The sequence below is a fragment of the Plectropomus leopardus genome, chromosome 11 (assembly GCF_026936395.1).
Source record: "Plectropomus leopardus strain MGB_pleo_1.0 chromosome 11, ASM2693639v1, whole genome shotgun sequence".
Lineage (NCBI taxonomy): Eukaryota > Metazoa > Chordata > Actinopteri > Perciformes > Serranidae > Plectropomus > Plectropomus leopardus.
The window spans coordinates 11224221-11285168 of NC_142186.1; the positions used below are offsets into that span (position 1 = coordinate 11224221).

The 60948-nt window shown below is 39.3% G+C and overlaps 1 protein-coding gene across 4 annotated transcripts; it reads right to left on the reverse strand.

Annotated features, from left to right (window-relative positions):
• Nucleotides 1–13292: 13292 nt before the first annotated feature.
• On the reverse strand, nucleotides 13293–60119 carry trak1a (trafficking protein, kinesin binding 1a). Of its 4 annotated transcripts, none has more exons than XM_042489926.2 (16): nucleotides 59913–60119; nucleotides 48086–48280; nucleotides 31668–31744; nucleotides 30132–30248; nucleotides 29897–29997; nucleotides 29422–29530; nucleotides 28963–29041; nucleotides 28713–28843; nucleotides 27051–27125; nucleotides 26341–26478; nucleotides 26159–26235; nucleotides 25795–26034; nucleotides 25083–25411; nucleotides 22214–22696; nucleotides 19986–20088; nucleotides 13293–17063 (listed from the first exon to the last, which is right to left on the reverse strand). In XM_042489926.2, the coding sequence occupies exons 3-16, from the start codon at nucleotides 31716–31718 to the stop codon at nucleotides 16019–16021; spliced, it is 3078 nt and encodes a 1025-aa protein (XP_042345860.2). In that variant the 5' UTR covers nucleotides 31719–31744; nucleotides 48086–48280; nucleotides 59913–60119; the 3' UTR covers nucleotides 13293–16018. The 4 variants fall into 4 exon arrangements, with proteins under 4 accessions (XP_042345860.2, XP_042345858.2, XP_042345859.2 ...); XM_042489924.2 differs by lacking the exon at nucleotides 59913–60119 and adding an exon at nucleotides 52461–52681; XM_042489925.2 differs by lacking the exons at nucleotides 48086–48280; nucleotides 59913–60119 and adding an exon at nucleotides 43780–44605.
• Nucleotides 60120–60948: the final 829 nt, after the last annotated feature.

The window sequence follows — 60948 nt, forward strand, 5'->3', positions numbered from 1 at the left end:
AGACTGCTAAATATAACCTTGCACTGGAAATGTCATCACTGTCACATTCCAAAATAAATAAATAAATTTAAAAAACTCACCACAGCTTCAAATATCACCTGGTTACATGCTGGTCGACCAGAGTCAATTTTGGGATTTAAAACCAACCTGCAATGGTGCTACATATATCATCACATTTATCATCAATTACCTTATCTGTGATGTGTACTGTTTAATAATACGTGGAATGCAAAACTGAGAAATACTAATTATGCATCATCCATTACCTTTTACCTTCACATTATGTATTTGTGGTAACCATCTTTCGAGCTAGAAATGACTCAAACCTTGCTAGAACAGTCCCATAGGGCCTGTCTTTATTTTTGAAAAAAACAAAACAGGCCAAATAATACCAAAAACAGAAAAAAATTACTGTTCCAGAATATAAACCTCTCAATTTTCGGAAAACACACTTCAATATAAAAGCTCTGTACTTCAAAATAAAGTGTGTTTTCACAAACTTGACATAGGTCACCTGTGTTCCATTCAGATTAGACCCATGACCCACTGTTGGACTGCGACCCACTTGTTGGGAACCACTGTTCTAACAGACAACAGTCATTGCTAGCAGGGGTTGGCTTTAATATATATTCGCTATGCTTTTCCAATAAACCTGGATTTAATGAAACACAATGACAGCAGCGAGAAAGATCTACCAAGCAGGATTTCATATTGGGAAGTATGGATGAGATAGAGAACCTTAATTAAAATGGCTGCCAAATTTACAGAACATTTGTAAACATAAATGTTCTGCGTTTGTTTATTTGTTGTTGTTTATCACTTGCAAAAGTCTAAAGTTCCACAACTTATAATGCATGGTGATGTCACCTGGCTTTTAACCGAGTGTGAAAATCTCGATCATAGGACATTTAAGTTCTGCCAACGACGAAGACAAACGATTTCTCCTAACGACTTTGACTGCGAGGCGCTGCTCACCAATTCACGGGCCAGTTTTTCACAGGTAAGTCTGTGATGCACTCTTTTTAATAATATATAGTGCTAAGATATCTTTCTTGGTGGGAACTTAAATTGCTGATTAATTGTTAAATTAACACTTTTTGTATAGCACACTTCTCACAAAGCCACTCAAATGTTCTGTTGTTAATGAAAGTGGATTTTTCAGTAACATTTTATGAGAGGTTAAGAAATGTTGTTTGTACATGACCCAGATCAGCTTTTTAATTAAACAAACATTGAGAGTGTAATTCAGTAATTCATTTCCTTGTTGGACTTCATGTCATTGTTAAAACGCGCTGTACTCATTTGAGGCTGTAGTGGTCGAAAAGTTGGGTAACAAAAGGGGTGTATGTCCAGTTCAGCTTTAAGTGTGTTCAGATAAGTAGGTGGAGCCAATTAGTGGACATCCAACTAAATAAGTACTTACAAATTCATATAGTTAATCAGCTAGCCTACCATCGTTTTTTATCACTGTGCTGTAAGTACAATGTGAGGGTTTGTCATGATGACAATTCTTATCGTCTTTTTTATTGAGGCACTGTTGACCATTCTGTCAGGTACCGACGAATGAATGATAATGACTGACAACACGGAACTGTGGATTTAACATGGTATGTTATTTTTTCAGCTTTTCAGATAAAATGGACAGAGGAGTCAGCCCACACATCGAGGGTGAGGGAAGTAAGAACTTAACTCTTCATTTCACACATTTATGATGTATAATCTGACAGGTTGTCGAAGCACAAGAAATGTCTTTGCAAAAGCTATTTAAGGAAAATACAGAGTTTTTGTTGATTTTTAATAATGACTGCTCACCAAATTAGGGTGAGCATTAGCGATATTACCCATTGCGATATTACCATGAAAGTCTAATACCGTTGCAACCCTACACCAAATTGAGTCTTGTTGGAGATGCAGCAGATGGATGATATTGTGTAGGGCTATGAAAAGCATTTGCACACTCAAACTAAGCAACATTGCACATGTGGATGATTGTCCTATCATGTAAGACTTGGAGAAGTAATGCTTACATAATTGCCTTCATTATCTTGTCGTACCAGCATTTCAGTCAGACCCTGATGTGATGGAAACAAGATGACCCACTGGATGCCAGAATGGTCGCCTTGCTGCAGTTCATCTGTATGAACACCCTGATGGATGCAGCCATTGCTCTTTTGAGGCATGCCATTCAACATCAGGAGGCCAGGGATGATGAGGGGCACATGGCTGAATAGGAAGACAACGTTGCCGTTGACGATGGTAATTGTGACAACGGTAATGATGTTCACCTTGCTGACGCCCCTGTCCCCGAGCCTGAGGTGGAGGTAGAAGTCGCCCAACCTGTGGTGTCGGAGGATCCCCTGCCTGGAGGACCAAGGAGGAGAGCAAGAGAGGAGGAGGAGGAGGTAATTCATGACAGGAGTATGCGGTTCAGATGCTTCCCTTGACAGCCCCTGTGATAATGAGGAAAATGTCTTGTCTCATGCTGTCCTAATCAGCCATACGGACAGCAACAAGGAGGAGGACCCACTGTCCGAGCCCTCCTCTGACCCAGCCCTGTGACTTAGGAGCTCGTCTGATGTCATTACCATCAGTGACACAGACAGCAACGTCGAGTATGTGGCCCTACCACCAGTGCCCTCCTCCGGCCCAGCACCAAGACTCAGGCGCGTGTCTGACGTCATTGTCATCAGTGACACAGACAGCGACGTCCACAAGGTAGCTGGCCGAGCTTCAGTGCCCCCCTCCTCCATGGAGACGTCCACAGAGGAGGAGGATGAAGTTGGGAGGAACAAACGCTAAAAGTTTGCTGACATTTTTACAGTCTAACAGTGATTGTTCGACTGTAAAGAGCACATCTTCATAGAGACCTCATTTATGTAAAATTGTGTCTTCAATTTTCCAAAAATAATAATAAAATGGGTGATCCCTTATTCCGATGATTGTCATATTACTCTTTTTAAAGTCTTATACGTAGCTGTGAAAACTGTACTTTTTTCTAGAGATATACTTTGTTTACATTTGACAAAGAAAAAAAAACACCTCGCTTAAATTTAACAGCTTCAATAATGCTTATTATTGTTAATTTAAAGCCTTAAATAATTTGCTTCCCTAATTTGTACTGATGAAGTACTGATAGGCAAAGTTAAACAAATCAAAAGGGGACAGTACTCACTGAAAAAATGCACATCTAGGCAAAGTGTTTTGAGATCAAATTTTGAATTGTCTTGGAGCGTCAATCTGAGAATGTGTTAGTTTCATGTGTTTGGTGCAAAAACATGCAGATTTTCCAAGCTCAGAATAATGTAGTGAGTTTAGTAGTGTCCTGAGGTCCAGTTAGCATAGATGTTACACAGGGTGGTGAAAGTCCAATAAGGGATTTATAGATGAAGCGAAGTTTATCATGTCTTTGTGCCAGAGAGGACCAACCAACTGTGTTATACTGAATGCAGTCGTGAGTGTCACAGCAGGGTTCCCACAGAGCCCCAGAAAGTCTTCAAAGGCAGTGAATTTATTAATCTAAAAATAAGTCCTTCATCAGTGTTAAGCTGTCTGAAATCAGTCTTTCGTAAGTCTTAAAAATACTAAGACATTCAAAGTCGGAGATAATACATCTTTTTTTCTGAAGCTACATTGTAAAATTTCAAAATAATGGGTAACATTTATTTGTTTTTCATGACTTACCAAATGTTTGTTGGATTGATGTAGCCCCACCGACACTCAGATTTTGTGAGGAGTGGACCCACTATCTGCCAGCTAGTTGTCACTGTACCCAGGATGACAGGGGGAAGAGCAGTTTTAGTGAAAATTGCCTATTTAACCAAGATTTCGCAGCATGGCTGAAACCAGTTCATTGTTTCAAGGTAAAATTGTCCATAACCCTAAGTAATTGATGTTGGTTTGTGGGTTTTTCCTTCAATTTTGGTTATGTAAAATTGTATTAGAGGAGAAGAGCTGCATCACAGGATTTTAATGTGTTTTACCTAGGTGTTATTTTGGTATTTAGTTTTCATTTAAATTAGTTTTTTTTTTCACCTCAGCTGTCAGAAAGTGTCAACAGGAAAACAAAATGGTTTAACCCAGAGGAAGCTGATGGCACCTGATGTCAGCCAATATTTTTTTTCCCTCGGCAGACTGAGAGAAATGCAATTCTACTTCATTTGACTTGATTCAATTTGCTGTCTAACAATATTTCCATTCGATTATTAGAATTTGCCAAAGTTAAAAATGTCACAATGAAACTGTAATGAGTGGAGCAGCCTCACACTTTCAGAGGCCGCAGCAGTTGAAGACAGTAACTCTCATTTTGTGTCCCTCAGGACCCGCTGCTGCTAATCACATGAAGGATGTTGCTGCTGAAACAAACAAATTGATGATAGTTATCTTGTGCTCATATTGTCTCAAACAATCACAATTACAGCGATTACAAGGGTGCTCTCTGAAGATGCTATTTGGGGTAATGGCTTCTGTTTTGCCTCTCACAGTAACGCGGTGATACTTATTGTCATATTGAAGACAAGATTGTCCTTTTAAAACATGTGTAAACTGGTGGACTCAAGGTGTCTTACTTAAATATTACACTTGATAAGTTTAGGAAATGAGTAAGAACTCCCAGTCATGACATGCAATGCCCGGAGAGAAAAATATGCAGGATATTAGTGTGACTTCTTGCAGACCTGGTGACCTAATACACAGTAATCACTTCACAGTGTTGCAGTAATCAAACTGAAAACAGACGATTTGAAAAGCTAAATCAGATTAAAGGGGCGTTCCAAGTGACGCTGCACAGAAATGCCAAAGAGGTGCTGACCTTGTTCTAAAAAATGAATATAAGGAGATGAGAATTCCCCCAAATACATCTGAACGGGCAGAAGCTTACAGCAGCTCAAGCACATATACAGTGGTTAAGTAGTTACTTTTAGTTAAGGATACCCCCTCTAATGACTTAATACAGCTCTGTAATATTGTAGGTCAAATTATATAAACACTAAATGCTGAAAATGCAATTGTTGCAATGTTGTTATATGCATGAAAGTGATACTATTTAAGAGGAAGAAAATCATTTTTCATATTGCAAATCATGTTTCTTATTACAAATGAAAAATTAAAGTTATAAACAGTAAACAGACCTGGCGGTGGCTTATGTTAGCTGGTGTTAACTAGGAGTTGACTGATACTGATTATTAGTAGTTAATGAGACCGATGACTGATACTTGCAACCAATATGCACTTGCAATAAAAATTTTAAAAAAGAAATTAAAAAATCTGTCAATATGTAGAATTTAGAATATAACAGATGCCGACACAAAATTTGGTTTAAATGCCTTTAGCAATTTTTTAACTCAAAACTGAAACCTTCAAAATTATAAACAGCATACACAGCAACTTATTTTATTATAAAGTCAAGTGAAATTTACAAAAAAAAAAATGAACAAATTAAAAATATCTCCTTTAGGTTTTACAAAATGAAAGTTCCTCCCTTGTCAACACTTGTCACTTAATTTTATTGGCAATCATCAAAATAAGATGCCGCCGTAGATAATCAGCAAAGTGCCAAATGCTGATAATCTGTCAATCCCTAGTGTTAACAATGCATTTTGTTGTGTTGCTAATGTTAATGAGTCATTTCGATGTTTGACTCCTACGTAATTTTTGTTACTGTTGCACTGTTTTAGCATTCAGCAGCATCCTGCGTTTGTCATATATGGCCACAGATTATATGATGATATTCCAATCAGAGAAATCTTTTACATTGCTGTTTGACATGTTAATGTCTCCCTTCCATGTGGTTTCATGATTTAAAAATATAAAGGCAATCTTTATTTCTGTTACCTTCATAATTATAGGTAACTGAAGTAAAGATGCCTGGCGGCAGCAACCTTGAAGTTTCTTTTTAGGCAGGAAAGTGATGAAACAGCTGGAGACACACTCTGCTGATGACTTGACAATTGCCTGGAGGGCCCTCATTTTTCAAACAGGTTGTGGGCAATTTTAAGTCGAAAGAGATTGCTATAAATGTGCATTCTACTGTGGATTTGTGTGTAGACCAATACTGTAGCTCAGCACTGTGCATGTAAGAGCTTTCTGAACACTTGGTAAACGTAAGAAAGTACTGATAACAACTGCATGCATCTTTAGGGTTGCAACATATTTATCTTTACAGATAGTGTGTGTGTGTGTGTGTGTGTGTGTGTGTGTGTGTGCGCGTGTGTGTGTGTGCGTGTGTGTGTGTGTTTGTGTGTGTATGTGCTCTGGTGTTCAGTTGTTTCTCACTCTGAATTGTTGTTTGGCAGCTACAGTAAGTGAATGGATGATTCATTGTCTGCTCTGTGTTAATGATGCTTCATGCTGTTGTAACTAAATTAAATAATTGGTATTTCACTGCAGGATATTGATAATAAATGGCTGCCAAAGGGGAAATCAACTACACATAAAAATGCGACTTCTTCGAGCAGGAAGAGTTCTGCTGCAAACCTACAGAATGAGACGCATAAAAGATTGATGTCCACACTATGCCAGTATAAATATGAATGAGACCGAGGCTCTGACTGAGGTCAATTAACATGAGATCTCATTACTATTACATCTGGATACACATGGTGAAAGTAAGTGGTTGGCGTTTGCTAAAAGAAGCATCATTGACCCAGTAATCCGGCATAGTAAAAGTTTGGAAAAAGTGAATGCATGCTAACTTTTGAAACTTACTTCAAGTGAAGGATTTTTGTGTCACATTACTCGAGTGAATACAGTAGGTAAAGTGTTTCTTGGAGTATTTTGCAACTTGCATGTATTTACCCTTCGCAACCGTGCTAACTTTCATGCTAGTTAACTAACAGGGTAATGCATTTATATGCTAACTCGTTTCGTAGCAAAGTGGTACGAAGCTGGAATCGAGTGATGTGATAAACGATAAACACGGAGGCTCCGGGCTCTGAACCAGCGTGAGCCTCGATGGCAAGACTCTATCATTTTTCATACTGTCATAGCGCCGCGTTACCACTTCACTCTTCCTGTTGTTTACTCCTTACAATAAAAGACCAACTGAAACCGCTCAAGAGCATTTTGCTTAAAAGCAACTCGACAAAATAGCTTACATGTGTCACAAATATATATTTTCAGAATTTACCATGTAGTCTAATGGCTTTTCTCACTAATCTCTGAGCCCACTTCTTGTTGTCTGGTCTGTCTCTGTACAGTGCTGACATCGAGTCATCGAGCTCCAGGTGCCTGGAGACGTTATTGTTGTTGTCCGTCCTCCGTTTCTCACTCTTCAACATCGGGAAAACATCAGTACATTTCAAGGCTGATAGACTGTCTCTATGCAGGGTCACATACATTTCTTTTGAAAAATTTCAAGACACAAATAGTGCGAGTTTTACGTCTTTGTGTTAAAAACATATAAAAATCCTAAACTGTCTTTTTTTTTCTCCCACAAAACTTTATGTGGCAAATTCCCTGACTATCACTGACTTTTTGAAATCTGCCTTGACATCACAGAGCCAGATGCTGTATGTAGTGAGTCAGACTGAAAGAAGCCAAAGTCACTGGTAAACATTTAGTCAGGCTGTGCAGAGATCACCGTGTGTCTGTGTTTAGTAGCAGGAAGGAGAAAACTGCTTTATGGCATAATACCGAGCATTTAGTTGATGAGCTACATACCAGAGAATGTATTTGTGTGCCATCTTCAAAACTGTGAATTGTGTAATTGAATTTTACTGACATAAACCAACTCTAGAAACTCTGACAAAAGACAAACATAAAAACTGAACAGTCAAAATTTGTGACCAAGATTAAAAAAAAAAAAAAAACCTTAAACACTTAAATGAAGTCAGTAGTTCAAAGCTAGAAAACAGAATAAAAAAAGTTCAATTAAACCTAAATATGTAAGAACACATAGTAACTTGTTGAACCATAAATTAACATATGTTTTCCTAGATAGTTAAACAAACATCATTTGATCATATTTTACTACATGCATAAGCACCTAGTGACAAAGTGACAACTATGGTGTTAAGTAACATTTTCTGTGTTTATTTTACGCAGTCATTCAGTTATTCATACTGTGTTGTATGAATAAACAATGCACTGAAACATTAGTGTCACTCAAAGACACGCTGTGTATCTCACAGATTTATTACTTCCGGTTGTCCAGAGAACATATGTTTCACATGTTTACACATTGGACTAGAAAACCTCTAATGGCTGCACTTTAAACCCTTTGGGCAGTCTGACTGTGTGTGTGGTTGTCTGTACGTGTGGTGTGTGTATGTGTGTGTGAGTGTGTGTGCGTGTGTGTGCGTGGGTCTGAAAGGAGAACGAGAGAATGGCCGAGGGAATCGATGAAGTCAATCTCCAAACGCAGAACTGACTTCACAGCTCTGAACCGTCGTCAGAGGACTGACATCAGTCGCAAGACAAAAAACAAAAACAGTTTGTAATGAATTCTCTATAAATGTGTGATCCAGGCACATCGAAAGTTTGCTCATCGACTGCAGAGGCTGTGAGTTCGAGAATAAGATGAACTTAGTGCACACAGTATCCTCACAGCTTTATTAACACGTCACACTGTACGAGAACAGAATAAAGCAGCAGCCATATGAACTTGTGTCTTGGGTGATTTGAGCACAACTAGAGAGCGCTAAATACAAGTGTGCAAACCAAGATGCACTCTGATGCATGGCGTGACAGGCGTGACATTCACGACTACACTGTTATATTCGTTTCTACTGTGGCATATAACATGAAGTCGTCAGCGCTTTATACAATAACAAAGGCCATCTGATCCTCTGCTCGGAGGGTAAGGAGCTCCCAATTTTGATTGTTTTCCCAATTAACCGACATTTACTGCCGCTGTTCATCATCTGAGTTGACCTCTGAATGCTGTTAGCTGCTTTTTAAATCATATGTTGTGAAAACTTCACCCATTCTGCCTCCTGTCGAGTTTATGCGGACACCTTTTTAGCGCTGTTGCTACCTTCCATGGGAGCGAGACGACTCTGTCTCCGCATTCTGCGTTCGTACGTTATATACAAAACAGCAAGGCGGCATAACAGCGTGATACAGGCTGTGTAAAAGCAGCTAGAGATGTCTGGAACAATTTTCTCCTGATTTGTGTTTCTGAAAAACAGTATTTTAGTGTCAGAATGTTAAGAAGATTTGTGGCTTGTGAGAAATGGGTCCCGTGTTTGCAGAAATGACAATGGGACAAAAGAATTTGTGAGAATCATTGTTCATGTTAACTTCCTCTCTCTCTCGCTTTCTTTTTTGTAATTATTGTAATTTGGCTGTTATTAATGACATATATTACATATATTGCACATCTATCCATCCTGGAAGAGGGATCCCTCCTCTGCCGCTCTTCCTTGAGGTTTCTTCCATTTTTTTTTTCCATAGTTACAGGGTTTTTTGGGGTTTTCCTTAGGCGATGTGAGGGTCTAAGGACAGAGGGATGACATATGCTATAAAGCCCTTTGAGGCAAACTGTGTTTTGTGCTAATGGGCTTCATAAATAAAATTGGAAATTGAGTTGACGTGAATTCTATTGGATTGAATAAAAGCAGGACCTACACAGTCCTATAAAGGTGCGTTGCAGTGGCGAACTCCACATGACCCACATGAAGCTAAATGACCAGTGTCGTTCTCATAGAAATAACAAGTAAGCGTTTCACCCTTTAACTCAACAATTTGACATAAAAAACAGATAGGCATGGCCAAACAGAGCCGTGTGTGGATACCAAACACTGGGAGTATGTGTGTTTCTTTTGGTTACCGTGTGAAGGATGTCACTGAAGGACGGTGGCTCTGCAGCTCATTATTTGTCACCTCTCGAGGATGTGATCACACATCCTGTCACTGAAGTGGGCCTTCTTTCTGAGCTGCTGTTAATTACTCCGTGCCTAAGAGTCTCTCGAGTAATCTCGGCTCTGAAGCGTTCACAGCGGCTGAAGCAGAAGAGCCCAGTGGAGATCCAGGCTTACTTTGATTCATAGAAACTGTCTGTTTGCTTCTCACGGACGTTTCCTGAGGTAGTTTTAGGGTAGTTCATGGACAACATGATCGTTAAGGTTCACAGTTCTTGAAGGGGACAATCAGCCTCGTTTTTCTGTTAATCTTTGACAATTTGCAGTAACTAGGCGGGTTTAACCCTCAAATTGCGCAAATAGAAATTGCGAGTATAAAATGTGCCTAATGGAAACACATACATTTCGAAAAAACATCCATTTATCTCAAAAAAGTTTTTACCCTTGCATGAGGTTGTATGTTATTGCATTGCAGATTTCTTTAAAAGTTGAGCCGATCATCTGGAAGTTTTGAAACCACAATTCCTCTGTGAAATTGTGGACTATCACCTCCCAGAAATCCCTCATACGTGGCTGCTCCCTCGTATACTGGGCCTGCCTTTCCATTATCGCATTAACACGCCTACGTCGCCTTCCTTTGGAAATAATGACAGCTAGTGCAGTGGCTGCAATAGAAATAAACCTGCTAATGTTTTGAACATCCATCGCCACACTTCTTGTAATGTTATCACCACACATAACATCACTCAGTCATCTTGCAATTATGTTTTATCATCACTTCGATAATGTTGCTTAAGTTTTGCACAAATCTTTAATGGAAACCCGCCTACTGTGATCTGAAGACTGCATGAAACGAGCGCAGCTTTAATCTTAAAGTCTGCTGCGTTCTTGTTTCTCCATCTGATCACCTTCCTCCACAGATGCCAAAATATAACAAGCCGCCCAAATATTAATCTGTGCAGACAAACTACTTTACTAGACAAGCTGACCATTACATGCCAGGGTAAACAAGTTTCCTCTCGTCCATCATCTCATTCTTCCTGCTCGTCTTTACTTCTCTGGCCTGACTGACTCAACTCTGCAGAATGTTTTCATTTCCCCTGTGGGACCACACACACCTGCTAGTCCTCCTCTAAGCATCAAAAACCATTTCATAACCATCTAGTGCTGCCTGTATCCATCTGTCTCCTCGCTTCGTTTTCATCTCATTTTAGATAGAGTGGTCGTTTCCCCTCTTTGATCCCTCACTGTCTCTCTGCTTTTACAACTTCTGGTTTGGTAATCAGTTAATTAAGAAAGACAACACAGTTTTTTGATACATGATTAAAATGTAGAGTCAGTTTTTCTGTCTCCATCCGGTTTGCTGAAACAACTAATTAGAGGCATGTTTCCAATATCTGCCTGCAAAAATAAAATAAAAATAAAATGAATTTGTATCATTATTAGAAGTTAACTGAAGAGAAAGAGAGTGGTGGTGCTGTCTGCCTGACTGTCTTTGCTGAGACACTGTAGGAGAGACAGGTTGGAGACGAAGTCTGAGAGAAAGATCTGCTGAGCTTCGTTCTGAGGCCAGGGGGAGCACATATGGGTTTGCTAAACCAACATTGGGTGAATTTCCTAATCTTTCAGTGCTGGTTTGCTTTCTTCTCCAGGCTTAGATAGAGTTGGCCACAGTTGTGTTTACACCAGCTGTCAGTCCTGTCCTATAAGACACACTGCCACCCTGTGGAATAAGGCTGTAACTGCAACGGCACTGCAAAGCGAATGCACTGAAGTCTTCTGTGATAATCACAGAAACAACATCAGTATATGGTATTGTGTTTCAGAATTGGGGCATTTCACCGTATAGGTGAGGGCATTCATATTTGAGATTGACACTGAAAGGGCTCCTTGGTGTGATGCACATTTATTTTAATGTTACTAGTTTTGCCACCTGAGACCAGGCCACTAACTCCACTGACCCACGTAGGCTGTTGTGATGGATTCTGTTGTAAATGTTGGTCCTCAACCCAACTTTAAACACACACAGGAATGATATACCACCTTGTTCTTAAGGCTCAAATTACCAGCCGTATGTATTGCTATACACGTTTTTATCAGCTGTCCATTATTGTTAAAGGGACAGTTCACCACAAAATCAAAAATACATATTTTCCTCTTACCTGTAGTGCTATTTATCAATCTAGATTATTTTGCTGTTAGTTGAGATATCGGCTGCAGAGATTATTTTGGAGATAAACTGTCCCTTTAATGTGATTATAGGATATTGGTGTTATTTGCTGATGAGTCTCCAAAGCTTTGAGCGTCACTGTCTGTGCCATGAAAGTGCAGCAGTGTAGCACTGAGCTTGTTCACGCATTGATAGATGTTCCTGTTTATAGTATTTGTCCTCAAAGAGACGAGGTATGGGAGGAAAATGAGTGTTGGGGGTGTTGGTTTTGGCTTTGAGGAGGAGCTGTTTGCTTTCGTGCACTGCATACTTGAGCGCCGGCTTTAATAAGGAGCCAGAGCTGCGAATGCAGAAGAAGAGTGGTGAGGGAAAACTGGTGAGGTTGAACATGCGAGAGGCCTGGACTGTCCACAGAGATGTGGTGCAGACACGGGGAGCTGTGGTAGTCCAGTTACTAATTCAGCATTATTTATCAACATGTAATGGGATTGTATTGTGAGTTTGTCATATTTTTGCATGTATCATAAAACGGTCCTTATTAAACTGATGCTGATTTCCACCATATTATTCAGTCATATATTATAAGATATTAGACATATTGGTGCATTATGGCCCATCAGGATTGATCATTTGTTCTCAGGCCTCTACAGCAAATGATATGTGATTATGAACCAGCAGTATAAAATAAGCAAAACTTTCACATGCTGTCAAAATTGGGTTGCAGTAAACTAGCCCGCATCTATCCTGGCATCAATTCAAACTGTGATAAATATCATCTGGGCATGTTTTGGACATGTCCCGCCCTGTCTTCATTTTGGAAATCTGTTTTTTTCAACTCTCTTTCATCCATTATATCTGCCAACATTCACCCCTCACCCTTAGTTGGCCTTTTTGGTGTTTTACCCATTGACCTTTCTTTGCCATCCTATTTTGTTGAACTTGTAGCATCCCATTTTTCTTTTCCCTTTGTTTTTGTTGCTGATTTATTTTTCTCTTGTCTTTGTATATCAAGACACCTTCTCTTAGTTCTCTTAGTTAATTGTACATATTCATACGAAGGTTTTTGTATTGTATGTATGCTTCTTGTGTCGAAAACTTCCTAAATAAATCATACATAAAAAAAAATTGGGTTGCAGTCAGTAAATCACGTCATTATTCTACGCTAAATGAGGAAAATGAGCCAGTCTTTTTTTTCTTTTTCTTTTATTGACGGTACGGTCTGTTCTGTAGAATAGAACACTTCAGTCCCTGAACAGAAAAGTTTCTTTCCCTCTTAAGTGAAAATAAACAACTCAATTCCCTGTATTTTTGTTCTACTGTTACAGTTTATCTTTAAAAAAAAAAAAAGAAAAAGTTAACATGACTATATGTGTTGCATACATTTACAATGTAATAATACTTCCCAACACAAACTGAAGATAAATCAACATACTGTACAAATATATGGCCCTACAGCAGGATTACTTTTTGTAATAACTTACATTCAGATGATTCAGTGGACACACAGAAAAGCAAGCACACACGCAAACACACACCAGCTCCATGTCGCTTGGTATCATTCTCAAATACTGTAAATTGTTAACTTTTTTTGTTTTTGTTGTGTTGTTGTGGCGTAATGGGCAGCATCGACGCACTATAAGCTTGTAGACAGCTTACTGTACCCATTGTTTGAATGGAAATGTTTCCATGAAGCTGTTTCAAAAGCCCCGGAGAAATGTTTTTTAAAATGAACAATCCAATGAAAAATGATTCAAAATGCTGTTAGAATATAAAAACAATCTGCAAAAGTCCTTCACTTACACATGTACAATGGACATTCAGTTCTATGCGTGCTTCTAATAATCCAAGTATTTAATAAATATATTTAATGATTATTAATCTCTCACTTGATAACAATAACCCCTTAATCATTAAGGATTTCAACAGATCACTGCCAGCGTCAGAGCCAGCCATTCTGTCCATTTATTCACTTTCAGACAGTCAGTGGCCCAGTCCAAGTGCCCAACTTCAAATGCTGATCATTACCTAAATGATCAGCGTGACGGGGCCAGAGATCTATCTTAACGTGGCCAGTAGAGTGTTTGTGTGAGGGTCATATCTCTAACATGGGCTGATAAATCTAAGTGTTTCTCTCTTTTTTAAATATAGCTTAGTATGATTTATGGAACAACTGTCTGGGCCTTTACAAGGATGGACACTTGAACTGGGTCAGTAACCCCAAAATTCCCTTCAGCAACAAACTGTAATAAAGCTCAGTCTCTTGCTCTTTAAAACCAACATTTGGATATTTCAAGTCACTCCATTTACAGTTACATTCAGAAACATATACATTTTATAATGCTTAATATTGCTGTTTTTTTCACCCACACGCTTGTTTGATTTGAACAAATAAATTATATTTTTTTATTCATGTGACAGGCAATATGGGAAAAAAAGTGAGCCTGACAAACAGAGTTTTGTGTTTTCTGCCAGTGTGCCTCTTGTTGTCTGGAGTCACAGTGTTTGAACAGGTGTCTGTTACAGCTGGACCTGCTCTGTTTTACCGTGTATGTGCTACATGTCCGTTCTGTGGATTATAAACCAACAGGATGCTTCACCCAAACTCATTAGGAGACAAAAACAAAGAGACACAAATGTGTGGGGACCCTTAGCAGGTTCAGATGCAAATACATTAATCTTTTACTCACTCTGCTGCATTAAAATGACTATCACATTAATCCAAACAAATGCAAACCCAACGAGATACAGTTTGTCAGCTGTTTTTAGGCACATAAGAACAGTAAGTCACAGCGAGATCACACATTAAAGTCCCAATCTGGATTAATTTTTAAAATAAGGATTATAGAAAATAATCTCTAGTGCCACTGTATGTGACAATATAACCTCCATTTAACTCCAGTGCAATAAAATATGGCCGGAATATAAAATGACAATGTTTTGCACTTTGAATGAAACAAGGCAGCAAAATTAACCATATTTGAATATGTTGCCACACTTAAATAAAAATACAGTACAGTTGAAAAAAAAAAAATCTAATATAATCCTATCCCTGAATAAAGGCTCTGGTAATAGGCTGACCCCATCCAGGACTAGCAGACAGCTTTATCATGGCGTTTTCTTGTCTTAATGGGAGAGAGACTTTTTGTTCACTTCATGGTTGGCTTTAACATGAGCTGGTTTGTTATTACCATAGACTGAACGCTGGGATGACATGAACCAGTCACACCAGTGCACAATGACAACGTTTTTACAAATATCAGGTATTTCATTTAAAAGCCAAAGACTACAGATGTGTGTCGTTTTTGACGGTCGATCGTACTTTGTGGAGATTTTTGTGTTGCAGTAACACACGGGAAACCTGTTCAAGTAGCGACATTAAGGCTACAGTTGATCCATGACACAGCATTATCTGGAAGTGCAGCAACATCTGTTGAGTGAATGCATAACTGTGTAGTCCTGGAACAGACAGCCCCTCATTCCTGCACACAAACCCATTCTGAATAAATAAATTCTGTAATCTGAATAAAAAAAACAATGTTATATTCAGGCCAGTGCATTACAATTAATGTGTTGCCTTTTTTTTTTTTTTCCAAAAGTGCACTCATTCAGACTAAAAAGTGGTAGTGGAAAAGCTCTGCAGTACATCCACCAGATTGGGCCTTTAATATTGTACTATATATGACACAGTATATTGCATAAACAATATACAGTTACCATGGACACAGAGGAAGGCAACATACTCCATCATTAGTCTGGTCTGACAGTATATGAGTATAACACAGTGTAACAGTGTCAGCCACTACTGGTTCATTTACCACCATTTCATTAACTGGTGACTGTTTAACCAGTTAGAGTCTGGACTGGTTAGAAGAGATGACTTATTTGAGCTTGTACTGTTCATCAGTGTGGCTGTTTGGTCTGGGGACACTCTACAGTCGTGTAGGATATTTGGTTTTGTAAATAAATGTGTATGTGTGCACGTTTAACATCGTATGGTACTGTGAAAGGTTAGTGTTTTGGAATATGAGCTACTACACTGACTATCCTCCCATTATGTCCCGGTTTCATCGTCACTGTGTTGCTCGCTGCTTGTGGAGTGCCACAGTCTGAAGTTCGGCCTGGTGTGTGTCTGTTTCACTGTCTGTGGTGCTGCTGTGTCCAGTTCATGTAGTGTCTGTGGTATGTGTGCGGCCTTTGTGTGATTTGTTTGCATTTTGTCCATTTCCTGTTGTGGGGTTTGCATCGTATGTGGTATGACCATCTCTGCGTTAGGGGGTCCTCCCGGGTCTTTCATAGCCATACTGGCCCCTACCATAGCGGGATAGCTCCGATTCCTCCTCAGCCCTGCATTCAAACCTGGAAGCCCCCCGCCCAGTGCACTGTTCCCCAGTCCGGTAGAGCCAAAGGAGGCTAATAGAGAACCCCCAGATGAAGCAGGACCGGCATGAGGGGAGAGGGTGCGGAAACGTTTCAGTTTGTCCACAAGTCGCAGGTTTAGCTTCTCTGTATGGCTGTCATCATCCAGTCGTCCCTCTCGTTCCCTCTCCGCCTCCCCCAGAATCTCCCTCAGAATGGTACGAGCTGGCTTAGAGGCGAGGAAGGTGTCATAAAATGGCGGGTCTTCAGCGGAAGGGCTGAACTGAAAGACTGGGCGGTTGGTGGTGGAAGAGGCAGATTTGGATCGAGGGGAGTTGGGCGGAGTGGAGGGCTGGAGGAGGAGGGTGTCCGGGCGTTTTGCCAGTTTTCTTTTTTCAGTCTCCCCTAGTGCGTTGGTGCTCCTCTGCGCTTGCGCTTCTCCCACGGGTGTTGAAGCTCTGCTCGCATCCAACCCTCGGTCCCAGCTGCGGGGGTCGTACACCGAGGCAGAAATCCCATGCTCCAGCAGGAGGCGCACCAGGCCTAAAGAGGTGCTGGTGGTCTTGGTGGAGTCCCGAAGGTTGGTGGAGGACTCTGCTAGTGAGAGGGAGAGAGAGAGGCGGCGTGGGGTGCAGCAGGGGGTGTAAGAAGGTGTCTGTGGGGCAGAGAAGGGTATGGGAGACGAGGCGGGGGTAGGGGTGCCGATGCAAGCACTGCTCTGACAGGAGGCCATAGCCGAGCTGCAGATGGAGGAGTGTGTTAAGACGAAGGGAGGAGAAAAGAGAGGAGGAACAGGGAGCAGTGGGTGAGCATGGAGAGGAACAGAATGGGGAGTTGGAAAGAAATTAGTGGACATTAGTTATCCAGTCTGTACACTTTGCTTTTAGTGACAATTAGGACTCATTAGAAATTCTGTGTACAAGACCTAAAACAAAAGCATGCAGGAAGTCAACCTTTGTCTTTCTGGGGCAACTGAGACGTGTAGACCAGTTTAAGTCTGCATAAAATCATTACAATTCACAGACAGTCCCATCGTCAGTGACAAATAACATATTTGAAATGACAACCAGGATCATCACCACTTACATACATTAGACTATTTACCACACAGTAAGTCCAATAAAGAAACTAAACACAAAAATCCACTTCATCCAGAAAAAGGAGCTGACTCCTGTGGTCACAAGACCTTTTTCTAGTCCTTGGGTCATGTGGGCAAAGCTGTCATATATAAGGAGGATATCATTATCCCTCTCTTGATTCGGAGCAAAACTTTGGCATCAGATAAAAAAAAAAACGTTTGGATTTGGTATTCAGACTGTCTGCTGTTAGCGGTTAGTAAAGGGTTACTTTGGTGCTTTTCAGTCTGGATCTTACTCCCATGAATCACTGTGACATAAAAACATGGGAATAACAATTTTTGAAATGGGTCCAGTATTGAGTGAGACAACTGCAGCCACAAAACAAGCTGTAATGTAACCACTCCGGGCATATGAGCTTCGTAAATGTATGTTAGCTAAAAGTCTCAGATTATTATTTTATGTGTCTGACATCGTATGGAAAGGATCCATACAGATTTCGACATATTTGTTAATAAGTAAGACCATCTAAAAAAAAAAAAAAATCAGAAACAGCCCTGGAATTGTCTGCACCTAACTCAAAAGACTCCATTAAAAAAAACTGTAATTTTAGGGTGTATAAAGCCAGCATATTTTCACATCTAACTGGGTGAATTAAGGGTATGTTTAAACCAAAACAGAGTTGGTAATTGTTGGAACATTGAAAATACATTTTTTAATATTGTTTTGTTACTGTCAATTTTCAATCAAGTATGTTTTACTATGAGAAAATGATTTCTATGATTGGCTTCAGTGAAGATGATTTCTGGGGATTTTTCTGGATGAACAAAAAGTATCTCACTTTGTAGCAAAAAGGTTGACCTGTAGGTTCCTCTCCATAGGTTGTCAGATTCTAAGGAAATAATCTCCTGTCAGCGGCAAAAACAAGCACTCTTAGTGGACGTAAATTGACGGTGCAAACATGCCCTGAATGGTTCCTTTGCAGCTGCAGCACCATTTGCTTAACAGTGGAACAATTACAAAAACTGTTGTTTCCACGTTTTACTTTGACACAAAAACAGGGGAAAACAACGTCCAGGTAGCAAAATACCAAAGCAGAGGTCTCAAAGTGTTGAATGGCTTGTTGTAGACGCTAACATATGATTTCAGAGACTGGCTTTGAATTCAGACAGGGGGTTACAATCAAAACTATTTGTTATGAGCTGCCCAATGGAGCAGATCAAAGTCAAGTGTGGACACCACAGCCGGTTCCTTTTAATGAATGATAATGTTTGATTTATGAATTGTAGAAAGTGGACCTTTGATTAGATCAGATTCGATTATTCCCATCATATACTTTTCTCAAATTCTGAAAAATGTTAGATTTGATCAGTGATTGGAGTCATGAATTGAAATCAGAAGCTGGATTGTTAGTAACATGTTGACAGGGAACATTAGAGGCAAACTACATGTAGGCCCACAATGCTTTGACTATGTGTAGCGTTAGGGCAAAATGCTGATGTTATTCTGTTTACACACACCCACAGTGTTTAGGGATGCACTCCCATGCATTGCCTCACCCATGTGCACCCAGTGGGTGCACTCAATGGGTCTGCTCTACTCCGGCCATGACAACCATATGATACAACTCCACTTCATCTTCCTCATCACATGACCTGCCAAGGCCAATCAGACAGCAGGGACAGAGAGAATGAAGTCAGCCAGGTGCTGTGGCATTAACCCTTTGAAACCTGGATCGACAGAAGTTTTCTTATGTCGTGTTCAGATGCCTTTTAAGCATTTAAACCTTTTAAACCCCGAGCTAATCGCTTTGAGTTCTTTCAAAAACAGGGAACAAAGGCAATGAGCAACTTGGCAAGAAATGTCTCGCAAACTGCAAGAAATTAATAAAAGAAAAATGACTTGATAAAGAAGACAGAAAGAAAGAAAGAAAAGTAAACTATGAAAAGGAAAAAGAGAAAGATAACTACATATATTTATTTTTACAGTTATATTACATAATTTTTTAAAATATATTATTTTAGCGCTTATTTTCCATTTTTATTTTGTAACTTTTCTTTAATGCATTTTTTGAGTTGGGTATTTTTGTAACTTTTTTTGCTGATTTTGGGGTGGGATTTGGTTTGAATTTCTTCTTCTTCTTACGGTTTTGAAAGAAATAAGGCCAATGTGCTCAGGCTTTAAAGGGTTAAAGTAGCTCTGCCTCAATATCTATTGGAGGGGAACAAGAGGCAAATTTCATCCTTGGCTGAGAAGCAGCTATTTGATTTCCAGTGTACATTTAAGATAATGTTCGAGTCATGACCTGGTAACACTATCGGACATTAACTGTTACTACAGTAGGTCGTCTTTAATTTCCTACAGTGTTTACAGTAGAATTAGCAGCAGCTTGCTCTCTCCTTAATGTGCCAGTTAGTAAAACTTAGAAGTAGAAATTGAATTCAGTGACAAAAAATGACTGTCTGCCATCGTGTGTTCATAATGGTACACTACACTCAGTTCAAAACAGACTAAACATAGCAGATATTTTCAAACTGAATACAGTGTGACTGCACTTATAAGCAGTCGGGAATTTAATTTGCTCACCTTGAGGATACAGAGGTCAGCTGATCAGAAGGGTGGAGAATCCTGCAGGTGGTGAAGGTGTATGTAGAGCTGGTATGGGACATACACTTCCCCGGGAAATTAACTGAAGGAGAGGAGAATAAAACAGGAGAGAGGCATTAGTCCTGAGACAAACGGCACCAAGCAACACTGTAAACAAAAAAAAAAATGCTCGACACAAAGTGGAGGAAGGTAGACCATGATTATAGAATGAGCCCCAAGCAAAAGCACCCACACACATTAGCTTCCATAATTTCAAAGACATTGAGGTGATGAGGTGACGCGCACTGTGGACACCCAACGTTAGGCAAGTTTGCCAACAGCTTTTTGTTATATGTATATATATATATATATATATATATATATATATATGACTGCTGTAATCATTTGTCCTGCTCACACTGGCGATCACAAGCACACCACTGAAGATTTCTAGTAATATAAACTTTAGAATGTTTTTTTTTTTTTTTTAACAAAACAAGGAAATCACTCACATTAAAAGCACACGAGCAAGAGATCTTATAATGGCATGTTTGAACAGGAGGAATGATTAGAGAAAGCAAAAGTGTATATATGGACATCTGACTAAAAAAAAAATAAGCTTTTAGTTAACTAAACATGTAGCCTTATTGTTTGTTTTAAATTTTATATGACAGTGACTTTTTTTTATTTTTATTTTTTTATCCTTAGTCATGCTAAAGTCTTGCTCATTGTTTAGAATGTAGCCAAAAAACAGGTTCATGTATGTAATCAACTATTCACTGGAGGAGAAAGCGAGCTGTTATACACACTGTATGGGCTATTACACCCACATGCATCTGACATGATGTCTTATATAATGTGTATTGTCCTGACTGAATAGACTGGATGATGATTCATGTGCAGGAAAATACTGAAAAAATGCAGATGCACGAACCTCAAAAGCCCACCACAGTGAGATAGAACAGCAAAGCTGGGAAATGACGGAAATGAAGGGTAGTGCTTTTTTTGACAGACACATTTAACTATTGGCTTTTTTTTTTTTTTTTTTTTTTACTAAATATTGAAGAAAAGATGAGGAGCAATAAACAACCCATTTCGGGGCTGACTGTTGTACTGTATGTACAGGTAGAATGCAGCTAAATATGAAGCGTTCTGAAAAGAATATGTGCTCTGGTCATAAAATCAGGATTAAATTGTTTTTTTTTGTCTGTTTTTTATACATTTTTTATGGAATATGGTCACAGATTTTATTGATGACATTTGCAGTGAAAAATTTATTTCAAATTTGCCTCAAAGTAGATATCCTTTTGTAAGTATTTTCATGTGTTTCATGTGTTCATGTATTTTTTTAATTTGTGGTTTTGGATTTCAGGATTTTCAAGTTTAACTTTACGCTGCGGGTCTTATTTTGTCTTAACCAAACATCTTGGTAACATGGCTTCTTAATTGTTTCATCTTGGGATTTTTTTTAATATATTCAGTCTGTAAATAAATCATATAGTTCCATTTGAGTATAAAGGTGACCATATAGCAGAGCTACAAGTCAGCTCCTGCGTAACCCAGCCTGGATGTCATGTGTTCATGTGACTTAGACAGCTGCACTAATAACACCTGATATACCCGTATGTGCCTACATACTGGACTCAAGCCATGTTATTTCTGCATGCATGGTAGTGCATGTGCTCCGGTATTGACCGCTAAAAGGAAGTTTATCAAATACTATCAGTGCCAAAATATTTTCGTAATTACATTTCTATGAATTACACCAAAACATGAGAAAGTTTCGTTTGGTGCTGCAGCTCACCGCTGAGGGACTCTGAGATTGTAAGAGTAATTAAAGACACCCTAAAGTCAAAGCCCTGTTGAAGAGGATATGATGGTGTGACTGTTTGAAATAAAGCGAAATGTGGCCATGAAAAAAGGAGTGAGCTGAGAAGGAAGACTTGAAAGATGTAAACTGAAGTAGATTAATGAACAAAAACATGTACTTGATGGGGTTCGATGGCTGCACACACAGGACTGCCGGTGGGATGGGTGGGTGTGCAGGTGTGACATCAGGTGCAGGTGTGTGCGTCACATTGGGGTTGTGAGATGTCCATTAAATACCTTCCCCAGTAACCTCACCCTCCCACCCTTCCTCTTCACCCCCCTCCCCTTTACTCCCCATGCTCCAGGGTTACAAGGGTGGGTGGATGCAGTGCAGTGGGCTCAGCTGAGCGCTCCCTCACCAGGCATACGGTCCACTGTGGCGGCCTGTAAGGCCTGGAGCTCCTTGAGGTCCACGTGTCCATTCATCATCTCAGAAGAAGTGGGGAGAGGAGAAGAAGAAGGGGACGAGCCGGAGAAAGAAAGGGGCATGCTTCCGACATGTCCATCTTTTCCATGAATGGCTTCTCTAGCCCTGCACATGTCTCCTTGCAATGTTTCCGATTGGCTATTGTCATCCGTGTCTCCATTTTTGTTGCAGCAGATGGAGGGAGAAGAGGTAGAGTGAGGCACATCCAAGGGAGCAGAGCTCTCTCCTGGCATGCCGGTGAATGAGTCGCATGAAACTTCGTCCTCCTCTGGTTGGTCCAGGTGCCAGCCGTCTTCCTGTTCCTGCTCGTGTGCTAAAGTGCGGAAGCCCTTCGTCACCACACCGGGCCGATGATCCAGCAGAGCGCCCATGTGAGGTTGAGCCAACTGCTGCCATGCGTGGAGAGTAGCAGAGCCTGGAAGAAAAGTAAAAAAAAAAAAAAAAACTCCTTGGTGATAATCAGGGAAGCTGTTCAGAACCTGCTTCAAACGTGTAACCAAAAGATGTTTTTAATGTTTGACACTAGTCCCTCCACCAATTACAATTATTACTGTAGATCACATTAACACCACAGGATGATGTCCAACGGCTGTAAGCTTTACATTTTATTATAGAATCATACGCTGTCTGTCCAGAGTGTACCTTGCCTCTCACCCAATAGCTGAAATAGGCTCCAGCCCCCCTGCAACCCTGAACCCGGATAAGCAGTTATGTAAAATAAATGAAGCTTGTATCCAGCACTATACTGTATGTAGACAAACTGACATTCTATCTGTTCAGTAAATGTCACTTCTATGTTTAAATGTGTAAAAATAGATCAACTCCAGCTGTTTACTGGCAGACATCAGACTGTATATAAACACATACACAGGCGAGCAGACATCAGTGACACACACAGACACACACCCATGCACACACACACCAGAGGGAACAAAGTCATGCATATAAACAGTCACACAATCCATGTCACACATGCATGTATGTACCCATGCATGTGTGACATGGATTGTTACAGTGTTTCTTCATGTAGTCCACACAGACTGTCACACATATTGCAGTGACAGTGAATGCCACAGTAGGTGATGTCTGTGTATTTGTCTTTATATTTATCAAGCGTCCTGCAGCTGGTAAAAATTTCAAGTCCAATGAATGGTTGTTTTCTCTAATGACACAGGTCCTTTAAAAGATGTCAATACACACACTAATAAGATCAATACAGAAGAATGAAGGAAAAGGGAAAGTGAGGAAATTAGTAAAATTTTATTTAAGGAATTATCAACAAAGAAAACAGACAGGTTGAACAGAAAAAGAAGTAAAGTGTAAAGACAAGACAAAACTATAATGAAAAAGAAAAAGGCAAAGAAAAGGGGTGTGAGAGGGATGGACGTACAAATACATATAATTTATATATTTTATAAAACATCTCTACATTAAAGGCTCACAGTAATAATACTGTTTAAAAAACAACTAATGGTAGTTAATTTCTGGACTGTTGCTCTTTAGGTGGTACATCAGCCAGAATTATTTTGTATGAGAAATAAAAACTAAAATCTGAGGAAAATTCTAGATAATTTTTCAAATTTCAACCAACCATCATTAGACTTGGAATTTAAAACTACCACCTGTTTTGTCTTTCACTCCTGCCATGCACCAAGTTGCGTAACTGGCTTTGAACAGTAGGTGGTGCCACAAAACAGTAAATACCTCTGTAACAGCATTTTTTTTCTCAACTTTTGTCCAACATAATTTTTAAAGACTTGAAAGCTTTAAAGACAACATATCGCACATATACAATTTTTAAAAAATGTATCCTCAGGTTTAATGCTGCCGTTGCTTTTTTGGCCAAAACACCAATGTTAGAATAGGGGGAGAAAAAAAAAATATTATAGCTGCTGTCAGTTACTATGTATTGTATCTTTAATGACATTATTGTGTAGATAAATATCTGTCTGCAAGTATTTCAACAATAAAGCTCTAAACTCAACAACCAAGTACAGTACAGAAATAAATACTCAGCATAATAAAACTCCTCTATTAAAAAACAAGGCATAAAAAACTTTTTGTGTTGCTGTACCATTTAAACTTCCAAATACTGACAGAAAACAGTGTAAAGTGCTCACCTTTTGGGGTGTGTTTCGGATAAATGTAACACTGCAATGCTCTCATATAAAATGTGCTGACGCGTTGCATTTCTATATATCCCTTTATGGTATGGTATACATTGTCATACCATTTCAATTTTTAATATTGTAAGAAAAACAAACTGCTTTGACAAAAATAGACAGCACAATTCTAAATAGAATATTATGCAGTGTTAATGGCTTTCTTGACAAGCGGTGTGCTTCACACCAGCAGCTGGCAGCAGGCCTTGTTCTATATTTCAAACCAGCAGCGTGGCTGTGTGTGTCTGAAGTAAAATGAGTGCTGGAGATTTAAACTGCCTTCCTGTTGCTCCACCACCTCCAGCAGGCCTGTGACTAAAGCCAGCGGAGCTCTGAGGTGAGGCTGCGAGCTCGGCAGCTTGCTCAGCTCCGACAAACTGAAGCTCCTCTGCAGGATCTTAGGATCCTGTGAGGCACTCACAAAGATTTTGGACTGATTGCGGTGATGAAAAATCAGATATTGATTCTGCTGCTGGGTCTGTGATTGGGTCTGACTCGTATGAGTGTCAATTTGGGGAGTTTGTAGGAATCTACTATTTAAATTCTGATAATATTCATTTTCATTGTGCACAGGATTCTGGTTTGGACTCTTTTTGTCATTGTGTGGAGGATTAGAGGACTTGTGAGAGGAATAATCACCTTCTAGCGGCTTTACAATTTGTAGCTTCTCCGGCAGGTAGGACCTCGCTGTGAATGAGTACCCCGACCAGACGCTTCCTAAGGAGGGATGAGAGCACAGCGACAACAGGCTCTCTGTCGGTGTCCCTGGGCCTCCGCTACTCCCCTCACCTCCCTTTTCTTCTGCTTTGGCCAGGTAAGCCAGCTTCCTCTCCCTCTCATCTTCAAAGAAGCGTTTTTCTGAGAGGTAGTTGTCACGGCGGAGGGACAAACGTCGCAGGGCCGCCTCCAGGTCCCTGCTGCCTGGGGTCCCTGGAGTTCCAGGGGGACGCTTGTTAGAGTCCTCTGACCTGGGGATGGGGAAATAGTTGACATTTGGGTTTAAGCAAAGATTATGAGCAGGTTGGCTCTCTCTCTGTACTGTTATTTTGTAAAGCTCAGTTAGTTCCTGTTGTGATAGTTAATAAAAAGGCAGGACCTAATGACTGAAAACTTACGTTGAACTAAAACCATTGAAACACTAAGGTTACTGATGAACCCAGAAAAAAATTTCATGCACACACACACACACACACACACACACACACAAACACAAATACAAATACAAAAAAACAAACTAAGCTAACTACATAATGTTACTGAATGTTTCCATGTTATTCACAAAAAAAAAAAAAAAAAGAACTGACCGGCATTATCAAAATCTAAAACGTGCTGCAGAGTCCATCTGTCTTACCCATCATCCGGACCCTCCAGGATACTGCTCGTCCTGTTGTCTAGGATGATCCCACTTCCTGTGTCGCTTCCATATATGGAGTTGGAGCGTGGCGTGCCCACCCTGCTGGAGAGCCCTGAGGTGAGGCATGATGTCTGGTTGGAGCCTGGGATGTTGAGGGGGGAGGGGGCCAGCGATGAACGCTGCTGACGCATCAAGTTCAGGTTTTTCACCGTCTGGAACACTCGCTTCGGGTGCAGTCTGGAGAAATACGATCACATATGTACTGAATTGTAAGGTTCTTTTTCCCATTTCACTCTGACGGTAACGACCCTTTTGTCTATGTTTTTGTTTTAGGTTGAGCCTGGTTCTTAACTGGACATACCTCTGCTCCTCTACATCTGGATCATCCATCTGAAGTTCCTTTCTCATGGTGCCCTCGATTTCTGCTGCCAGAGAGTCCTGGAGAAGAATGCATGGGGCAAAAAAAGGTAAAATGACTTTGTATCAACTAAAACCACAGAGATGCAGCAACAGTGACAAACATGTTGGTAAATATGAGCTCACCATTGGGAACAGACCCAGAGAATGGAAACGCCTTGGTGTGCTGAGTGGTAGAGTTTTATTTCTCAGGTTCTTCAGCTCCTCCTGAGCCTCATGAAGCATCTCCATGCACTCTGCATACTTGTCTTGTAGCTCTCGCAGCTGGTGGTAGGGAAAAGAAAGATTGAAAGAGATGAGAAGAAATTTAGGTAAATGTTCTGCAAAATGTTCATTTTGGGGGTTTTTGTGCTACATGTGAGCATATAGAGTGCTATTTTTATTGGGTATTTCATTAAAAGCACTTTGTAATATAGTTTTTATACTTGGTGTGAAGGGTATTTTTGGCCAAAAATAACAAATTAGTTGATTTTTGTTATGTGGGGTTCTCAGGTAGGCTTTAACTTTGGGAACATCTAATTAGGCACTGGTCGTGATTCAAATGTGGGATGTCTGGTATTGAACCATTATTAATGTTTATCCATAACTATGTATATGTAACTAACGATCCAAATCCAGACGTTTTCAGGTTGAAGAAATGAATTGGAACTGACATTCAGGTGATAAAAATGATGTCTTGCTAACGTTTCAGTTTACACATTGGACCAGGCAACAGTGCTGCAAATTTTACATCAATAACATAATATCACAAGAATCACATTTACTGCTATAATAGTACCAAGATGATCGGGTTATATCGATAGTGTGGGTAGTCAGCGTGTTGTGGATTGTCTTACTTCAGCAGTGAGTTGTCTCTGGGCATCTTTGGCTGCACCTAAGTGCTGAGTCAGCTCCTCGTTCTCCACGGCATACTACAAACACCCCAGATGAAATAGGATATAAAAACACAGAATCCAATGTATCAAGGCTCATTGCACACAGGCATTAAAGGGGAACAAAGGCAATTTAAAAAAAAGAAACAAAAACCTATTATTCTAGAGGCTATATAAACATGATGGAAAAAATAATGCAACCTCATCTGTGTGCATATTGTGCGGGCACACTGACAAACCACCAGGTGGCAGCGTCATCACAGTAAAGTCACTGCCTGCCTGGCTGTATGAATGGAGTATAGAATTTGTAATATAAATAACCATGTTGTCACTTTAATGGTAACACTTTTAAGACAGGGAAACTGCGTCAGACCTTTCGGACTTTCTTTGTCTTCCAGTAGATAACCTTAGCGTTTATTCGGGCCGTGACTGGATTTCAGCACACGTTGTGATGATCATACTGCTCATAAGTTGTTAGGTAGTTACACAGTAGGGGTGGGGACAAATTGATACAGCAATGTATTGCAATGTGTTGTGTGGCAATATTGTATCAATTTTTTAAAATTATAGTATTCATATAGCAAATACATATTAAACTTTTGCTAGCCCACTAGAATTATAAGAAATAATTCCTTTAAAAGTAATATTATGTTAGATATACAGTAGCTAATCCCATAAATACATTACTATGGGTTGACAGATTATTGGCCTGACTGATTATTGGGGCCAATATCTGGCATTTTGCCAATTATCTGTATCAGTGTTTCATTTTAATGATCACTGATAAAATTTATCTATTAAAAGGTGCAAAGAAAGTGTCAGCATGGGAAGAACTTTTATTTTGTAAAATCTCAGGGAGCTACTTTTATCTGTTCATTTTTATTTTAATTTTTACTTAACTATATACAAAAACGTTGCTGGGAACTTTCTGTATATGATGTTGAAAGTTTTAATTAAACATTTGCTAAAGGCATTTAAACAAAGACTTGTGTTGGAGTTTGTTGTATTACAAATTCTAAATATTGACAGAAAGATTTTCATTTTCATTGTTAATGCATATTGGTTCCAAATATCAGTTATTGGTCTCTTTATCTACTAAAAATTGGTATCGGTATCAGCCCTGAAAAAACAATATCGGTCGACCCATAAACAGTACTAGACTTCTAATGACCAAGTAGTACTGGTGTGCTGTTCCTGACTTTGGAAACTACAATCTAGTCGCTCCGTTCCAGAGAGCAGCACTTGCTTAAACTGTAACTACTTGAAGATGAAAGAAGTCAGAAAGGTGTGTCACAGTTTCCTTGTCTTATAAGTGTTTATAGTTAACATTAAATAAATCCAGAAAATGACAGCATGTTTTTTACATCACAAGTGCTGAAATTCTACACTCCATTCATATCGCCATAGGCAGAGGGTTACAGTTTACTGTGATGACGCTGTTAGCTGGTAGTTTCCAGGCGCACCTATCATGTCATACAGCCAGTATAATATGATTAATATGATTTTTTTAAGTGGCTGTTTTTCTCCTCTAGTAAAATAAACTTAATTATCCATGAACCATATTCTTAAAATACTAACGTCTGCTGTCTAACATTATCAGTGTAAGAGATTGTCGGGGGTTTATACCATCTTGGCCTTCTTCTGGAGGTCTACTATCTGGGAGAGGAGGTGTGTGATCTCCTCCTGCTGTCTGGAGGCGTCTTCAGTCTTCCTGGCCAGCTCCTCAGCCAGAGAGGAAATCTGCACATTGGCATCACCTGGCAACATCATCAGGGGCTCATTTAGAATAAGAATCTGCCACAAAAAATGCCTCTGTGTGCCTCACTGCACTTAGAGATATATGATATAATGTGACTCCAGACAATCTAATACTCACGTAGTTCTTTGACACAGTCATTGACAAGTTGCAGCTCTTTCTCCTCGTACGAAATGGTTTCCGTCTCCAAATGACTAGCCTGAAAAATCCCAAAAAAAGTCATCACTAATGAGTATAAAAAACACACTGTAGACATCATTAATCATCCCAATAAATCACTTCTCATTAAAGCTATGTAGAAGGTCACACTTAGACCACAGTGCTGCCAACAGACTAAATCAAACAAATTAAATTTTGATCATTATTCATGTCTTGAATATTGACATATGATACTTGGGGTTTTATTAATTTTTGAAAACGATTTTTACATGCACTTGTGCTTTGATAAGTAATGCATGCAATAATGTAGATTTATTTAAAAAGCAAAGCAGAAAACGTATGATGAAACGTATCAATCAGTTATTAAAAAAAAACTGTGTGCATTTGCAGAAGCTTATATGTAAGTGTGTGTTTGTGTACCTCAGATCGCAATGATTTGTTTTCTTCCTCCAGATCTTTGAGTTTCTTCTGCAAGGAGTCAAGGGGGAAACTAATTGGAGTTGACACACTGGTTTCACTGGGACGCACACTGTAAACACACACGAGAGAGAAACATGTGAATATGCATGTCAATCAATCATCCATTACTCTGCCATAAAACAGCGTGAAATCCCATTATATTTAGTAGTGGTAACAGCCCCTGTCTCATTTTACACATTATCTTTTTACATTAACAAACAATCTGCAGAGATTCATTAGAGAGGAAATACAATTTTTTTTTTTTTTTGCTGTCTCAAATAACTGATACATGCTCTCATGCCTCAGTTAATGACAGCATGCGTTTGCTTGCATTCAACTTGAATTACATTACATAACTGCACTGCATACTCTTTTAGCAAGAAGAATGAGAGGGTAATGAAAGGTGAGGAGAGCAGGTGAATGAAAGGAGACTTACGGTGTGGAGGTGGTGGACTCCCCCTCACTCTCCTCGGCAGCGCTGGTATAGAACTGTAACAGCTCATCTTTCATGGACAAGTCGTGCCGCAGCTGAGACACCTATGTGTGGAAATTGAAGGATAGATGAGGATAGGACAGGAAAGGATTGTACGTAAAACATAGAGATTCTACAAGCACAGGAGTCACATTTGATCATTAACACATACAGAAGCACACACACGCTTGCTCTGTACCTCCTCTCGGATGTGCTCCACTTGCTCCTCTAGCACTTCATTCCTCTCACTGAGGGCTTTGTTTTTCTTCAGCAGTGACTGTCCGATGCGAGCTGCTAACTCCAAGTCACGCTCTTTCTGCACAGAGATAAAGTTTTTTGTGTAGTGTTTGAACAGTTAATAGTTAAAAACATTACAGACAGGGCGCCTGGTGGCTCAGTGGATAGAGCGGGCGCCCCATGTATAGAGGCTGCGTCCTCGTTGCAGCGGCTGCAGGTTCGATTCCAGCCCCGGCCCTTTGCTGCATCTCACCCCCCCTCTCTCTTTTGCTGTTCTATCAATTAAAGGCAAAAACGCCCAAAAATATCTTAAACCACCTCTCCCCCCAAAAAACAACAACATTACAAACAATAAAGTAATAATTTGACATTCTGGTAAAATAGATGTGATTAGTTCTTCCCATGAGTTAGATGACAAGACTGATACCACTCTTACCTTTGGAGCCAGGCTAGCTGTTCCCCTCATTTTTCCAGTCTGTATGCTAAGCTAACAGGCTGCTAGATCCTGGTTCATATTTAACAGACAGATTTGAGAGCGGTATTGATCTTTTCATATAATTCTACAAGAGAGTGAATAACAAAGTTCCCCAAATGTCAAACTATTCATTTGAAAGGACAGCAGTGTAAATTTGCATGCAGCTTAAGCAAGTTTAACACCAGGGTTGAGTCAAGTATCACAACAAGAAGAAATGAAGAAATAAACAACAGCTGGTGACAGAAACACAATCCAATGTTCGCACATAATTCAACAAGGACCATAACGGATATTTAACTTACAGTATTACCTCAACCTCTAATTGCCCACAACGGCACAGATCTAATGTAAGTGTAAACCCACTGGAGCAGCAGAACACTCTCACCACCCAACACTGAACTATGATTAATTAAAAGCTTATTATTAAAAGTGTACAAAAGACCGGCAGGCAGGCACTCCTGTTTTTCAGCATGTCTGGGTGCATCAGTAACAATAAAACTAAATAATAAAATTAAAGTGTTATTTGCTACTGAGCAACACAAACGTCTGCCCTAACTTAAATCAGGAGGTTCAGCTTAGTGTTACAAAACTCTGAATATTAATGCATTATCAAGGTAACTTAAGAACAATGATCTCTCATCTCTCAAAGTTTTCCAGTCTGTTGATGCTTTGGTGTCGTTGAATACCATCTTTAGTCAATAGTTGGATGTCTGGCTGGCTGTCGAATTTCATGGTTCATTTAACAATGACACCTTTCTTTTCTCCGCATTTTTTATTCATGCATTAAAAGCTGACTGAGCTCCTCACCAGCAGCTGATGTGGATCACTTAAATTTGAATATCAGCTGCCAGCAGCTACTTTTATGATGTGGTTTCATCAAACCTCCGCTGCCAAGAGCCTCATGAAGCAAACTGTTTAGACTCTCAAAACCACATAATAACATTTAACCAAAGTACTCCTCAGTCTGCATATACTTTGTGTTTTTTCAGCTGAACGAACTGATCTCACATGACATGATCTTACCTCTTCCAGCAGTCGAGTGACAGCATCAATGTCACTGTAGGTCTTCGTCATCTGTCCCACTCTGTCAGCACACAGCACTGCACAGACACATGTAGAAAAAAAAGGTCTCAATCCAAAATTCCTAAAAGAAAATTACTGTACAGCAGATGCACTCACTGATAAATCAGAATAGTAAACCATGCATTGAATTTCTGACCATTTAACATTTATCCCAAATACGATGGCTGCATCACAGTTCTTCTGTACATTATGATTGAACATTTGACTTTCTGCACTCCAAAATTTGGTGAGTTTAGCTGACTGAGAATGAGCTCACAATATACTTTTGAATAAATTGTGCACAATTTGCAATGTTTATGGGTGACAGAATTCAGGAAAGTCAGCTCAGTTGTAGTATTGGCATGATACCTAGAAAAATATCAATATTAAATACCATTTTCAAGACCACAAGGAAAATTGACATTGAGGCCATAACATTGGAAATCTTTATTAAAAGGCATAAATAACAAGACAAAGAAAACTTTATAAAAACAGCAGTATGACTGTGGTAACTATTTAGAGTAAGAGCTCGTAACAGTGTATAAATAGTGTGTAAAATCAGTATTGAAACCGTTTCAAATATTCAGTATTGATATGTATCCATATATTGTTATTTTGAGCAAATTGTACTAGGTTGTAAAAGGCATAAATAATAGGTTAAAATCTACTTTCTATCCACATCAATAGTGCATTTACCAACACAGTAGCATATAATATAGGATACACAATAACTGATGTTTAGCTCTTTGAATATTAACCTGCCTAAAAAACAGATGTCAGGTATTACCACCTAAAATGTATGCAGCCTAAAACAGCAACCCTACAATGAAATCTATCTTTATTTAGGTCAAGGTGTTTCCAATATTTACTCTTCCCTCATTGATATAAAATGGGAGGAACCCATCAGTTTTAGTCAACTAAGGTTATTAATTCCAGATAACCTAACTCAAGATTATATAATATTCTTAGTGTTTCTAAAAAGCTGCTACGTGTCGGATTTAATACAGAGATAGATAATAGATAATAAACAGGGCAGCATATTTCTAAGAAACACACACCCACATACAACACTCATATGCACCTCACAGCCCACTATTTATCAACTTTCTTAAATAGTGATTCAGAAAAGATAAGTTAATGAGTGCAGAGATATGAGGAGCCACATCCCAGCGCTGCTATTTCAGCTATGAGCACATGTTCATTATCAACTCCTTCCTTTCTCATACAGAGCTATCACTTTAAATGCATTCATTTCAGACTGGAAATTACAAAAGGGTGTCTTGACAGAATACATAATAATAATGAGCATTCTGACACAAACAATCAAAACTATTTTCTCTTTGAGAGTGACTGGTGTTATTGCTTCATTAGAAAATGTTGCTCAATTTGTTTGAGTTGTTTTAAGGTAACATTCCTACATAAATGTGGATAAAATGACTGGGTGCGGATACATCAGAGTATGAGGATGTTTATTTTTGTCTGGTCTTGTTAGTCACTTTTAACACTGTCAGTTGGAGCGAGGAGGTGTGTGATGCCACACTGTCTGGAGGTGTAATGTCCAACATGGCCTGATGTGTCATACAAGAGCATGAGGCACAGTGAGATGATATCATGCATACTATTACAACAAAGAGCCATTATATTAGTTTCCACAGAAATAATATTTAACTCTAGTTTAGAAAGAAAAATGTCACATCAGACTCAAACACAATGGAGCTGACTCACAGGCTTCCCAGAATGCAAAACAGAGCTGGCCAATGCAAACAACATATTTTCATATCCTCATACCTCACAGAGAGTGCACTGTACCGCTGTTGGACACAAGGCCTCAGTTGGATAAGCTTTAGTTAAAGATGTTTCCCATCATCATCATCACCATCATCATCATCATCATCCATTATTGAATAAGTTGCTCTTTTCCACCCAAACAGTGTTGAATCAGCATGCATGACACCGCAGAGTCACTGAGGCATTTTGTTTGATTTAATAAGGCTCACCTCAACTTGTAATTTAATTCAACAGTTTCCCCCCATAAACCCATCATACGTCAGTCAACTCAGGACTGTAAATATTTATGAGGTGAAAGAGAGAACTAGAAGAGTCCACAACAAATCATCTGCATCCATGCTAGCAGGTGTGTGAGGCTGTAATTAGGCACAGCAGGACGTCTGAGCTAAATGCTAACATCAGCATGCTAATATACTGCTTTTTAATAGGATGTTTACGATGCTCACCATCTTGGTTAAACATGTTAGCATGCTGTCATTTGCTAAAGAGCACTAACACTCCTTAGTTTTGCAGGTGTTTGCTCATGATACAGGCACACAGTAAAGACACGCAGACATGACCATCTATAGGAGAAAAAAACATCCACACACATAACTTTGTCTCCTGAGTGAGCTGTTAAGGCACATAGTGTTACCGAGGGAACAAATCGGCGTGGTGACGACAAGGAAAATGCATACATTATGTGTATGTGTGCACACGCACACACACACACACACACACACACACACACACACACACACCAAAAATATGCATCACTTGTGTCAGTTTGCAATCTGACCTCTAATGAGATTGTACGCTTGATAGCACAGGGTGCAGCCTATTTACCTGTCACACTGTATATTTGTGTGTGTGTGTGTGTGTGTGTGTGTGTGTGTGTGTGTGGTTTCTTTCTATGGAACCTTGCTGATTTATTTCCATGGTAACACTCCACCCAAGTTGGATCGATAAGCGTACAACTGAAAACAACTGATGGAAGCTTATATGCCATTGAGGACCTTGATAGGTGATAGGACATGCTGTGTAAAGAAAGAATGCAGGCAGAAGGAACCAGGTTGAGTAGGAACGAAAAAATGATTTTTGCTAACTGCTCCTGATCACTTGGACCAAAGAAATAAAATGATTAGGATAACCTGCTCTTTCAGGTAAATACAACATTCTCTTACTGATTCATCTTAGTACTCCACTTTGGTCGTAAATGGGTGGTGAAAGAAAAGGTGAAGACGGGTTAGAGAAGGCAGACCTGTAACCTGGATCACATAAAAGGAAGTGTAACGTAATATTGGAATGTGATCTGGATGTTTTCTTGGTGTTTCATAAGGTGAGCAGGTAACTTAAGACTGATGCACTCACTAGCTCTCTCCTTCCTTTCTTATCTTGTACCAGGAGGATGATGAATGAGAGAAGTCAAATGTTTGGTCTTATTACACTACATGGACTCTGCCTTAACAGATAAGTTTGATGACTCCGAGTTGAAATGTAATTAAAGCTTAATAGGACTTAAAAGGACGTATTAGCAGACTCCTGGTTTTCTGTCTGTCTGCAGGGGGGCTGAAGGAGCCAGACGTCTGGAGTTCTGGCTCCGTCAGGCCTCCTGTTGCTAGTGAGCAACAGACAACGCACAGGTTCAAGGACAACAAACACCAGGACAACGGCTAAAAAGGAGCTCTTGTTATTCTAATCAACATCCTAAACACAACCTAGAAGTGTCAAATGTAATATAATCTAAGTAATTATCACTACACACTATTTCCTTATTGGAGCCAGGTTTATATTCAGCTTAACTGCCACTATAAAAACATGTTTATGCCACAGTGACCTCTGTGTCTCAAGCAATGATTTAAATACTTCACACAAATACAAGTCACCAATTATGTTTTATCTCTACTATTCATGCACTTTTTGTGATAAAATCTCACTTAAGCAGTTTACTTTCAGTTTTTTAAATCACGAAAGTTTTCCATTGAGCTTTCATGATATTGTAGCTTTAGTTTATGTACACATCTCTCAAAATACGTGTCCCCCTGTGTCACCACCAGCCCCTGTCTGTCTCTCAGCTGTTTTCTAACCATTGCTGTGAAAAATTCAGGATGGCTACAAAACACTGAAACTAATCCCAAATTGATTAAACACAAGCTAAAAACCTTAACATTACGTAAGAATCTTTGTGCTTTTGTAAATGAAAAAATATTAAATGTAGCATGCTAGCACTTGGCAGTGAAGTGACAGCTGGAATAAAGAACCAAACCCATATTTGAACATGTCAAATCAGCAGGCAGGTGGATGTGCATGCTGCACTGAGACCAGATACAACAACAACCTGAGGGACTGAAGCACAGACTCACACACCATGTAAAGCATTACACAAGTGTCCTATAATCCCCTTCACAATCCATATAAATCATATCAAATTAACTAGGAGTGAAAAATCTCACTACAAAGGTCACAATCCATATAACGTCATAACAAATGAACTTGAAGTGAAAAATCACACTGCAAAGGTCAGATATACTGAGCAAGATAGCACACGGACTCTACAAGAACAACTCCACAACAGAGAGGATGTCCTCGATTACAAAGACATCTACCTTCACACAGAACCTGTTGCTCTTCATCCAACTCTTCTCCCTCCTCCTGCTCTGAGCTTCCACGACTAGGAAGACAGACATACTCCTCTTCCTCCTCCTCCTCCTCTTCTTCTTCCTCCTGCTCTGTGCTTTCATGACTGGGTAGACAAAAATATTGCTCGTCCTCCGGCTGGTCAGAGTACTCCAGCTCGTCCTCAGTGCCAGCAGCTGCGAGCAGCGCCATCCTCCACTCTGGCACTAAGGCTATCTGCTAAAGCACAAAGCTTGCAGGTGCAACACCATGGCTCCTACCTGTGCTGTGTGCATTTGTGGGTGTGAGTGTGTGTGTTTTAATCTATGAATCAATAGCTAATCTGTGTGTGCCTAGTTGTGAAAGCAGACATGTAACAAAGTCCCAAAGAGGACAGTGGGTGTGTATGCAGTGTGTTTCGTTAAAAACGCCATTGTAAATGACTAGCAAAGTCTGTCTGCGTTTATCTGTCAAGTGCCAGCTAATGTCTGCTGAGTGAGTTTCTAAAAGTGTGTGTGTCATTTGTCCCCTGAGGTAGCTCTGCCACAACCAGATAACCTGACTCCTCCCTGTCTCCTCTGTGACTGGTAAGTGAACGGCCTACTCCACTTTACCACAGACGGGGGGAGTAGACACAGACATACAGGACACTATCCCTTAGATTTTTAAAGTCATAGAGTAGGTTAAAATACATCTTAACACAACAGATGAGAGCATTTAAAATAATTTGTATTATTTATATTTATCCCTGTAATCCTCAACCGGGCAACCAATTTCAATCTTTTCCACTTGAATAGTTGAAATGGTTCACGCCCGCATCAACAGGAGCGAATCAGAGCTGAGAGAGCCACCTGTTTCTCAGGTAGACTGCCTTGTACAACCGCACTGCCCCCCTCCCTCCAGTGACAGTGACTTGGTACAGTCCTGGCTCAGCCTCTATGGTGACAATAGGGCAAAGTAAACAATAACAGACCTGCACCTGTTTCAGGGCGTGCCAGTCAGTGAAACCTTTATAAGTGAATGATTTTATGCAAATTTAATCTGCGACCATGGGACAGCAAGTTGAATTTAGAGCGAAAGGGGGGCAAACGATCAAATGAATGACAAGCAAGTTTTAGTATGCACGATACTGCAAAGTCATGATAACGGAGAAACATCTTGACAATGAACTGTTAAAGCTTTTTCCCTCCCCCCCAAATTACTCTCAACAAGAATATGATGTGAATCAGAAGAGAAACAATCTTTATGTTTCTTTTTAATTATAAAAATGTGTTTGTTGCACAGCCCCATCACTAATAAAAAATACAGCCTTAATTAAGTGTAGGAACTACATTTTTGGTAGGCCAGTCCAGAAGTTAATGTCGCCCTGTTTGCCTTGACAAAGAGCCAGTGGGGGGTTTTCCATTGGATTTTGGATAATTGCAGAAAATAAGCTCTGTGGCAAACAAAAATGTCAATGCCAGAAGTAAAAAGCTAACACTAGGCTATAGATGAACTATACCACGGTCACATGACTTTGATGTCGCCACCACAATGAGGCTGCAAAGGCATTTTTGGCTTGATGACATTTTGTAGCCTCATTTAGCAAACAAAAAAAACCCCACTAAGTTTGAGACAAGGGTAAAGGGAGTGCTAAAATGCTTACTCATTTCTGGGAGAGGGCTCTTGCAGGAACCATTTCCAGCTCAGAAACAGCTCATGCTGTTACAGAGGCAGAGCTTTGAGAGAGTACACTCTCAATTCTTTATACTCCCAGAGCTCTCGAATCTCATACCTGCTTGCTAACGGTGTTGCACTTTGTTAACCACATGACTAAACTTTGTCGCTTGAAAAATGACAACAATCAACCAAGTAAAATGAATTTCAGTCATTTATAACCATGTGACCTGAAGTGATAAGGATATTAAATGTTCTTTCTTTGGAGACTAGGAACAGATTTTTAAGCTCTAAATCCTATTCAAATATAAAAAGCTTTTCAAACTACTACCCTGAAAAATGACATGCACACAAAAAAACTATTACTGTCAACTTTAAATGCAAGAAAAGCCAGAACTTGAGTTGACCAGACGATGCAGCACCTTCAATAGGGCTTATTGGAAAACAGATGCAAAAGGAAGAGTCCAATGCCAAATTTCAAAATCTGTCTCCACAAGCCACATACAAGCAAGTATGTAACCATTAGTACAGACTTTGTAAGAGTTTTACAAAGACCAAGATGTATTCTCACCCTGCAGCATATAGTTTTGTGTTTTACTTATGTTAACCATTCAATTTAAAAGACTTCAACGTGGCTCCCATTTCTAACTAGATTAAAACTTAATCACATCATTCAAATAGTTCAGTTGAGGCTGAGAGGTTAAGCATCAACAGGTCTACTGATATATAAACAAAAAAGCAATACATTAGCTATCCTGTATGCTGGTCCATTTAATAAGCTGCAATACATTTTACTCTTCGTGAGAGATTGTTACCATAATACATGTTTATATTTTACAGACTTTGCACATGCATAAGGTCAAATGCTATCACAGAGTGAATTTAGTAATTTCACACCTATCACTATTGTAATATGACATGCTATTGTTACCATCATTGCTGTGCATCTCTCCCTCTCTCTCCCTCTCTCTTCCCACCTCTCTTTCTCTTTCTTTTCTGTCATTATTGTAATTTAATTGTTATTTACAACATCTATTGCACATCTGTCTGTCCTGGAAGAGGGATCCCATCTCAGCTGCTCTTCCTGAGGTTTCTTCCAGTTTTTCCTTTAGGCGATGTGAGGGTCTAAGGGCAGAGGAATGTCGTACCCTGTAAAGCCCTCTGATGCAAACTGTGTTTTGTGATAATGGGCTTTATAAATAAAATTGAATTGAAATGAGAAAAACTGTATATACTGTACTGTATGTCAGTGTCAGGTGTCCATATAAGTTGAACTAGTACCAACCGGAAGATCCATTCTGTCATAAATGAATATGGCATGCATCAAAGCGGCCCAATTTTCTGCCCATTAGTTACTGCTCAAGTGTTATAATTACTGTAACTGGTCTAGAAAACTGATGCCAGCTCAGTACAGTCCTGCATGCTTGAGTAACTTCACTCAATGGTCCCATGGATGCAATGCTGCAGGGAACAAAAGAGTCCTGCACAAACACGCCCAGTGCTTCCCAGCACTGTTTTCTCTCTCCTATTGCTTTTCTGGTCACATTCACTCTTTACACTCCGCTTGGTTTCCCCTTTCGTATACTGCCCCGCTTTTCACCTCGTTCGGTTGCTAAGACTCTGTTGACATGCTTTGTACAGTTTTGTTGCAGAAAATTCTTGTGTCCTTCAGGCGGCTTAGATTTAATACTTACTTTTCTGTTTTTGGCACAAAATCTGTATGAACATTGCCAGCAGATCAGCAACAGCCAGGGAACGTCTATCTGTGCTGACTGAGCTACATACTAAGTTTTTAAAACACAGCAGGAAGTCTCTGAGTAAAGTTAATAAAACTTATGAGATCAGATAATTCTCCCAGTGAGAAGTTTAGACTATAAAAGCAAATGCAAACTCGTGATGTAGGTGAGATAATTACAAATTCAAATCTGTAACCTTTATAGACTCATAAACAAACATTTTATTTGCAGCGGTTTCTTAAACCAAATTAGATACTGACACAAAAATCCATGTTTTGTCTCCCAGCTTCATTCTCTTCCTGTAATTTATCCACCCTGTCACATCCACACTCAGCCCGTCTCTGTCCTGGTTGCCCTCCACCCATCCAGCCATTTGTTTTGAAGGGTTCAGAGAGTGCCAACGAATATTTGGCAGGCTTCTATCGACAACGGTGGCTTAGAGCAGCATGCAAATCATTGGACTAAATATAAGCCAACCTACTTCCACATCCCTCCCATGCATACCTCAGAATAACACCAAACCAGCTGCTTTCTATTTCTGCCTCCAGACTCAGACTGTCAGATTTATCAAAGAAACTACACACACACACACACACAAACACACACACAAACGGCTCATTTGGTTATTTGATCATTTCAGCATCATTTTACAGTTGTAAAGTCTATTGTCAGCGTGTAGCAGAAAAAAGCATCTCAAAAAAGTTGAATTAACAAGGACTGAAAATCAAACCCCAGCTGCTTTGGCTAAATAATATTGCAGATGTTTAAGCTGCACAGCTCACAGCGAGGAGGTGCTGAGCTGTCTCAAACTGTTATGTAAGAATCTCCACAGAGCATCTCCGCCACACATGCATAATCATAGCACATAACAACTAATACATCACGCTCTCCCGGTCTATTCAAACATAATACTGTAAAATTTACAAAAATGAACCTGTGTCCAGCCAAATGGAAAGCAATTATTGCAGGTTATAGCTGTATTGAGTGCAATGTGTACATGGCACAACAGGACATAGACCATAACCAAGAAGCCTTAAAACACAAGAAGGGGGAGACAAGGACAACAGTAGAAAGGTGTACAGAGAGAGGATGAGACAGAGGCAGTGCCAACAGGCTGGTAATAAACCAAACACTGCTGTAGCCTGCGGTTAGTCACAGCTTCCACATGACCAGGCTACATCAGTCCTCCTCATGTAGTTTTGTGTGTATGTGCGTGCATGCATGCATGCATGTGTGTATAAAGCTGTAGAATTATTATCCACACTGGTTACATACTGCTTTGACTGTGAGCCAAACAACAAGCTGTCATAAGAAAATGGGGTACATTACATAATGCACGTCACTGCACCAAATTCTACTATTAATGGGTAATTATACAGATTTGCAGCTAAAATGTATCCATTATACTTATTTATTCATTACTGTTTGCTATGCTGGGGCTTTTGTTTGTTTGTTTGTTTGTTTTATTTTGTTTTTATTTTGTTATTCATGAGAGGGGACAGGGTGGTGCAAAACTGGGAAGACAAAAAAAGACAAAGAAAAAAACAATTGGAAGCACTAAGGAGAAAGTTGTGTTTTTTAACTTGGCTTGGGGTTGGGCCATTATCTCTGAAAGGTTGTATTTTGTAATAGCTGTAAATACCCTCCAAAACCTAAAACCCAACAGCAGGGTTGAAATACATGTTATCTTTAAAAAATTGCCAAAATTACAATATTTATCATAGGCAGAAACTGTAAATACCAAAAGTATCTTACACATCATGTGTTAGAAACACATCTGCATGGAGCTTAAGATAGAAGCTCTAAGATTAAGATAGTGATATTAAAATTTTGCCCAAAATAAACCACTTCCACTCACCAGATCCTGTAAAATACAAACACTAAATTCTCTACTCCTGCATTCATGACTATAATGAAAAAACAAGGCATTTGTCAACTCCAGGATTACATTTTTCAACTTTTAACATTTGATCATCAGAGGGTTCCTTTTTTAAATCTAATAATGCCAAGTTACTGACATTATTCTGGCTGCTGTTTCCTCTGTTGTGCAAGTTTAGGTATGGTTTATTTGGAAAAACAGTCATTATATGCATGTGTTGTTAATGCCAGGGGTGTGCACGCATGTATGTGTTGTTTGCTATTAATGGTGAAGGGAAGGCTTATGCATTTTGCATAACTCAGGTAGCTTAAGGAAAAATATTTGTAGAGCTCCAGGGAAGATTTAAAAAAAAAAACTAAGAAATCACACAGGTGCCACCCTGCTCCTCTCATAAACATTGAACGGTCCCTTGGCTTTTACATGTCTTGCCCTGACATGGTGATTATTACACTGATTTCACTGTCTCAACAATCTAGCTTCCTTTATTCATCTACTTAGACAGTCTACCAGCTGCCTACGTCTTCATTACATATATCTCATCTCACAATAAACTGTTTGCCAACAGTGACTGATGGGTCCCTGCAGGTCACCTGTTCTGTTCATCTCTTTTTCAGCAGCTATGATAAGCATGTAGCTGACATCAGCACTACCCTCTTACACTAATTCACAACCAGCAGGAACAGCATCTATCCCCACTCTCACTCTCTACACCCACAGCTCCTCATATAAGCTACTCCATGGCTCTATTTTAGAAGCCACACTGACTCAGCTGCTACAGAGCACCTGTTACAACACCTACTGTATGCCTGCTATAGCTACAGCTTCAATACTGCTGTGTTTGTCTTCACTGTAACATCTGCTTTGATTATTTTCTGGTGTCATGAATGCCACTCCACAAGGTCACATTCTGTGGGTTGAGCTTAGATGGAGACTAGCAGAAAGAAATCAGTGTAAGATGACTCCACTAGGGGTTTAGTTGAGGGATAATAATGGTGTTTAATCTTATTGAGTTGAATTACCTTACAATCCACTTTTTCTATTATGATGAGGGGAATAATGACCACCTATTTACCAAGCTTGTTTAATATTAACTAATCCAGCTAAATCCTGTCAGCACCTCTCTTCACGTCAACCTCTGTGTGTCAGCAGAGGACATGTTATAAAACCTGGCTACTGGTTATCAAACGTTACATCACATACACATTACAGGGTGGGAGTTAGGGGTACTGATATAGCATAATATTTTGTATGGCAATATTGTACCAATACAAAGATGGCAAGTATCAATTTCTTTATTTTAAAAATGATTAATATTACAAATACACATTAAACCTTTGGTGACCAGCTATAATGATAAAATCAATTGGTTTTTCCATCCATTCGATTCATTTTGCTGCAATAAAAATAATTAAAGTGAGATAGAGAGACTTAAACTTTCAGTAAAAACAAATGTTGACAAAGTTTGACATAATAATTATGTATAATGATAATTTGCAATAGAAAAGTAATGTGACTTAAATATTGCGATGAAATCCTATCGTGGGGTCTCTGGTGATTCTCACTCCTGATATACTACATGGCATTATCAAAAATATTACTTCTTATATTTATGAACTTTGATTCCAGAATTCAAAACTCACCTACCAGGAAGTCCTTTCTACCTTTTATTCGGTTTCAGTTTTTTTATGGAGTGCCTTAGGGATGATGTTTCTCTGTAGGCCATCCCAGAAGCTAACATGGTCTATGGGATTTTGGATTATTGCAGAAAGCAAGATCTGTGGTAACCAAACTTTCATGACACTTACACGTTTAGTTAAGCAAGATAATGGCAACAAATGACCACCACTTTGAGGATTTTTGAATCCTAATTGCTGAAGTAAAAAGCTAATGCTAGATTAAAATGAACTACATTGCAGTTGCATTGCCACCGCTGTGAGGCTGTAAACCCGTGTTCGGCTTGATGACGTTCTGTACTCTCATTTAGCCACTTGTTAGCAGCCGCCTCTTTAAAACACATAAAAGCTTGGTGGAGTAGTGACTGGCGTATTATATGTTGAAGAACAAAACGTGAAAGTCTTTAAGCTAGCATTAACCACTGATCTTAGTTAAGGCTTCTAACCAAAAACCCATTGACTCTGACACAAGGGAATTGGAGATGCTAAATGATAATGGATTTCCAGGTTTTAGGACTCAGAACTGGGGTCTATTACTTGATCTTCTGACTTTACAGCTCACTTGTTGTGTCAATGTCTTTTTTGGGACAGTACACACATTAATACCACTTACATTAAAGTTATTACTGTTGTACTACTGTATCACACAATTCCTACAAAGGAGTTAAACTATCTAACAGGCAGTCAGCGCCATCAGTAGTCTGTGTCAGCTCTTCAAGAATTAGATGTCACAACATAAAACTTACCATCAGTACACTCCTCATAGTACCAGTCCAGTTCATAGTAGTCTGCCTTGACAAACCTCCGACCTCTGACCTGTCCTCGTCTGTTCATCATCAGCTGTGTTGTTTCCAAAGTCCCGGCATACTTAGGTGTTACATATCTGGGAAACCTGATGTCCCAGCATGCTTTGAGACAACCAGTTGCCGCTAGGGTCTTACTAGGTACTGACTGTGTCCGTTACTCAGTGGCCAGTTCTGCTATCCCAGCATGCTTAGCAATTACCAGCTGGCACACAGTCATTATTAGTGACAGTCTGCCCATTATTATCATATGTCCTTCCTGTCCCACACTCATTAACAGCAAACTGTCAGCGTGTTATGCTCCATATTTGTAGCCGTTTCTGCGTGTCATCCCACAGAGCCGTTACTTGCGTCATCAATTGTCAGCAGAAAAAACAGTCACTTTAATGTCCTTTTATCCATCGCTAATTCCTCATTGATTCAGCAAAATGTGTCAGTTGGAATCTGACATTCTTTACTGTCGCTCTGTCCTTTTGTCTGTCTTCTTTCTTTTCTGTCCATTAGTTTTCCTCAGTCCCTCCAAAGCTTCAGCAAATGTGCCAAATTCTATCTGCTCATGTCTCCATCCATTTATAGCTTCCTGTCAATTCATCTTCCTGCGCCCCTGGCAGCCCATCCTCAGGCCAAGGCTTTCTAAGGTCATATCATAACCGTAGTCTTCTTTTTTGTAACATCCCTAGCGCAGTGAAAGCACGAGATCTACTCATGCACCACCGTATCTCTGACCATGACTCAATAAACACAGAGAATCAGAGAGTGAGAGAGAGCAAGCAGCAGCAGTCACGGGTTTTGCAGCAGAGATGATGATAATCATGACACAGTGGGGTGGGCGGGGTTAGAGGATACCTATCAGCCAATCACAGGGAGCAGTATCACTAGCTTGCTCCCACCCTCCTTTTGTATGTATGTGTATAGTCCCCCTCCTCTCCTCTACTTTGTCCTTCTGTGAGGTTGCTATAGCAACAGGCTCAGACTCTCTATGCCTGACGCTGAGCAGCATAGCATAGAAAAGCAGGAAAGCAGTGCAGTGTTGGAAGAGGTGACGTGGCTTGCCCAAAATGAATGAACACAATAGGTATTCGGGGATTGGTCATTTTAGCTGGGGAGGGATGAGATAAGCACGTGTGCGGTGCATGGCAGACAGAGCAATGATGTGTCCTCAGAGTAAAAGCAAAATGCAAAAATACGATCCATTTCTATGACAATGTGAGCTAAATTCAATGTCATCCAGCCTGCAAGTGCTAACCAAGACTGCCATGATGCATATTATGGAAAAATTAGGTGTAGCTCAATACACTCTAATATTTGCAGCATGAAGCTAACACAAGGCCTCAGCCAATAGCTATCAGGCTAAAGGCAGACTCACAAAGTGGTGCTTACTGGAAGCAAGTGGGCTTTAATTACAGGCCTTTATGATGTCTAAAAATGCAGCTTCAGCCAACTTTGCATTTTTCATGTAAGGTATAGTGAGGTTATATTTCTCCCCATAATAGATTCAGTTACAGTTCATTTGTCATTACTGTATACCAATACATACTGTATATGGCCACTACCCCAGATAATGACAGATATCTCCATATTTTGGAAAAATAACAACATTGCTTAAAAATGGAAAATTATCATTAAAGGCATACTATGTAGCATTGTCGGACCAGTTAAAGTAAAGTAAAGATTAGTGATGTCTGAGAGGGATTACATTTGTATCGGTCTCTACATTGTTTTTTGAGGGAACTCCTGCTTGGTATACCTTTAACCTGAAAAGGTCATGGAATTTCAATCACATTTTCTAGGCCTGGGAAAGTAATGGAATTAGTAAAGATAACTGAAAGTTTAAAGTCAGGGAAAGTTGTTGCGTGTATAAAAGCTGATGACATAACTAAGCTCTAATGAGCATTGATGCATAACTTTTTTTAAATTTTGTTAACCATCACATAAGTTTCCTTGTTTCTTCTTGCATTTCTTCTCTCCCTTCATGCTCTCTTGCTGAAATTATATTTTCTTTACTTTTTTTGACAATCATTTTATTGAGTTTTTCAAAAATTATACCAACTATATATATATATATATATAATATTTGTAGCGAGAGAGAGAGAGAGAGAGAGAGAGAGATGCATACACATATACACACTAACATATACACATAGATACATATGCACATGCATACATATCTACATACATGCACTCATACCCTCATGTACCTGTTCACATATACCTCTCCTAAGAAAAAAACTTACTTTATTATTTGATTAGAGTTTGAAAATGGTTAGTTTTAAAAATTCTGGGCAAATGTGGCAAGGAGAAAATATTATGGATAACTAAAAATTCATGAAAAAGTTTTGAAATTTTTCCCATGAAAATGTGTGGGAATCATGTAAATCTTGGGTCCACGGTTTGGGGTAAATCTGCAGTTGCAGTTGCAGTTGCACCAATAAAATAAATAAATAATACTAAGTACTATTTATAAATACATGTAATTTTTCCTATGGTTGTCAACACTGATCACCAGCTACATTATAGCTAGGATGGCTAGAGGAACATCTACCAATGAGACAACCCGTCTCCTCTGTTGAGTGAGACAAGTGGGTGTGATGTCATCACAACATGAAGAGGCTCTGTATTGGTCAGTTGCCTCAATGTCATCGCCTCTTCAAATATGTCCTCCTCCTCATGCAGCAGGTTACATACTTAAATAAATCAATAAACACCCCTGTGATTCATAATGCTTTTACACATTTTAACCAGAGAAGCTCCACGTAAAGATGAACATATGACAGAAAAAATAACAGTACACAGCTCCAGTGAAACAATATAATCCATCCCTGCTCCTTCAAGCCCTCAGGGTGCTGCTACCTAGCCATCTGTTAGAGGCAATAATGAGAAGCACCATGACTCCAAGATGAGGTTAACTGGGAAAAAATCTGTGGAGCATACAGCTGATGTACAGTTTGTTATCAAAACACCCATGGCAGAATGTCTTGTACTGTTTCTTACGTAAAAAGACCTTGTCATTGACACTTAGCCTGGCCGGCTATGATGAATGTCAAGGCCAAAGTGACCGTGTCAGCACAGGGCAACAAGGTAAAGTTACAGCTCTCAGTTAACCCTATTTATAAGACGCTTGATCTATTTTTAGACTTTTTTTTACCCTTAGTCACTTTTCAAGCTGACAAGAATTACAACTAAATTATTGATGGTGAGAAAACCCATTTAACGTTCCCTTGGCTTGCCGTGTGCCGTGTGTGCACGTGTTTTAAGTGAGCTTGTGTGTTTTTATTTGCTTCCAATTGTGTACAAGTGGGTGTGTGTGGTTCACAACTGGCGTGGCCATCAACCACAAGGCAGCTCTTAGTTTGATAAGACGAGAGCAGACACGTGCATGGATACAACAGCGGACTGAGTGCAAGAGAAAGCACAACATCAACTGGCAGAGAGAGCGACATATCAAGTGTTTGTTGTGGTAACCAGGGTCAGCTGTTGCACCAGCACTGATAGGCAGATGGCCATGTCTCTCTTTCTCCAATTGCAACTCACTCAAGGTCAGAATAGATCTGAAATCTCTCACCTTCTTAATCGTAACCCTTTGAACCCTAAGCAATATTAGCTGGATTTCTTTCAGAAACATGGGAAGAAGGCAATGAGCAGCTTAGCAAGAAATGGCCCAAATATTAGCGAGAAATTTGTAATAAATAAATAAATAAAAAAGTTAAGAAAAGATTAAAAAAAAAAAAAGAAAGAATTCTGTAACATAATTTTAGAATTTTAATTTTCTGGAATTTTTTCTCCTTTTTTTATAATATAATCCTCCCTTGCCACCTTTTTTTTTAAATAACATTTTGTTTTGCAATTTGTGGGACATTTCTAGCCAAGTTACTCATTACTTTTTCCCCCATGTCTTTAAAAGGAATCCAAACGTTCTTAGGTTTAAATGGCTTTCTGAAAAGTGTCTGAATGCAGAACAACCAAGCTGATGTCAATCCAGGTGTTAAAGGGTAAAATCCTCATTGTGACTATCCAAAAGCAGTTTCCTGATGTTTAAATCTAAAACTCTACTAGTTTGTCCCTTGTTGTTGACATGAGTTTGGTCTGATATTATTTGAGAAGGGCGCAGACGGAGTGTGCTTCAACAGAGTTACGTTTTGGTATTATAAAGTCTAATTCTTTCTTTAACAAATATCACTATCACATTTAGATGAAAGTTGTACGCTGTATTTTAACACCAAATCACCTAAAATGTATGTGATGAACTTACAAAAGTATTTGAGGGTCTCCTCTATCTGTTCAGTCGTCAGGTCGAGGGCAGAGTCGGAGTCCACCAGTGGCGTGTGCAGCCAGTCATCTTGGTCGTAGCCGAAGATAGTGTCAGCCCTCAGCTTGTAGACGGGCAGCTGTTCCTCCAATAGACTGATAATCTCAAGCTCCGGCAGGTCAGTACTGTTACACACATCTGCACAGAGAGACAGACAGACACTGTTCAGTATATCTGCTTTGACGAAACATTTTTAACACATGATAACTAGGCATTAACTATTGGCAGTGGGAAAAAATATTACCCTCAGAAAAGATGAAGATTTATTATTGGGGGAGTGCCAAAATGTCATCTCTGGGTATTTGTAACATTTTCTCTCCTCGTATATAATGCATCCCAACAAAACATTTTAACAGTCCATCAGAGTTGAAAGTATAGGACGCCCTCTGGTGGTAAAAAGAGGAACTAACCACAACTCCTTAAATACAATGTGCAGAATTTGTGTCAATTTGCACCCGTAATTAAATTAATTAAATGTTTAATTGGATTGGGGCTGTACAGTTCATCCCCTATAGTTATTGTGGATTGCAAAAAAACCCAAAAAAGAATCCTATGTGCTGTACCACAACCTTATCCATTACTGGCTGCAATCAGCAGTGTTTGCGAGTAACTATTTGCATGTAATTTATTAAAATAATAAAATTACAAAATAAATATAATTGTAATCCATTACAGTTAATAAGGAAAAAAATGCACTTAAATTACATAATCAAATTGTAATTACTAATAAAAATAATTACTAATTGAAATGTTTACAAAGGTGTTACATATGAAAAAAAAGCTTTTCAGTAAAAAGTTTCTATGTTGAGTAAAACATTTATTCTGTTGCTTTACATCCTTTTGCTGTGCAGTAATGGCTTCTCTAGGCAAAGCCGTTGAGACAAATTTGAGGGCAAAATTTAATAATAATTAATAAATAGTTTTTATGTCTTTTCAGCTTTATTGCTCTGTAATCAAATGTAATAAGTAACATTACTTTGATGAAGTAATTAAAACAGTTACGTAACTTATTCTCAACAGGGTAACTAGTAACCTTGAACCTATTACATTTCAAAAATAACATTCCCAACACTGGCAATCACTCCATATTATTTAGACCTATTACTACCCAAAAGTCAAACATTCTCAGCTAAGTAAAACTACAGAGTACATCTACAGTTTCCAGTAATCAAACAGTTTCTGCTAGTATAATTTACTCCCTGTTAGGTAAAATTATTTAAAAAAACCAAACTGAAATCATTAATGCATCACAAGACACAGCAGCTAAACCGGTCTACAAACTGTCTGCATCTCCTTAACAAAGTCAACAGCAGCCTCCTACTGAAACCACTGAGTCAACCAGAGAGCCACTTTGTGTGCTGCTGTGGAAAACCAAATAATCTTACCTAAGCTTTCAGCTATGTGCCTCTCTGTTCTCACATCACTTTAGTGTGCTATTAAAAGAGGCATCCATTTAGGACTCTACGACTGCACATTCTCTCTGTTTACACACAGAATTAAGGTTTTCTACGGAAATGTGGAATTAAATAGGTCTTGGACAGCAACATTACAACAACATTACAACAACATTACATTGACAGTAAAAGAGATTGAACATAACAGTAAAAAATAATGCCCTTTGTTTTCCTGTCTCCCACTATTTCTGTCTCTCCCGCTCTCCTCTGCTGTCTGTCTCTCCCTCTGTCTGTCTCTCTAACAATGCTGTCTCTCACAGTTTGCTAATCCAGACTGAATGACGGACTGTGCTGAAAAAGGGGAAACACACATACAGAGACACACACACACACACACACACACACACACACACACACACACACACACACACACACACAACAGCTGGTGAATCATTCAGCAAGCACAGCCAATGAGGTTTCAACACAGAGGTAAGTCCTGGTTACCAGTTCATACCACTAAAAAAGGGACATTTTACCATGAATTGAAGTTCTTACTAATCTGTAAAGAATAGTGTGATGATTCTTATTATTGTCTAGTTTGGGTGTTCATGCATCTGATATGAATGTTCTTCTCATGTTAACGCTCTTTTTTTAGAGACAAAAAAAAAGCTCCATCTTTTCTTTGTTCTCAACCATCACCAACATAATTCTAAATGGACCAGAATAATATTTGCACAAACCCGATCCAGATGGGGATGTTGCTGGAGAATCCTAAAATTTCTACCCTGCACTAATATGAAATATGACCAACGCACTTCAGCTCCTAAAATGAGTCTTGATAGGACATGGATGAGGATAATTATAGCACAAACCCTTCTGTGCTGTGTGTGCTGACAAAAGGTCAATGGAGACAGCAAAAAAGTATGTGTGTGTGTGTATGTGTGTGTGTGTGTGTGTGTGTGTGTGTGTGTATGTGTGTGTGTGTGTGTGTGTGTGTGTGTCATATTTGGCAAAACAAAGATGATCATTTTTCATTTTATTGTAGTTTTTGTAGTATTCATTTAGTTGGATATTATTTAATAGTCAAATGTAGACTCTGTTGCTAAATAAGTTACACAGAGTGCAAAAAAAGTTAACCAGGACTGTCCCAAGTACAAAGTAAACAGACTGTATGTCAGCTGTGTGTTGTTGACCTGTGCTCTCCTTTGAGACTGTGAACTGCATCACATGATATCTTATATATATCAGTCTACCATAAATACCAGGTGAGACTTACATCTAGCAGAAAAGTAATAACTATTAACTTATATACTGATACTATACTATACTACTAATATCTGCAATATTTAGTTATTTGTCATTCATAATGTTTATTTATATACCATTATTTAACCTGGAATAGTCTGGTTGAGATTCAGAATCTCTTTCAAGGGAGTCCTGGCCACTGCCGGCCGTTACTGACTCAGTGTGTCAAAAGAGCACCTTGTAGAAATAAAGTAAAGTTTTAAGTTTACTAAACTTTCTATTTAGATTTGTGCTCAGTCAAGGTGGACATATGACCAGGAGAAGTTTACGTCCAGTGTTCAAATACAAATATAGCTGTCACAAAGAACATAACCACCAGGGTCGTGCAAACCTTAACAGCAGCTAGAAGTCACCAGAGAAAGTACGCTCAAGTTCATGTGTAAGAATAGGCCACTGTCCAACTGAGCAATAAACAAAGCAACATGTGCAGAGGACACAGAGTCAGAAGGACAGAAAGACTGACAGACAACTTTCAAAATCAAGACCAGGTCATTCTGTAGGCTAAACAGTAAAAATACACTGATAATAATTACACAGATCAAGCAGACGTGCAGGGGTGAAAGAAGTATTCAGATCTTTAACTTAGAGAAAAAATAACATTACCACGTTTTAAAAAATGCTAAGAATGTCCTGCATTCAAAACCTCACTGAAGTAAAAGCATTCTTTACAAACCAAAATGGCTTTGTCGGTGTTAACTGTTTATTGTCCTAATGGATTATTATTGATGCAAACAGCATTTTTATATTGTAGTAGACTGAGGTAGGGCTAATTTGGATCATTTCATATATTGCCAGGTTGCTTAATTTACCCTGTAACAATCACATTTTATATGATTTCAAAACCCTAATCTTGGACGGAACTCATAACTACAGCTGTCAGATAAATGCGAGTGAAATATTTACCTCTGAAATGTGGAGTTGCAGAGAGCAATAGCATTAGAAAATAAAATACTCAAGTAAGGCGCAAGTAGCTTAGAACAGTAAAGGTCCTAAGTAAATGTACACAGTTGATTTACACCACTGCAGAAGTGCCAGTGCTAAAACAAATCTTGCTTACTGCCTTTAAACGATGCATGTATACCTCAACTAAGTGTAGTCTGTCACTGGACTGACACCCAAAATCAGGTCGGCATAGATCAGAAAGGTATACAAGCACATGGACTGGATACATGATGCTACAATGTTGCTAAGGGAATGGGACAAGTTTAAATCCTAGTGTCCAACATGGCTGCCTCCTGTAATCTATTAGACAACTGAAGTGCTACTCGGCTGAAAGATAGTTAAAGAGTCAAGTTGACCTTTCTTCATTCATTCTAAACTTTTACCCTTAAAAAACAGTTCCTTTAATTTGGAACGTAAACTTAAAGTTTTAGATTTTCAGGTACAACTTAACAGGCAAGTCTCTGAAGCTTTCCTAACTATAAAAGCCCTAACAGCTGATTCACAGATGGACAGGAAGACGGATGGAAAGAGACAAACAAAGTGAAGATCGAGAGATAGGGACAGTGAGAGAAGATCTGTCTCATTCTGCCCATCCAGATCTCAGCTAGACTCATCACAAACTTGACTAAAGACCAGCCAAAAGTGGCAGAAACCCATGCAGGGCACAGTGTACTCACTCATGGTGCCTGAAGCCCGACAACCACCAAATCTCCTGCCCTCCAATCACATTTTCCACTGGAACAGGAGAGGGCAAGGTCGCAAGAAATAACACGGAGAGGAGAGAGAGAGAAAGAGTGTTGGGAGAGTGAGAGGCAGGAAGAACAAGAGAGAGGGTGCTAAAAGTTTTAGAGGACGGCACTTGGTGCAAGAGACAGAAAGACAGGAAAAGAGGGAGGGAGGAGTGAAGAGGAGAAGAGACTAGAGCCAAACTGGTCCGTCATGCCTGACATGCCAATGACGATATCTACATGGACCGCCCCGTGGCTCTCTCTCTAACCCCCCTCCCTCTCTCTTCCTCACTCTGACAGCCAACAAAACCAGCTGGACTCTTCCTTCGAGCTGTTCTAACCAAACACTCTCTCTTCCTATCCTGCCTCAGTATAAACACACTGTAGCAATCAGCAGGTCTGAAGCTGTTCCGACTGTTTAACCATTTGTCAATATTAAACTCCTCCGTGGGGAGACAGACCTGATACTGTGGGAATAAGTGCAAAACCACCTTTAACAGTCAGAGCAACAGGTTTAGCATGAAGCAGATTTAGCCCAGTTTAGCAGTAATCATGGCATGTAAAACGCGAGCAAAGCTGCAGCAGAAGAACTGCCAAAAATCCACTCAGTATGTTTTCGTGTAATCCTACAGATCCCAGCGTGTCTGGCTCTGAATGGCATCTGATATAAGTACATTTGTTTCTAAGCTTGTATATAGAAGTCTTGACTAACAGCTACACTTCCCGTTTTAAGTGGTTAGGGTGTTTCACAAGTAGGGATCCATGATCAAAGAGTTTTATTTTGGAAATGCTTTTCTATTTTAGCTACTATTCTAAAATGGAAGGGAACGATCTGATTCTAGTGAAAAATAACCAAAAATTAGCGTTGATCAATTTTACACCACTGTGAGTGATTCAGGTGAATTCCTGGTGGTTCGATGATGTTTTCAATCTGTCCGCTCCATTTAGAAACACTTCCATCGATTTAATCTTTGAAATATCTAAATAATATATTTTTTACAGTTTGAATTGAGCACTGTATGAGCAGGTGAACGCTAATTTCTAGACAGTGTACCTTTCATGACAGTCAATAAAAAAGTGGCCTGACTATAAACTATAATTCCCTAAAATTTAGAACCCGTTTTTTCTCCATTGGAGCCATCAAACCAAATATTTCAATGCGGTTCTCATGGAGCTGCAGCACAACCGTGTCCAGAATTAGACCGAGCTGCAGTTGAAAGCCACCGCCGGTCACAGAGGGTAAGCACATGGAATACAGGAGAGTACCTCAACGTGGTCAAATATCACTGACAGTCTACGAGGTCTACGTGTGTGAGGCTCTACTGAGGTGTTCAAATGTCAATTTCTGACTCCTGTATGTGTGTCGTTCCTGTTCTCGCTAAGTTATATAGAAAGAATTACCACTTATTCTTATGGTCAGAGTGGAACTGCAGTGATACAAGTCCACTTTGACTGCAGCTGTAGTTTTCAACCATAATAAATCCAAATGCAATTCTAACCAAACTCAATTTAAACAGGAAAAAATAGCACAATGAAAAAAACTATGTAATTATTTTCTAGTATTTCTAGTGTGCTGATTACACCACTTGCATAGAATAGATAATGATGTACTGTCTTTTCAAAATTACACAAAAAACTTGCCAAAAAGTTTTAGCTTTTTGGTCAGCCTTTATGTACAAACTGCAAGTGGTTTGGTTCCAGCTAGCAGAGGTAGTGCACATGTGATTTTTGTGATTTATGATTGCACAAGATGTGGTCATGGGTTAGTTTGTCAATAAAGAGTAAACATGGACATGGCTACAGAGAAAAACTGACCTCAGCAGAGAAACTGATCCAGAATCAGTTCCACATATCAGATATTCAGGGTATCAGTATAAGTTGGTGTTGATTTGGTGTGATTTTTTTGGGTGATTTATTTCTGAACATTTTGTAGGGTTGTTAACAATACGCAAGCTGAACATAAAGTAGGGAGATGTCATTGTAGATATAAACTAATGAAATATCAGAAAGAGTTTTTTTGGAGGAATTTTAATTTAATCCCACTGGCATCCAATTAGTTAAAGCTAACCAGTAAGTAAAAGTATCAGACCTATTTTGTATGATAATACAACAAGAAATTGTGTAAAATGGAATACAATATAGGAACTGGCAAACAAGTTGAAACATTTTTTTTTTTAATTAAAAAGTTCCTGTTGTGTAAAATAAAAATGATACAAAAGCTGGAAACAATCAAGTGCTGTAAGGAGGCATCAACATGACAGGACATGTGGCTGTATCAGATATGTAAACATACAACGTCACATGCCAACAACTCCCCTTTCATGGGCCAGACTAACAAAGACGGAAAACAAGCAACAACTGTGCCCTGCTTTGTCTGCAGCTCTGTTTGAGGGTGAAATCAATGTGGCTGCATTTGTCACAAACTCTGTCACAAAAGTCAGTGTTTTCATTATGTAATATTAAGAGGCAAAAGATCTTCTTTTTTTTTAAAATCAAAATTATTGTGTCGTGTTTGAATTGTTTCTTCAATAACTAATGCAGTTCAGCCTCTTGTGTCAAGTATGGAGCCAGCCAGTCTCCATTCTGTCAGTTCCACATAGGATGATTCAGACTTTTCATGTACAAAAACACTGTATCCATGGCAACACTCAGATGCAGCATACATCTGACAGCCAAGTTCATTCACAACCCTACTAAATGACTACACTTACAAACAGGCTGTTATAGCAAACAAAAGCTCATTTCTCCACACACACCATGGGTCACACAGGTTCATCTTATGTTACTTGGCTCCTGTCTGTCTGTGCACGCATGATAATGCAAACAGTGAAGAGGAAACGAGCTCTGGTCTAAACATTACAGCACAATGGATGTTTTTGCATGCCATGATTTGATCAGAATCAGGAAGCACACTCAGCAATTTGGATTCTACTTCATTTGACCACTTATGTAACATTGCCTCTGTCTCACTCAAAGTCCTCTGTCTGCCTGGTTGCTCCTGATCTCTCCCTCCTCACCAAGCATCCCATAATTTCACAGTTACTCAACTCTTTACATCACTGCTGGCTGGTAACCACGGAGAATTAACCTCACGCCCAGGAACTGCTCCATGGCAGTGAGCCTCTCTATTCAGCTCTTTGTGTTCATTCATCCTCTATACTTAGTGAAATTATACACACATACACACTCCCACACCAACTTTTTTCTCCACAAGGAAGTGTTCAACTACAGAGTTAGAGCAGGGAGATGTCACAGACAGGGAAGGATGTGAGAGACAGAAGTGCATAAAGATTAAAAAAAGAAGTTGAAATGCAACAGATTATAACAGAAAGTTAAGTTTGTTATAGTAATTGTTTTACACCAGCAGATGGCAGCACTGACCTTACTTGCTCAACTTTTCTGCCCTTGAATGACTCAACTACAGTAGATATTACCCAAGCATGCCATTTCATCATCAGATTTTGCAAAATGCAGCTGTTATGCTGTTGTTTGTTGCACTAACATGTTGCCAGCCTGTTCCTGTTGAGTGTTCCTGTTCTGTCTGACTGATCATACAGTTGAATCAAGAAGTGATTTTTTTTTAATCTTGACACAACTACATACTAGGGCTGCACATTTAATTGAATTTGTATCAAAACTGCAATATTGCCAAGTGTAAAACCCAAATCGCAGTAGTTGTCCTATTTGATAAAGGTAAATTTGTCACAACATGCTGTTATAAATGAAGCACTGTGGTGCCACAGAGATGGCCGGCCTTCAAATCATATCCAGACCTAAGAGAACGCTTGTCAAAAAAGAAACATTATTTCCATTAGAAAAAAAAAAATAGAGAAAATGACATGCAAAAATTACCATTTCTGCTAAAATCACAACTTGTATTGCAATCACAATATCTGTCAAAATAATTGTAATTTTTTTTTTTATATTGTGCACCTTATTACATACTAATCTCTGAGAAATCCGAACATTGCCATACCACACTACATTAAAAACAAAGATCAAAGACAAACAATGTCAAACTTTGGAAGAAAAAAAGAGCAACGCATGTGAATTAGGAATCTCAATATAGTTTTAACATAAGAGAAAAAGAAAAATGTAGCAGTGACTGTAATGCAATGTTATTAATGTAGTTTAGTATTCTTCAGCACAAACAAATATCAGCTTACACTATAACGCAACACAGTATAAACAAGCTCAGACATTCTTGCATAATTTCTCTGACACACTTTGAACACAATTGGAACTAATTAGCTTGAGAAAGCTTTGCAGGGCTACTCAAATTAACTATGCTATACCATATTATACTGCACTACATAGTGCACCTTTAACTTTTTACTCAACAACCTGCTTACCTAAGCATGATTGAGCAGCATGATTCGAGGCCATTAAATGGAGGCTGGGACATTGTCATACTGGGTCATTTCATTTGGGTATAAGCGTAGTAAGGTCTGGTCTGCACATGCTGAAAGGTTCAACAGCTGACGCACAATCATAGAAAATGAGGATGCCATCTTCAGTCAAACTTGGGTCAGACTATTATTTTAAACGAAAATAATGATATGGGAAGAGATATGAGATGATATGGAGATAATGATATGAGAATTACAATTCTTTCATTTATTAAAACATAAAAAGCAAATGCTTTTATCTGAAAATGTTCTCCTGTATATTAGCCATCCATATTGAGCATTCCCAAAAAGTTCTGACAGGCCGAGCACACCCAAAGAGCACCTGAGCAGACACCAACCCTTTCTTTCTAGCCCCGTTTGCTGTGGCCCACTGCGCATGTGTCAGAACCTATAATTCCCATGGGGTCAAAGACTGTGTCCCAGCCTACATTTAAAAGCCTTTGCATGCATGAGGAAGTAGCCATTAACGCACTGAGCCAGTGACCATAAAAAAAGTTAGAGCCCCCTCCCAGTGCAGGGACTGCACTTCAAGTTACCCACAACATTTAGTGACACATTCTCCCTGTGAAGCTCTGGTGATACGGTGCTGAAAATAAATCTACAATCAAGAAACCATACGATAGCATTGAAGCATTAATGGGGTTGCCTACTACAATTGGTAACCTTGGTTCTATCTGGCGAACCAGCATGAGTTTCCACCGGTTTGTTGTGGAGCAATTGTGGTCAAGGATGTAATCAACAGAGGGCACTGAACAGTGCACAGCAGAAGTAAAGAGTAGAAGCAACATGGCAGATTGTATTGATAACCTGCAAGCTTTTCTTAAAGATATTTGTTTTTGTCCAAAAAACAGGCAGTTCTATTGATGAGAACTTTACTCATCAACAGATCAAAATTAGGTGTGGGAACTTCAACAGAGCAAAGGGGTATGACTATCTGAAGTCTGTTAATCACCGTCCCAGCTGCAGTAGCTGTCGAGTACCAGATCAGCAAGATTATAATGTGTGCAAACTTCACTATGGTTGTGCTAAACATCAACAACATCCCCAGCTTTAAGACAACAAGACAGGAAATCCAGGTTCTCTGGTCTCCTCTAATTGGTGACTGTTAAATCTAAATTAGTAGTTGTGAATGATAATCTATCTGTATGTGTTAACCCTTTGATAAAAAAAGATGACCTTTCCAGAGTGTATCCTAGCTCTTGGCTGATGTACAGTGGGTACGGAAAGTATTCAGACCCCCTTAAATTTTTCACTCTGTTATATTGCAGCCATTTGCTAAAATCATTTAAGTTCATTTTTTTCCTCATTAATGTACACACAGCACCCCATATTGACAGAAAAACACAGAATTGTTGACATTTTTGCAGATTTATTAAAAAAGAATCACTGAAATATCACATGGTCATAAGTATTCAGACCCTTTGCTGTGACACAAATGGCTGCAATATAACAGAGTGAAAAATTTAAGGGGGTCTGAATACTTTCCGTACCCACTGTATACTGGGGTAGGCTCCAGCCCAGCAGGGCCATGTGAAAGAGTGGGCAGTTTGGAAACTGAATAGATGTGTAATGAACAACAGAGCCAAGTTTCCAAGTGCTAAAGGTGAGAGAGTCCATCAGAAGCTCCATATTACTTAATGCCTTAGATGTCATCAGGTAGACAATAAAGGAACTTGTCGGTGTTCAGATAATACAAGGAACTGAGGTCATAGGGTGGGACGATGTGTGCATCAGGAAACTATATGAGAGGCCTTTTCCTGTTATTTGTGTGTAAGAAACTACCACAGTCTCAATCACTGCTTAGCTGAATCTTTAGTCTAGTGCTGTACAAGTGCTTGGCAACCCTTATGGGCTTGTTGAAGTGGCTTTTGGCCAAATTGTATTAAGCTCCCTTTCCCTTCCTCTGGGCCCCATTTCCATACTGTCCCTCAGGGTCCTAAATGCCGTATTAAACAAAGGCTTAGCACTGATGCGCTGAACAGTTGACTTAAGAAGTTTCATCACAAGAGACACAACATGTTCTGCTGGACTTGTCAGTTAGTGTAATGGCCATGTTTTGGTGTCAGCTTTTCCCAATACTCTGGGCTGAAAGATTTGCCTGTCCTCAGTGTTTGTTTCCAGGTTGGGACAATCTAGACTGCTGCGAGATTAGGGCTGCAAGAAAAAAAAAATGAATCAATATCCATTAATCTTTTATGACTTCAGTTGTTAAAAGCGTCTGCCAAATACTCATTCCAGACGGGCTTACGCAGACTGCAAAGAGAAAGAAGATGGGCTGCAGCACTGCTAAATTGTGACCACTGGAGATGAGACATTAGTGTCCCTCTGCTCCCTTGGAGAGAGCGATGGGAGAAAAGGAGAAGGGGAGATGACTGAAAGAGTTGACAGAGACAGTCCACTGGGAGCTCCTCTCACATGCTGGTGTTTACACAGAGCAGATGTCCCCTGGAGCTGCTTTATTGACAGGATGTGACATATGAAAAAGGTCACATGGAGGGACAGTTTCTCACAGCTCCACATGCCTCTCTTACCATCACACGCCATCTTTCTCAAACCACAATGTTCTTCCCAGTCACAGAAATAGAACTATTATTATTACTATTACTATTACTATTATTATTATTATTATTATTATTATTGTTATTATTATTATTATTATTATTATTATTATTATTATTATTATTATTATTATTATATATTATTGGTATTGGTAATAATAGAAGTAGTCCAAACCATTAGAGATTGGGGACTGTTACTATTGTATACTTTTAACTGGGTTCAATTCTACTGTAGAACTTCTTTGATATATATATATATATATATATACATAAATATAATTGACTCAGATGATGCAACTTGATGGATGTTTAACAAGAAAGCATTTTTGACAGTTGAATTATATATTTATGCATCCAGTGCTGATTTAAAACTGCCAAATGGATTCCAGTAACTTTTGTCTACCTATAGATATATTGTATGCATGCAACATTACCAGTAATGGTCTCTGCATCTCTGTAGGTGGCTGTAAACTCCTGGAGTGCAGCTGGCAGACTTGCTTCACTGACATACTCCTCTTCCTCCTCTTCGCTAGTCAGTTGGAGCCCTGGGTAATGTAGTCGCGCTGTGTGTTCAGAAGACTGTTTAGGGGGCGGGGCAGAGGAGCAGGTGTTGGGAGGTGAAGTCTTCGGGTCCAGCTTGGCGCTGAGTGGTTACCGATTTAAAACATGACCAGCCATGGACAAAACTTGGACTTGCCACAACAGGGATGTGACAAAACCAAATTAGATTTCCCTCAAGTGTGTTAATGGAATGGAGTGGACAAAACAGATCAGAATGTCTCGGGCGCAGGACAGGTTCAGGGCTGGAGAGCCAGAGCCACACACTTGGATGTTCAGAGGTTATTTATTGCATACCTGAATGAGAAAAAGGGGAGACATCAAAGGACAAGAGAAGACTTAGTTTATGTTTTTCAAGTAATTAAATGCAAAAAGATGCATAGAAAATACAACAAGATTCCAAACATGCAAAGCATAAAAATAAAACACAATCTATCATAGCCTTTGGTTTACACACTTATTTTATGAGTGCAAACATGTTCCTCAGCATATCTAATAATGGAGCAGAAATAAGATTTAATTAAAACAACCCTCTCTCTATATCTCACTCACACCAGGGCAAGCAATAGTATTAATAGTAATGGTGTCACACTCATCTGCATGATGGCTTCATAAACAGAACACATGCTTAAGTATAAATAATTATAGACATGGCTTTACTTGTTAGTAGTTTAAAACTGTAGGTGTATAAACTAAAATGATCCAATACAAAAGCCCTGTAATATATCATATCTTTGATAAGCTTATAATGTTTGTTGACCATGTGTCACAAAGATATTAAGTGGGCTTGCTGTTACTTTTAAGGCAATAATTGATTAATCTGCCAATATTTTTGTTTTAATAGATTGATCATAAGTCTATACTGTAAGAAATAAAATAAAAATTAGCAATCTTCTAAGGTGATGTCTTGAA

Coding starts and splice junctions, on each gene's coding strand:
- trak1a (XM_042489923.2), bottom strand. CDS start 36,302: ATGGCGCTGCTCGCAGCTGCTGGCACTGAGGACGAGCTGGAGTACTCT. Junction 26,236..26,340: donor CTCTGGGTCTGTTCCCAATG/GTGAGCTCATAT, acceptor ATTCTTCTCCAG/GACTCTCTGGCAGCAGAAAT. Junction 20,089..22,213: donor CACAGTGGACCGTATGCCTG/GTGAGGGAGCGC, acceptor CCTCTCCTTCAG/TTAATTTCCCGGGGAAGTGT.